Below are 72,089 nucleotides of genomic sequence, written 5' to 3'. Positions count from 1 at the left end.
ACCCTTCTGCAAGGGTCAGTGTCTCACGTCCTGCTGGAGGTGGGTGACAAGCCTACCCCCGAACACATGGCTGAGTTGAGGCGCCTGCACCTTGAGCTCCTCCGTCTCACTCAGGCCCAGGTGGAGATGGTGGGCAGAACCATGGCAAAACTACTGGTCCTTGAGAGGGCCAGGTGGTTGGAGTTGTCCCCTAAGGTGGGACGCACTCCACTTTGACACTCTTCGCGTCCATGCTGGAGGAGATGCGCTCCCGCGACGGACAAACGAAGACTGACACGGAGGTCATCGGCGCTTGTCTCCCGGAGATGGGGGCACGGCCCAAACAGGCTCAGCCCTACAGGCCGACCTACGAGTGCACCAAGGACAGGGACGATCGTTCAAGGTCCAGGAGGAGCACCTTCAAAGTCCCCGACGCCCAGAGGGCTCCGTCAGCGTCTGCCTCATCTTCCCGCCCACCTCGCAACCGCAAGAAGGTCGATAGGCACAGGCGCCGCTCTGCCTCTCCGGCCGGCGGCCCCCGCAATGGGGCTAAGAAAGGAGGGCCACCCGGCGGGAAGGCGAAATAACCAGACACGCCCCACGGGGAGACGTCGGACACAGTCTCCCCCACCCTTCCCCGAGTTTCTTTGAAGCGCAGCATAGTGGCCACGGGCCTCATGCCAGACGCTCTCAGTGTGGACAGAAAGAGGACTTGTTTTTCAGAAATAAATGTTTCTCCAGTATTTTCTGTGCCACCACGGTTTGTAATAAAGCAGTGTTCTCTACTGAAAACCGGTCTCATGAATCGTCATTTGAAACTGAGGGGGATGGGCCCACAGCCCGGGCCTTCAAGGAGGCCCGTGGCAGTCGGCCGAGATGCAAGCGTAGCTGCCATGGACACAGCACCAGGGCCCCAGGTCCATATTGTAGGACAGAGGCCCCAGGCCCAGGTTCTGACCGTAAGGGGCGCCGCTCTGCCACAAAAGGGTTCGGAGCTGGCTTCAACTCCTCTGGCGCTGTGTCTACAGGAATGGAATCGGTGTGGTGTTCATCCTTGGGTGTTGAACACCATCTCGAAGGGGTACAAACTACAGTTTGCCAGAATACCTCCCGCTTGTGGGAACGTTCTGTTTTCGCAAGCGAGTGGTCAGGCAGCCGAGGTTCTCCAGGACGAGATAACGTCTCTGTTGGAGAAGAAGGCTATACGTGTGGTGTCCATGGAGCAGAGCAACACAGGGTTTTACTCCCGCTACTTTCTCGTGAAAAAGAAAGGGGGGGCATGCGGCCCACTATGTGCTCTGAACGGCTATTTGAAAGTGTTTCACTTCAAAATGCTCACGAGCAAGGCTCTACTGCGCATGATGCGCCGAGGGGACAGGTATACAACTCTCGATCTGGGAGACGCGTATTTCCACATTCCCATCTACCCACCACACAGAAAATTCCTGCGGTTCGGCTTCAGGGGACAGATATACGAATATCTGGTCCTTCCGTTCGGGCTGTCACTAAGTCCAAGGACTTTCGTGAAGTGTACACAGGCAGCCGTCGCCCGCTGCGCCAGCGGGGCGTTCGGATAGCAATGTATGTGGATGACTGGCTAATTTATGCGGACGAACACTGCGACTACACACAGGCTTGGTGGTAGATCACTTGACATCTCTGGGTTTCAGCATAAATTACGCCAAGAGCGTGTTGGTGCCGACGCAATCGGCAGAGCCTTTAGTACAGTCAAGGTGTATCTGGCTGCTATCTCAGCCTGCCACATGGGGTTTGAGGACAAGACGGTAGGCCAGCTCCCACTGGTGCGCCAGTTCATGAAGGGGGCTAGCCACCTTCATCCGGTGACCAAGTCTCTGGTCCCCTCGTGGGACCTTGCTTTGGTTTTGGACTCTCTGTCCCAGTTGCCATTTGAGCCCTTGGAGGAGTTGAGTATGAAGCTATTATCGCTGAAGACGTTATTGCTAGCTTTGGTGACCGCTAAAAGGGTCAGTGATATCCATGCTTTGTCGACAAGTGCGGAATGCATGAGATTCAATGGAGATGCAAGGGTGGTCATGAAGACCAATCCAGCATGTAAATGACCCAAGGCACTGTATTTTGTCTTTGTAATTATTTGCATGCAACATGTGTCATACTTTTATTTTGAAGGGGTTTTTTGGTTTTGAGTTCAGTGTGTGGCTGAGAGCCTGGTAATTTTCCACTGGGGGTTTCCTTGATTGGTTATTGCACTCACCTGGCTGCTCAGAATCAGAAGGAAATGTTTGAGGCAAGCAGCAGCAACAGTTTTATCTTAGCACCCAGCTAGAACGGGAACAAGGTAATGTGTTTGTGTTTTATGATTCTGTGCATTTACTTGGATATGTTTATATTAACACAGAGAAGGTCTTGCTTTCATGTAAACATTGTGATTATTCATGATTATGTTTTGTGTGTGTTTTAAAGGCCCATTCTGTATGTTATTGTTTTATGACCTGGTTTGTAATGTTTGTATGTTGTAAGAGCTCTTGTTTATCTGTCCTATAGTTCTTACGGTGTCTGTCCAGAAAAGAGGTGTTTCACACAAAGGAAAGGACTTTATGTTCAAAACAAGGTCTAAGGCTGAGCATAAATAAAACCCTCTGGAAACATCAGTACGCTTCACCATTCTCTGGCTTGGGTTCGCTACAGTAAGAACTTCCCCGCAACGATCTACATGGTTGTTGCCAAAGGACATGCTACGGCAGAAGGTCTTCACGGTGTGCCTGCTGCTGCTTCGACGGAGGGTCTCTACACACGGTGTGATGTGCTTGCTGCAGCTACTGGTACAACATACCCAGGGACTTCATTGAGTGCCTGCTGCTGATCCTGCTACGTCGCTACATGCCAGCTCCATTCATCAAACGCCACATGTTCTCTCATGTTGGAGCCTGACCTGCATCGGCAACTCGGGCAGCGGTCACATGGATTCAGTGCAATGGTCAGGTACATATCCACCAACATTGATGCAAGTCAGTATTATTGTTATACAGTCAACGGTATTGACAAGGTGAGCAACGGATGTAGCCTGAACTGAACTGTGAACAATACTCATCTGCTCACCTACAGAAAATTCAAAAACGAACAAAAAAATACTGCATTTCTAAAAACGAACGCAGATACAGACATACATGGTCTTAAGGATACATTTACATTTTTGGACTTGTGTTTGAAACGTATACAGTACACCACGTGCACAACACGCACACACAGACACAGAAGAATACATTTATTTTTGGATTTACATTTCAAGGACTTTCAGTGTTGGGTTCATTGTTGTATTTACATGGACATTTATGGTTGATCTACATTGGTTGAATGGCCTCCCCCTGTGCTGCTACCTTGCCGTGGTGGGGAGGCTTGCGTACCTCCGTGACTCTGAAGGCTATACCGGAGGGGGCTCATACCCTCAGCAGGTTCAACCATGCCGGGCAGGTTTTAGAGTAGAGGTCGGACAAAAAGCAGCACCCGGTCCTCCAGGTTGGGGGTTGGGCGTGGGGCCAACAACCCCACCCCTTAAAACACTTTCCGTTACAGAAACGACGACAAGGATACAAAAAGAGAATTCGGCACTGGGAGAGAGAAGTTCTTCAGCTCGAGGACGTATGACGTTAGGTGGTGAAAGCCAGGAGCCCCTGGAAGCCGCAGGACCGACCACCCTTCTCTCAACCAGGAAAAGCATCACCATGGGAACATGGAATGTAAGAACAATGTACCAAGCAGGGAAGACCTTTCAGATAGCGCAAGAGATGAAAAACTACAACCTTGCACTACTGGGAATCAGCGAGGCAAGATGGACGCAATCAGGACAGAAAAGATTGATGAGCGGAGAGATGCTACTTTACTCAGGCCATGAGGAGGACGGTGCCCCACACACAGAAGGGGTAGCTTTCATGCTATCAAGACCCGCACAGAGAGCATAAATAGACTGGGAGGCCCATGGACCAAGGATCATCACAGCATCGTTCAGAACAACAAATGATAAGATAAAGATGAATGTCATCCAATGTTATGCACCAACGAACAACAGTGAAGAAGAAGAAAAAGAGGAGTTCTACGATAGACTCCAGAGCATCGTGGACACTTTTTCAGAGAAAGATACCACCATCCTCATGGGAGACTTTAATGCAAAAGTAGGAGAAGTAAACATCGGCTACGAAGAAGTGATGGGGACACATGGACTTGGAGAAATGAGTGAAAATGGAGAGAAGTTCATGGATCTCTGCGCACTGAACAAGCTCGTTATCGGAGGCAGCATCTTCCCCCATAAAAGGATCCACAAAGCAACATGGGTATCACCAGACCACACAACAGAGAACCAAATAGATCACATCTGCATAAGCAAAAAGTTCAGAAGAACTCTACAGGACGTGAGAGTTAATAGGGGAGCGGATGTAGCATCAGACCACCATTTGTTAACTGCTAGACTGAAGCTGAAACTAAAGAAGAACAAGACGGAGACGACAAGCCGACAGAAATTCAACACGAGCCTATTGAGGGACGAAGAAAAACAAGAAGAGTACAGACTGAAACTCTCAAACAAATTTGAAGTTCTCCAGGACATACTCGAAGATGAGATCAGCATTGACAGTCAGTGGCAACATATCAAAGAGACACTAACATCCACATGCCAAGAAGTGGTCGGCTACAGGAAATTCCAACAAAAGGAGTGGTTATCTACAGAAACCCAACACAAGATTCAAACAAGGAAAGAGAAGAAAGCAGCAGTGTCAAAGAGCCGTACAAGAGCATCAAAAGCAAAGGCACAAGCAGAGTATTCCGACGTCAACAAAATGGTAAAGAAGAGCATAAAGGCAGACAAGCGGAAATTCATTGACAACTTAGCCGAAGAGCAGAGGAAGCAGCAAGAAATGGAAACATGAAACAGCTATATGACACCACCAGAAAATTGTCAGGCAAATACAGCAGGCCACAAAGACCGGTTAAGGATAAAGACGGAAACAGCATTAAAACAAAGGACGGCCAACTACAGAGATGGGCAGAACACTTTGAGGAACTGCTAAATAGACCCCCACCAGCAAACCCCCCAGATATCCAACCAGCACAGACCGACCTCCCCATCAGTTGCGACATACCCAGCAGAGAGGAGATCAGGAAAGCTGTACAACATCTTAAGAGTGGAAAGGCAGCAGGGCCAGATAACATCCCGGCAGAAGCCCTAAAGGCGGATGTTGATACCACCGTGAGCCTGCTGCACCCACTCTTCAAAAGAATCTGGGAAGAAGAAAAAATACCATCGGACTGGAAAGAGGGCCTTATTACCAAGCTCCCAAAGAAAGGAGACCTGGGAAACTGCAACAACTATAGAGGGATCACCCTACTTTCTGTGCCAGGGAAAGTGCTATATAGAGTTATCCTGGAGAGAATAAAGGAGGCAGTCGACCAGCAACTAAGAGACCAGCAAGCAGGTTTCAGAAAGAATCGGTCATGTGTCGACCAGATTGCGACTCTTCGCATTATCATAGAGCAGTCATTAGAATGGAACTCCCCACTCTATGTCAACTTTGTCGATTACGAAAAGGCATTTGACAGTGTAGATAGAGAGACCACCTGGAAGTTATTGAGACACCACGGAGTGCCCACTAAGCTAGTGAATATCATTAAAAACAGTTATTCGGGAATGACCTGTAGAGTAATACACGACGGACAGCTCACAAACCAGTTTGAAATCAAGACCGGGGTCAGACAGGGTTGTCTCTTATCCCCATTCCTGTTTTTACTAGTCATTGACTGGATTATGAGAACAACAACAGAAAACAGGAAAAATGGAATCGGGTGGACATTATGGTCACAGCTGGATGACTTAGATTTTGCAGACGACCTGGCACTACTGTCACATACCCACCATCAGATGCAAGAAAAGACCAAAACACTTGCAGAGACTTCCGCACAAGTAGGACTTAACATCCATCAAGGAAAAACCAAAAACATGAGGATAAATACGACCAGTGCAGAACCAATCACACTAGGCGACACCACGATAGGAGAGGTAGAGTCCTTCACCTACCTGGGAAGTATTATCAGCCTCCAGGGTGGTACGGATGCAGATGTACAGGCAAGAATAGGCAAGGCAAGAACAGCGTTTATACTTCTCAAGAACATCTGGCGCTCTAGGGAGATACAGCAAAAAACTAAAATCAAAATATTCAACTCCAATGTTAAATCCGTCCTGCTCTATGGGGCAGAGACATGGAGAATTACAAAGACCACAATAAACAAAGTGCAAACATTCATAAACAGATGTCTGAGGAGAATCCTGAAAATTCACTGGCCGGAAAAGATTAGTAACAACGATCTCTGGATGAAAACGAAACAACTCCCTGCAACAGAGGAAATTGGACAAAGAAGATGGAGATGGATCGGGCACACACTGCGCAAGCCAGTATCAAACACCACCAGACAGGCTCTGACTTGGAACCCTCAGGGAAAGAGAAAAAGAGGCCGGCCCAAAAACAGCTGGCGGCGGGATCTCCAGGCAGACACCAAGAGGCTGGGATGCACCTGGTCGCAGATAGAAAAGAATGCCAGTGACCGAGAACTCTGGAGGACCCTTGTCGACGGCCTATACCCCAGTAGGGGTGTCAGGCGTAAGTAAGTAAGTAAGTACATTGGTTGAATTGTCTTTATAATAACTACTGAGGTTCTGATATTTCATGTTTATTTTTCATTGCAAAGGGTCAATTATAACTGCCAATATATTTGATCATAACTGCCAAGAGGTTCTCTCATAACTTAAAGGTTGAAATTCATATTTCTGTTGACAATGTCTAAGTCAGATAAAAGTAAGGAGCTCAGGGAACAGAAAAGTGAGGTCACAGAGGAACCTCGCCGCTCTGAGCGTGTACGAATTCCAACAGAAAAAATGCATGCTTACCAACAAGAGGAGATGAGTAAGAAAGAAAAGGGACTAATTACCCTGTATGAACAGTGGAAGATTTTGGCCCGTAAGACGAGACAAGATCTCAAAACTAACATAACAGAAAGCCACCTGACATCACTCGTAGACACTCTTGAAAAGGCACAACATGTAGTCACAAGGACCTACATGGAAATAAGAGATCAGATCCCACCATCAACTGAACTAAGATGTAAAATTGATGCGTGTGAAGCCGTGACTAAGGATATCACCAAAATTATATATGATAGGATTACTGAGGTTGATGGAGATTATGATGCAGAGTTTGCAAAGGGCCGGCTTCGTGAGCTACTAGAGTATGATTATGCCCGCTCTATTTATGGTTCTACTGCATCTCAAGTACAAGGCCATCACTCTGTGGTGTCTTCACATAGAAGTGAACATTCTGTGGCACCTTCAAATAAAAGTGAACATTCTGTGGCACCTTCAAATTTGGTGTCACCTTCAAATGAAAGCCAACACTCTGCACCACCGTCAAATAATAGCCATCACTCTCCTGCACCTTCCAGTGCCTCTGTGGCACAATTGGCAATTGTTAAATCACCCTCAGCAGCACAACAAAGTGTTAAGCATGCCTCTGCACCATCTTCTATTGTTAGTCAACACTCTGCGTCCGTGTGTATGGCAAACAAACGTGCAGATGCAGCCGCTGAGCTAGCAACAAGGGAAGCTGAATACAGAGCACTAGTGGACGAAAGAAAACAAAAGGAAAGGATAAGGAATTTAAAGGAGCAATTACAGGTTCAGGAGTCTGAATTGGAAAAAATACAGAAAGAAAGGGACATTGAGGCAGCACGAGCCAGGTTGGAGGTCTATAACAGAGAGGTACAAAGGGAAACGGACAACCAATCTATAAAACATGACCCCGAGAGCCAGCACCCCATATTCTCTACTTCTGTACAGCCCCACATACAGTCTGTTAAGGGTGCCCCTGATAACCAGCGCTCCGTCATTCCTTCCTCTATGCAGCCCCAAGTCCAATCTATTAAACGCGACCCTGATACTCAGCGTTCCACACCAGCTATTGCCATGCAGTTCCCCAGCAATGAGGCCACAACACCTCCTCCCACTGATGTGTCAATTCTGGCACAAGCTGTACAGGACAGCATAGCAATTAATCGACTTCCTATGCCTGAGCCCACAGTCTTCAATGGTGAACCCATTCGATTCATTGATTGGAAGGCTTCCTTTATGTCACTTATAGACAGAAAGAGCATTTCGTCTGCCGACAAACTGTACTACCTTAAGAAGTATGTTAGTGGCCCAGCTCATAAATGTCTTGAAGGCACATTCTACCGAAGCGATGAAGAGGCTTATCAAGATGCTTGGACCAAACTTAACCAGCGATACGGCCAGGCCTTTGTCATCCAAAAGGCATTTAGGGAGAAGCTGACAAATTGGCCAAAAATACATGCTAAGGATGCAGAAGGTTTAAGGAACTTTTCAGATTTTCTGAATGCTTGCCTACAGGCTATGCCATACGTTAAGGGTTTGGATATACTGAGTGACTCTGAAGAGAACCAAAAATTAGCACAGAAGTTGCCAGATTGGTTAGCGTCACAATGGAATCGGCAAGTTACTAAGGCCCTCATTGAAAGTAACGAATTTCCCAGATTTCATGCCTTTGCTGCATTCATGTCAGTCGAAGCAGAGATTGCATGTAACCCAGTTACCTCTATCCACGCTCTTCGCTCATCTGACTCATTCAAGGATAAAGGAGATCCAAAGGATATTAAAAGGAACAAGGTGAATGTTTACAGTACCCAGGCAACTGTAGACAGTGACGAAGAAATGCCAACAAAAAGTGCCCCATGCATGTGGTGCAAGGGCACTAAGCATCAGCTCTATAAGTGCCCTGACTTCATGAAAAACTCCCTTGAGGACCGAAGAACATATATTAAGGACAATAGACTATGTTACGGATGCACAAAAGCGGGACACGGCGCGAAAGAATGTCGCCGCCGTCACAGTTGTGACACATGCAAGGGAAGACATCCCACTTGTCTTCATGACAATTACTATGTACCTGTGCATAAGGAAAAGGTAAAACCTGTGCAGAAGAATAGTGCAACACAGCAGGATGCAGATGACATAGCATCAGCTCTGTCTCACAAGATTACCAGAGAAGGAGAATAGTGCAACACAGCAGGATGCAGATGACATAGCATCAGCTCTGTCTCACAAGATTACCAGAGAAGGACAGTCTACAAGCACTTCAATGATTGTGCCGGTATGGGTGTCATCTGTCAAGAATCCAAACAAGGAAAAACTTGTCTATGCCTTATTAGACACACAAAGTGACACTGCTTTTATTGATCAAGAGGTGAGCAGTGAACTGCAAATGGATCGTTACCCAGTTAAGCTAAAACTAACCACTATGTTGGGAGTAAATACAATCATGAATAGTGAAAGGGTATCAGGTGTCCGTGTGAGGGGCTATAGCTCCTCAGTACACATCGACCTCCCTTCAGCATACACGAAAGACTGCATACCTGTCAACCGGGAGCACATACCAACCTATGAAACAGCCAAACACTGGAGTCATCTTTCTGATATCTCAGATGAAATACCGACACTCCTGAGTTGTGAAGTTGGCCTTCTCATAGGCTACAACTGTTCCAGGGCATTGGCACCTAGAAAGGTGATACTAGGCAAAGAAAACGAGCCCTATGCTGTCAAAACCGACTTAGGGTGGAGTATTGTTGGATGTTCAAGGCCTTGCCTCGATGCATTGAGGTCAACCAGATTTTGTCACCGGGTTGCTGTAAAGGAGTTGCCCCCTATAACATCGATGGATACAATTCGTGCTCTCGAGTATGATTTCAAGGATGTCACTGGACATGACAAAACCGTGTCTCAAGAAGATCTAATGTTCCTAGATAAAATACAGAAAGACATAACACAAAATGACCAAGGACATTATGAAATGCCCTTACCTTTTAAGGACAGACCATACTTACCAGACAGCAAGCCGCTCGCCGAGATCAGACTCAGCCACCTCAAAAGGAAATTCTCCAAGGTTGAGAAGTACAAGGAAGAGTACATTAAGTACATGAATGACATCATTGAAAGGGGTGATGTAGAGGAAGTGCATGGGGATGGAGTTCCTGAAGTGAAAAAGGCCTTGATACTGAAAACGGAGACCACCGAACCAGTGGGTCTCTCAGACCGCGTATCTAAGTTCTCATCATGGTCCAGAGCCACCAAAGCTGTGGCACTCCTTCTACGGCGGACTAAGAAAATCAAGTCAAGCACTCGTACTACAGTAAGTGAATGGGAAGACGCTGAACGTGTCATAATAAAAGATCTGCAAAGCCAAACATATGAAAAGGAAATCAAGCTGTTAAACAAAGGAATGCGGCTACCACGGTGCAACACACTGCACCACCTTGATGTCTTTCTTGACGGAGACGGTATCCTCAAGGTGGGAGGAAGACTCCACTATGCATCCCTCCCTGATTCATTCAAGCACCCAATAGTTATTCCTAAAGATCATCATGTGACAAAACTGATAATTGCTCACTTTCACGAAAAGGTCAAGCACCAAGGAAAAGGCTTCACTATCAATGAGATCCGGTCCAATGGCTATTGGATCCCCGGGATAAACAGAGCAGTTGCATCAGGCATACGCCAGTGTGTGACTTGCCATAGACTCTGGAGACCGCCAGAGGGTCAAAGAATGAGTGACCTACCTGCAGAACGTGTAGAGCCCTCTCCACCAGTCATGTATTGTGGTATGGACTGTTTCGGTCCCTTTGTCACTACAGAAGGAAGAAAACGGCACAAGCGTTACGGCCTACTCTTTAACTGCTTCTGCTCACGGGCTCTCCACATAGAGTCGCTAGAGGAAGGAATATGTCCACAACATTACCTTCAGGCAGTGCTGGCATACCCCTAAAAGGAACCTTCAAGTAGGTGACGTGGTGATGGACAAGGAAGAAATGTTGCCACGGAGTGAGTGGAAGCTAGGACGAGTCTCGGAGACACTTATCGGCTCAGATGGACTGGTCAGAAGAGTCAAAATAACTATAGGAGATCGAAAGCTCAATCAGAAGGGTGAACGTGTTAACAAATTGACTGTGGTAGAACGCCCAGTACAAAAACTGATTCTGTTATTAGAAACTGTTTAGTATATCCTAACAGTACAGGTGAAATGGTCATGTGATGTTTATTTGTTTTTGATATGAGCCATTTCATATGTGAAAATTATTTGTGTTTTTGTGTGCCTTATTTGTAAAACCCTCATAATTATGGTGGGAGTGTAAATGACCCAAGGCACTGTATTTTGTCTTTGTAATTATTTGCATGCAACATGTGTCATACTTTTATTTTGAAGGGGTTTTTTGGTTTTGAGTTCAGTGTGTGGCTGAGAGCCTGGTAATTTTCCACTGGGGGTTTCCTTGATTGGTTATTGCACTCACCTGGCTGCTCAGAATCAGAAGGAAATGTTTGAGGCAAGCAGCAGCAACAGTTTTATCTTAGCACCCAGCTAGAACGGGAACAAGGTAATGTGTTTGTGTGTTATGATTCTGTAGCCTGGTATCCAGCCTGCTTCGCTACGTTCGGCGGATTTTTTTTTCTCTCTTCGCTTATCAGTCTGGAAAGCCTCCTATCTCCAAGGGAGGCGGGACATGCCAAAAGCTTCGAAACCTAACGTGGCTTCTGATTGGTCTGTGGTGCGGGGCGGGACAAAGCACCAGTGAGACGTCATAGCAAAGCGCAGCTACTGCAGTGAAAAGCATGGAGGGTGGCGCTGGCTGATGACGTAGGTTGCCTAACGCTACTCTCATTCGTTGGAACAACATCCAATCAGCAACGACGTTGACTACGTAACATATGTAGTTCTAGTGTAGTTCTGCAAAACCTCCCAATGGGAGGCTTTCCAGACTGATAAGCGAAGAGAGAAAAAAAAATCCGCCGAACGTAGCGAAGCAGGCTGGATACCAGGCTAATGATTCTGTGCATTTACTTGGATATGTTTATATTAACACAGAGAAGGTGTTGCTTTCATGTAAACATTGTGATTATTCATGATTATGTTTTGTGTGTGTTTTAAAGGCCCATTCTGTATGTTATTGTTTTATGACCTGGTTTGTAATGTTTGTATGTTGTAAGAGCTCATTTTATCTTGTTTATCTGTCCTATAGTTCTTACGGTGTCTGTCCAGAAAAGAGGTGTTTCACACAAAGGAAAGGACTTTATGTTCAAAACAAGGTCTAAGGCTGAGCATAAATAAAACCCTCTGGAAACATCAGTACGCTTCACCATTCTCTGGCTTGGGTTCGCTACACAGCATTTCTACCTAAGAACCGCCTAGCTACCCCGATTCCGATGGACTTGGCGGCGTTCTGTCCGCCTCCCTTTGCCTCTGAGGAGGATAGGAAGAGGCAAAACCTCTGTCCGGTGAGGGCATTGAGGTTGTATTTGGACAGGACTAAGGCGACGAGAAAGACTACACAACTGTTTGTCTCCTGGGATCCCAAGACGGTGGGACTGCCTATCTCAAAGATTAGCCTCCATGTAAAGAGGCTTAGTTCCCCATGGGGGACGTTGGTTTTCTCCAGGGCGTTACGACAGTTTGTTCTGTCGGCCCCTCTTAGGCACATTTGGCAGACTTAGGTCTGTCGGCCTTCCCAATAAGGTGCAGTGGTCCTGTTGAGGGACGTGCTGTGGTCCTTTGCTCACAGATGAGGGTACGGGCCCTAGGGGTCCAGACTTCGCGATGACAATAAGGGAGTTAATGAAGTCTCCCATAAGTGAGCAGCCTTGCTAAGCTGATTATTAGAACTGGGGGTTACAAATGTAACCAAAGTTCTATAACAGCGAGCAAGGCTGCTCACTAAGATTCCCTTCTTGTTTGCTTGAGAAGAGAACAATTGTTATCGAATGAAGCCGCAGGGCGTTGACGCACTGTTATACCAGTGCACCGGCGGGCGGGGTCAACGTCATTGCGTCTTAAAGTCCCAGCCATCTATTGTCTGTGAGCTTATAAATAAAAGCTTCTGTGTTCACGCCAGGAGGCGCAAACTCCCATAAGTGAGCAGCCTTGCTCGCTGTTATAGAACTTTGGTTACATTTGTAACCCCCAGTTTTCTCTACAAGAGTTTTAACTTTGACTTCAGTTCCATAAACTGTAGTTGCAAGATTAACTCAATCTAATTAACCAATACATCGTTTTTTGATAATTCTCTGCTTTCATATGACATGAAAAAATTAAAATAAATCCTTCTAGTTCTAATTAAAGTAGTCACATATTTTTGACTATATATATGAAAGGCAACAGACTAGACTAGAGTGACATACATTTCTCACATGGCAGAAGTGTTGTATAAAAATATAAAGATCGGATATGGAAAAATACCCATTCTACATATTACTGGACGGACAGTACCCGAGACCAGCAGTAGGGGGCAGCAATACGCCAACTGGCGTCTAGACACAAACTGGTCAGGAGGCGAACACAGTTACCCACAATGCAGTTGTGAAAACAACATGGCGGTGTGTTGACTGACTGTTGACACTTTAACCAACAAATAAAAGTAAAACGCGTGGTTTCAAAACAGTGTGGTCGTTAAGCAGCAGGAGGACTTTTGTTAGCAGCTCAACCACTGAAACACAGCAGGTAAGATGAACTGATTCACGTTGTGTTTCATCCCTTTTGTCTTTATTGACTCATCTTTAAGATGGAACTATAGCTCCGTTTGGAACCTCTATACTAGCTCTGGTCCATAGCTCTAATGCCTAATGAAGGCATTAGAGCTATGGACCCCTAATGAAGGCATTAGAGCTATGGACCAGAGCTAATATCTACTGCTACGCTTTAGCTCCGATATGATCGAAATGGAGTCTAGCTGGGTCGAGCCCGTCGACAAGTAGTGGATTAAACCCCTTTCACAGTATTTATTTCAAAAAGTAAAGGTATCAGAATCAAAATACAGTTGATAAGTTAACATAGGCACCTAACATTTTACTTGCAAAGCGGTTGTTTCTCAGCCAGTAAGATTTCGTCCCCGGTTTTCCCGATGCAATCTTACGGAAGCGGTACCGCGCATTAAGGCTGTACCCTAGCCCTTTTTTTAGGACTCGAACTTCGGCAGGAATTTTCGAGCGAACATCCGGACCATTTGTTTCTAATTAATTTTAAAAATAACCTTTGAGATATCCGTCTCGATCAGAGCGCAGCGCTTCTCCCGCGCTCTTTATCAATCTCTCTCGTCTTTCCCAACACAAGCCCATTAATTCAGATTTGAGTGCCAACCCTAACGAGCGAACATTCGAACCTTGAATGTTTGGGGACAGCCTTACCGCTGGGGTTGACTGGACAATTGTTTCATTTAAGCCTGATTTTAAGCGGTTATTTGATGCCTATGTTAAAATGTTACGTGCCTATGTTAAGTTTATCTTATCTTGGTTCTGATACCTTACGTTTTGAAATAAATACTGTGAAAGGGGTTTAATCCACTACTTGTCGACGGGCTCGGCCCAGCTAGACTCCATTTCTACCAGTGCAGGGATAGCTTTCCTCTGAACCTCATCTCGGAGCTAAAGCGTAGCAGCGTAGATATAGAGGTTCCAAACGGAGCTGAGATGGAACATGAATCCTATTCCTCTTATATCTGCTGGCTTGTTCTAAATGTGATCATAAACAACCAGTAGTTACCAGCAGCAGCAGCACAGCAACAGCAGCAGCAGCAGTAATAATTGCGACCAAAGGTCGCAGTTAACTAAGTTAACTTTGTCCTCTCACACTCACAATCTCTCGTGACATCACTATGACATCATCAGTGATGATAGTAAAATCCCCATACATGGGGAAAGCCCCCATATATTATGTGCCCAGGTCTCATGACATCACTCCTTCCTCTTCGATGTCTCCCTTTTGACTGATAGCTGTCCATTCAAACTCTAGACGGGCCTGCCCGGAGTTATGTGTGCAGCTGCTCCTGGCAGCCGGCGAAAACTAGAGTACTCAACAGGCCTGAAAATGAAGGCCCGGCCCGGCCCGGCCCGGCCTGGGCCCTCATCAAACCCTGTACATTCAACACACTGCCCCTGCTGCCACCCTTAGATCTCCATATATGTTTTCATGTTTTCTAATATGGCCCCCTTTGAAAAACGTTTGGACACCCCTGCACTAAGACATATATTAGCCAGGCTTAAAGCCCTCATTCCATTCCTTCATTTCAGAGCAGTGTGTGGAGTCCAGACTGCAGGTGAAGATGAACTCTCCAGACTCATAAGAACTACAATACCCATGATGCATCACTCCCAGGTGAAGTTGAACTCTCCAGACTCAGCCAGGGCTGTCTCTATTAAACAGGAACCTGAAGACCAGCCACACCTCGGTACGTTTCATGTGCTCTCCCTTTCTTTATGTTATTCTCTGTTCAGTTGTAGCTGTTACAATAATAACACAGATCTTCTATGGACTTTATTTCATGTTATTCTCTGTTCAGTTGTAGAGCTGTTACAATAATAACACAGATCTTCTATGGACTTTTCCTTCAGGTTTGAGGTTTAACCCTAGCATCCTTATTCTAGATCTCTAGCTGGTAGATATGCTATTTATGGTAAAGAGATTTGACGTAGAGGGGAAAAAGGAGCGGACTAAGTACAGAGCAAGTATAGATGGTCAGTGCACTATACTTAGAGGGTTTTAGTGGTTAAAACATTCCAACAATCATAAAACAAAATACATACATGGATGCACCTGGGACATATCCTCAGTGATGTATCCCAAGGTCATCGGGGTTTCGGGTCTCCCAACATCATACCCCTCACTCAGGTGACCCAGCCGGGGTGATCAAGTCCCGACTTACGTCCCAGTAGCTACCCTCGATCAGTCCCATTAGGGAAAAACCAGGGCCACACAATCCGTTCCTCCTGAACTACTCTGCCGGGACTGGGAGGTACCATTCTGGCGCGTGGAAGGACTAGGCTCTGTGGGTTGAATCCTGTCCGGGCCCCTCCTACGTCTCACCAGGTCCACTCCTGCTCTCACCAGGTCAGGCCCTGTGCGTTGCACCAGACTCCCAGCACCAGGCACTTTATTCAGGAATGGTGGATTCTCAAGCCGCAACGGTTCTGCAGGCTCCACCTTGCCCTTGGTGGTGCCGCAGTCTCCGCTTGAGGCTTGAATGGCCCTCCTAAAGGCCTCACCGTGGGTTTGTTGGGCTTCTTCCTCACGGAAGACAGAGACTGGGGTGCCAACCCATACTGCTCCCGGGTGCCGTCTACTTTCCGGCTGCCACCCGTCTCTCCGGTGGTCACCAGACTATTCCTGGTTGTCACGTAGTCTATTCCTATGAGTCACTATAAATAGAATAACTAAAACAAAATACATACATACATGGATGCACCTGGGACGTATCCTCAGTGATGTATCCCAAGGTCATCGGGGTTTCGGGTCTCCCAACATCATACCCGTCACTCAGGTGACCCAGCCGGGGCGATCAAGTCCCGACTTACGTCCCAGTAGCTACCCTCGATCAGTCCCATTAGGGAAAAACCAGGGCCACACAATCCATTCCTCCTGAACTATTCTGTCCACTCCTGCTCTCACCAGGTCAGGCCCTGTGCGTTGCACCAGACTCCCAAACACCAGGCACTTTATTCAGGAATGTTGGATTCTCAAGCCGCAACGGTTCTGCAGGCTCCACCTTGCCCTTGGTGGTGCCGCAGGCTCCGCTTGAGGCTTGAATGGCCCTCATAACTATTTCAAATTGTAGTGCATGACACAGCATTTGACAGAATACAATCTGCATTTTGATAATCGGGGGGAAAAAACTGCACATTCTATCAGATATGAAACATACTTCCATGGCCTACTGGTAGTACTGGTAATGGTGCTGATCGGTACAGCAAGTTGTGAGGTTAGCCCCGGACACACAGACAGACAGATTCACAGACTTATTTCTAGACAACATTTCATACCTCAATATTTATACAGAATGGGTTCACATTTATTATTTAAGTGTTGCAACAATGAAACCTCAGCATTTTTCCAAAAAACAGCATGTTACAGGTCAACTGTGGCCTTATTTTCAACACAACACTTTCCTATGACTCATCAAATCTCTTATTGTACACTAGGATGCATTAGTTTTGATGAGCTGCAAATTCATCTCACTTAAACACTCTATATTTGATAAAACAGACCTGTAATAATATAAGTGAGTGAGCAGGCAGGCAGTGGTGAAGACGAAAAGGGTTTTTCCTCACAGGGAAAGAAGGCTTAAATGAGCTGCAATTGAAACAACATATTAAGCACTTGGGTCCTGGGCTGGCTCAGCGGTCCAGCGGTCCAGCCTGACAGTGTGTTGCGGGTTGGACGGGAACCAAAAGGGCTTCCCGTCCAAAATGGGTTAAAGTGTATATAGCGCAACCCAAGTGTTACTTTTCCAAAAATGTGCTCTTTTATTAAGTTGATGTTTTGTTTACATTAGGAATCTAGCTAGATTAACTATTATGTAATGTTTCTGCTCCTAGACATCCTGCACATGGTTGTGTGTAAAGAGGAGGATTCTATTAAACAGGAGAGGAGCCCCAGTCTGCTCCAGGAGGAACCAGAGACTCCACACATTAACGAGGAACAGGAGGAGCTTAAAGAGGAACAGGAGGAGCTTAAAGATGAACAGGAGGAGCTTAAAGAAGAACAGGAGGAGCTTAAAGAGGAACATGAGGATCTACTTCAAAGACCAGAGCAGCCTGATGGGTCAATGTTGACAGAAGGAAATGTTGATAAAGAAGAAGACATCTCTTCCCACTGCTCTGAAGTTGAAGTTGAACTTGAATCTGACACTGACGTCACTGAAGACAGTGATGATTGGGAGGAGACCAGGGAGGACGGTGATGACCAACGACATGACAAGAGTTTCAGTGAGTCAGGTCCCTTGAGGACACACCAGCGTATCGACACTAGAGAGAAACCTTTCCACTGTAAACATTGTGACAAGAGTTTTAGTCAGTCATCTTCTCTGAAAATACACCAGCGTGTTCACACTGGAGAAAAACCTTTCCACTGTGAACATTGTGACAAGAGTTACAAGCAGTCAGGTTCCCTGCAGACACACCAGCGTATCCACACTGGGGAAAAACCTTTCCACTGTAAACATTGTGACAAGAGTTTTACACGTTCATTTAGTCTGACAACACACCAGTGTATCCACAATGGGGAAAAACCTTTCCACTGTAAACATTGTGACATGAGTTTTATTACGTCATCTGGCCTGAAAAGACACCAGCGTGTTCACACTGGGGGAAAACCTTTCCACTGTAAACTGTGTAACAAGACTTTTGTGGCGTCAAGTCACCTAACGGAACACCAGCATGCACACACTGGAGAAAAACCTTTCCACTGTACGCATTGTGACAAGAGTTTCACTAGGTCAGGAAACCTGAAGCGACATCAGCTCATCCACACTGGAGAAAAACCTTTCCACTGTAAACATTGTGACAAGAGTTTTGGTGAGTCAGGTAACTTGAAGATGCACCTGCGTATCCACACTGGAGAAAAACCTTTCCACTGTAAGCATTGTGACAAGAGTTTTACACGTTCATCTCATCTGGAAACACACCAGCGTATCCACACTGGAGAAAAACCTTTCCACTGTAAGCACTGTGACAAGAGTTTTAGTGACTCGAGTTCCCTGAAGAGACACCAGCGTAATCTAGGCTGCGTCCAAATTCCTAGGGTTGTTCCCTGCTCCCTACTCCTCATATGGGGATCCAGACTTAGTGGACTATAATTGTGATGATTTCGGACAGTACTACCTATATCGGGGGCACCGAAGTCTGACGTCAATATCGGTAGAGGGCGCTGTAAGTCCACGGGTTCATGTACTTTTTATTTGCATTGTAATTCCCATAGTTGTTTTTTTTAGATCACCTCATATAAGAACTGTTCATCCAGGCTGTTTCACTCATATGGATATGAAGAATCAACTGACAAGAAAACAGTCAAAACGCTAATTTTACTGCTGCTGAATATAGTAAAATGTTCGATAGAAACAGACTGTATGAAATATAGTGACTGGCTGTCGTTAACAATACAGAGCCACCTCGCTGACAATATAGCCAGGACAGTTTGTTTATTTTTAAATGCATGTACGTGTAGGCATTTAGGCCTATGTTAAAATAGGTTATTCTCCTAAAAGAACACATAACGGGCCTAATGATTATCAATAAATGAATAAATATTTTCTTACTGCAATAATGCAACTGATTCCTCTCCCACCGCCATGCATGTGATACAATGAGATATTTTAGTTTAGTTCTATCTCTTTAATGTTTATCCCACGATTTTGCAACCCAGTTTTTCCACCCAGTGCCAATTATCTAATGTAATCCTGGGCGCTACACTTCCTCTGCCAACCTGGGGGGGGCAGCGGACTGACCTCATGCCTCCTTCTATGCATGAGGAGTCCAAGCTGCTTCTTTTCACCTGACAGGGGGGGATTTCCCTGGCCGGACGTAGCGCATGGAAGGAACACCTTATTCCGACCAGTTCCTTTCCCCTCCATCAGGCACCCCGGCTGGCCAGGGGAGGTAGTTTAGAGACCAGGATTATGTTTTTGTGAGGATACCTACCCTAGGGGACACGGGAAGAACATGCAAACTCCACACAGAAAGGCCCTTTCGCCAACCCCACCTCGGGTATGGGCACTTTTAGTTTTCGCAAGACTGGCTGATAGCTGAAACGTGTTGGTCCTCCCTTTTGTGTAATGATCTTTGCAATGTCTTAAAACTTACAATAAAGGCTGTTTCACTTCACTTCAGTGCCTTGGATCCTCATCTTTATTTTCAGATTCGTAATACTATTGCAAATGAATACACTTGTTTTATTATAAATAAAATAAAATAAATAAAACAATTGCAAATAAATGCATAGATCATTTGCCTCGAAGATCTATAGCTTCGTGATCCACCAGGGAAGAAAAGGGAAGCGAAAACAAACGTTTAAAAAGTACATTTGTACGTGTTGATTTATTTCGCTAGTTTAACATCTGCGGCCTGCGGAGAAAAAAAATAACATTTTAGAATGAAAGAAAGACAAGGTCCTTCGTTTTGGCACAGGCGGGTCGTGGAGAGAAGAACAAGATCCTACGTTCTTGGCATACATTCGGTTAACATCAACAAGAGAGCACGTGTTACCAACAAGATCCTGTATGACGGAATGCCCAGGGTGAGCCATGCAGAAAACAGGAGAATGAGACTAGCAGGACACTGCCAAAGACACCAAGAACTGCCACCCGGCAAATTAGTGCTGTGGGAACCAACACGCGGGCACCGGTCACAAAGACGTCCCACTCTAACATACGTGGATGTACTCAAGAACGATGCAGGAGCGCAAAGCACCAACGAGCTGGGCAGATGTATGGAGAACCAGGATGACTGGAAGAACTGGCCAGATGTATGGAGAACCATCTGGGATGACTGGAAGAACTGGCCAGATGTATGGAGAACCATCTGGGATGACTGGAAGAACTGGCCAGATGTATGGAGAACCATCTGGGATGACTGGAAGAACTGGCCAGATGTATGGAGAACCATCTGGGATGACTGGAAGAACTGGTCAGATGTATGGAGAACCATCTGGGATGACTGGAAGAACTGGCCAGATGCATGGAGAACCATCTGGGATGACTAGTAGCGACAATTGAGGACTCGTCTGAGGACCACTCGTCTATTAAAGCTGCTATACGCAATAATATACATTTTAAGGACCTTTTTTTGTCTTTTTTGTATTAAGACAGCCAGCAAAGGGTAAAATGCTCCCCCCCAAAAATAGTCTCTGTGACACATCTAGGGGCCGCAATCTGCATTCAAAGATTTTCCTAGAAGCTTTTTCATTAGTCAATTTGCCTTTCTACTTCCTGATGGATTAGTCATTTCGACCAATGACAAAGCTTCTAGGAACATCTTTGAATGCAGATTGCGGCCCCTAGATGTGTCACAGAGACTACATTTTTTGGCAGTTTTCTACTCATTGCTGGCTGTCTGAATACAACTGGACTTTAATTAACACCAGAGGAACTCCTCCACCTGCTTCAGTATGGCACTCTGTCACCATCATCGGGCCAAAGATTTTTATCTTTTGGGGGCTGGGGGAACAGGGTCAACTACAACACCAGTTGTGTTTGACACAGAAACCAACCTTTGGATGGACACTCCTTCTGCACAGCCTCTTCCAGGAGGACGCTACGGTCATTCAGCCTTTTACTACAATGGAGAGCTGTACATATTTGGTGGCAGGAACTATAACCAGGACTTAAATGATCTGTGGAAATTCAGTCCAGCGACGTTCACCTGGAAGAAGGTTGAGTCCAAAGGGAAGGTTCCATGTTTAAGCACTTATTGCACAACATGGAGTCACATAATAATAATAATAATAATAAAACTTTATTTGTATTATTATTATTATTCTTTATTTGCACCTTGCATGACATGAAATGCAGCTCAAAGTGCTTTACAGAGCAATGGAGAAAACAAAGATAATAAAATAAGATAATACAGTGAGGACATGAATAACAAAAAAAATTAAAAGATCAATTAAAAGCAAGAGTGTAGAAGTGGGTCTTGAGCTGCGCTTTAAAAATGTCTACAGAGGCTGCCTGTCGAAGGTACATTGGGAGTTTGTTCCACGCCGTTGGCCCATAGAAGCAAAACGCTGCTTCCCCATATTTTTTAGTTGCCATTTTTTTAGGCAAAGCGAGCAGGCCAGCAGTGGAATACCTTAGGGGGCGGTTTGGGACATATTTAGGCAGGCAGTCATGTAGGTAGGAAGGTGCGAGACCATTGAGAGCTTTATAAACAAGTAAAATAATTTTAAAATCAATCCTAAAAACAACCGGAAGCCAGTGCAGTGAAGCCAAAACTGGAGTAATATGTTCTCTCATCTTAGTTCTAGTTAAAACTCTGGCTGCTGCATTTTGGACAAGTTGTAATCTGTCAGTTGTTTTCTTAGGCAGTCCAGAAAAAAGTGCATTGCAGTAATCAAGCCGAGAAAAAACAAAGGCGTGGATTAGCGTTTTTGCAGCGTCCAATGACGATTCGTGCAATATTTCTAAGGTGAAAAAAAGCAATCTTGGTAACATGATTAATGTGTGAATTAAAATTCAATTCAGAATCAATTGATTCTTTACTATACTGTTACTTTCTACAGTCAGGTTGCCAAGTCTGCTTATTATTGATTATTTCTGCTCACTAGAACCGATTATGAGAACTTCTGTCTTATCCTCATTTAGCTTGAGAAAGTTCTCACTCATCCAGCATTTGATGCTAGACAGACAGGTCAACAACGGGTCTAAGGCACAGGGATCATCTGGAGCTACAGAAAGATATAGTTGGGTATCATCAGCATAGAAATTAAAATTTACTCCGTGATTGGTAATAAGTTCTCCCAACGGCAGTATGTACAGGGAGAATAACAGAGGACCAATAATCGAGCCCTGAGGAATACCAGAACCGATGTCGTGTTTGTCTGAGTGAAACTCAGCTAGATTGACAAAATAACTTCTGTTTGATAGGTAGGAGGAAAACCAGGACAGGGCCGTACCAGACAAGCCTATCCAGTGCTCCAGACGCTGTATTAAAATTGAATGATCAATCGTGTCGAATGCAGCCGTTAGATCTAGAAGTAAGAGAACGGATACATTTTTCTTGTCAGCAGACACCCTAATATCATTAATTACTTTTACAAGTGCTGTTTCTGTGCTGTGACCTTTCCTAAAGCCAGATTGAAATTTGTTATGCACATTATTGTTCTGTAGAAACACATCCAATTGATGAAAGATGCATTTTTCTAAAACCTTGCCCAGAAAGGGCAGATTAGAAATGGGTCGATAGTTACCCAACACAGAGGGATCAAGATTGTGTTTCTTGAGTAAGGGCCTAACTACAGCCGTCTTCAGTAAGTCTGGAAAGACGCCTGATTGTAGAGAGCTGTTTACAATTTTTAGGATATCTCCAATCACACTGTCTGAGGCGCCGTTCACACCTATCAGACAGCCGTCTTACCAAAGTCTCATCAAAAACGGAGCGGTGAAACAGCTCCAATTCATTTCCAATGGGAGTCACGTGGTTTGATGAGACAAACTTGTTACATGGGGTGTGGGGGGCAAGACACAAGGCATGAAGCGAGCTGTAGGCGAAACAGACAAAAGGGGTTGGGTTTACCCGCCAACCAATAGGAGAGAAGGTCCGTTTGTGACGCTACACTGGGCGGTCTTTTCACACTTGTATTCTTTTTTTGCTGCACAGTCACGGAAGAGGAAAGAGGCACTTTCGGAACGAAACGGATTTTATTGTAAAGTAAAGTAGTTTGGTCTGGTACAGTAAGCAATTCAACAGGAAAATAGAATCCCTGCCCGTCGTGGCCGAACAGAAAATTAAAACAAACATTATAATTCAAGGTGCATGCATTTTGTCATTCACTCCTAACCTAGCTCTGGTCCATAGCCTAATGCTTCTATGATTCTGCCCTGCATTGGCAGAATCATAGAAGCATTTTAGGCTATGGACCAGAGCTACTCCTAACCCAGAAACAGTACAGTAGCATATCAAAAGAGATTGCATGCAAGCCATCAAATACTTCAGGTGTCACGTCGACTCCGTGAAGTTTGGGATCTCTCGTTCCCCCTCGCATTAATTTGTTAATCCACCCGAACCATAATAAATAATCCGCCTGACCACAGACCAAAGATATAAAAGGACATCAGTGCTTTACACAGAGGATGCGAGATTAGGCTATAAATGAAGTAAGCATACTTTAAACCACCCCATATGCTTTGGTAGTTATATAACAAAGTTAATATGAATGCCATGTTCATGGAGATGACTGGAGATTATGATCGTAGCCTAGTAATTTAAATGTAAAGTCGGCTATGCATGACTATTATATTTTCCAAAACCTAGAGCTAATCATTTTGGGCATATAAACAATACGTTGAGGGATAAATGTAGGTCTGTTAATGATGCAATTGTACCATGTTGGCTCTATGCCCAAGTCATGTATAGGCCTACTGTACTACTAGACTTGACTTTTGTATTATTGTTTATTTATTTCCGTGTCCTGCACACAATCTGCCCAACCCTCATGGATTTATAAGACACTTTTTCACAATTGCATTTACAGCATGTTTACATTACATTACAACTCAGATTTATACAGTACTCTTTCCCAAGCTTGACAAATAAAATCTGCCATGTTTCTGCATATGTCACAATATGAAGCAGAGATCAGTTCTCTCAAAATACAAACCCTGTTGGAGTGATTCATTCATTGACGTTTTGATATGTGTACATATAGGCCCATTTGGAACCTATTTGGAACCTCTCACTAATGAAAGCCAGCGGCTATGATTCCAACTGTCAGTGACAGTGGTAATATGCACATTAGCTTAGTGGTTCCCACAGTGGGGTTCGGGGACCCCCAAGGGGCCCTTGAGTGTTCCAGGGTGTCCCCAGCTAAATAATAATTAGGAACCAAATGGATTCAGTGTACAAATGGAACCAAATGGACCCATTTGTACACCGAGTTAAGTTAACTTTGAATTTACAATATACATTGGGGTCCCAGAGATAGAAATGCCATTAAATGGCCGCCCGTAGCCTAATTCAGGTCAAACTTTATGGGGGTCCCTGGCATATAATTTGTAATGGGGGTCCACAGGCTGAGTGTCAAGGTGTACTGCAGGGCTGGACTGGCCACAGGTCATACCGGGCATTTTCCCGGTGGGCCGCGACCATAGGGGGCCGCCAAAAAAAAATCAGGCCGCCAGTTGATATTAACCTGCGGGCCGCATTAGGTGAAGGTGGGGGCCACATGTGGCCCTCAGGCCGCCAGTTGATATTAACCTGCGGGCCACATTAGGTGAAGGTGGGGGCCACATGTGGCCCTCAGGCCGCCAGTTGATATTAACCTGCGGGCCGCATTAGGTGAAGGTGGGGGCCACATGTGGGGGCCCAGTGTGGAGGGATGGTATGACAGACTGACTGGTATAAACAGCGCCCCCAGTGGGGAGGGATGGTATGACAGACTGACTGGTATAAACAGCGCCACCGGCGTAGAGGGATGGTATGACAGACTGGTATAAACATCGCCCCCAGTGGGGAGGGATGGTATGACAGACTGGTATAAACAGTGCCCCGAGTGGGGAGGGATGGTATGACAGACTGACTGGTATAAACAGCGCCCCCAGTGGGGAGGGATGCTATGACAGAGAGACTGGTATAAACAGCATCCCCAGTGGGGAGGGATGGAATAAACAGCACCCCCAGTGTAGAGGGATGGTATAAACAGCGCCCCCAGTGTAGAGGGATGGTATAAACCACATGTGGCCCCCAGGCCGCCAGTTGATATTAACCTGCGGGCTGCATTAAGTGAAGGTGGGGGCCACATGTGGCCCTCAGGCCGCCAGTAGCCCGGTCAATAGAGGTACTTTGAATAGAGCACATATACAGTACATTTTGGAACCTCTCAATAATGACAGCCAGCAGCTATGATTCCAACTGTCAGTCATGTGACAGTGGTAATGCACATTAGCCCAGTGGTTCCCACAGTGGGGTCTGGGGACCCCCAGGGGTCCTTGAGTGTTCCAGGGGGTCCCCAGCTATATAATAATTAGGAACCAAATGGACCTTTTGGGTCTGTAACTCAGTGTACAAATGGAACCAAATGGACCCATTTGTACTGTAAGTTAAGTTAACTTTGAATTTACAATAGGCCTAAACATTGGGGTCCCAGATAGAAATGCCATTCAATGGGCCTAATTGAGGTCAAACCTGGGGTCCTTGAAATGAAAATGGTTGAATCACTGCTATAGAAAAATCTTTTATGGGGGTCCCTTGCATATCATTTCTAATGGGGGTCCACATGCCAATGAGTGTCAATTTGTACTGTAGGTTATTACTTCAGATAATTTTCCATATATATATATAACAGAACATTCAAATTGAGATGCCCATGGCATGCACTCATTAGTGCCCACTCTTCTGGATGGATGTCAATAGAGTAGGTCTACTTTGAATACACTGCTTGGAATCAACACTTGACTTTATCATATCAGAATATGAACCAGGGATGTAGTGATCAGGCAACTCCATGCAATAAAATACAAACCATGTTGTTTGAGTGATTCATTCATTGACGTTTTGATGTGTACATATACAGACAGTAGGCCCATCTGTTAAAAGGACTGTTTAAACCAAACTATTAAAAGCTAACACATGGTACAGAATATTTTGGATTCAGAACCTCTCACTAGATGAAAGCAGCAGCTATTCCAGCCATGACTTCTTATATGTATACATATACAGTATATGTAATATAACTAATATTAGCCTACTACAACACCGAATCAATAATGCAATTCATGTTGAACCTACCTTTTTTTTTTAGTTGTGATTTGGCAGATTTGGCAGAACAGATACTGGACTGAAAGCAGTCCACATTTCTATATGCATGCATCATTACACATTGACAGAAGACAAAAACATGTTTCTTTAAAGTAAATTCCTCATGTCGATCAGATTATACTAAGATCCCCTGACCCTTGATGGGCTAACGTACTCAATCCAATTTTCCAAATATTTGTCACATCGAAAAACAGTTGAGTTTTCAATCTTCTCTAACAGTGGGTCTGGACCCATTAAAGGCTCATTCATAGTCTGGATTTTCGGTGGTGAGGTGACCACCGCTCCGGTGGTGAGGTGACCACCGGAGCTGAAATAACGTTGAACGGTGGTGAGTAAAAACAGAGCAAAGAGCGGTGGCGGTGGTTTGCTCTTCACCGCGGCTCGTGACGTCATGTTGTAGTTCGGTGGTCACCCCACCACCGAAAATCCAGACTATGTATGAGCCTTTAGGGTCTGTTTCCTCCAATATTATCCTATAATAAGATAATACAAATATAAAATACAAATCAATCCAAAAATCTAAAATATAACCTTATTCAGAATAATTGAATTAATAAATACAACATTTTACAAAGGCCATCAATATAAATGTTTTAACGCATTCTGGACGGGAACCCCATTTGGTGTTTTAAGCATTATGTTATACTTTAGCTATTGAAAAATAGCAGATCTACAAGCTTGTAGATCTGCTATTTTTTAAAGATAGTGTCTAAATTTTTTAAATATATAGTCTTTCAGAGCGAACGCTTTTAACTCAAATCTTTGCTTCTGTGGGGTCCCTGGAACATATTTTCAGATGGGGTCGGCTGCCAATTACATATAGTTGTTGGGGACCTTGACATGAAAAACGTTGAGAACCGCTGACATAGAAACATTTCTGAAAACTGTCAGGATTTAGAAAACATTTGTAGAATCGTCCTCAGGTCTAAATGGGTTAATACTGTATGTAATTATAAAGAATAAGGCATTTGGTGCATGGTGTTAGCTGGCTTTCTTCCTGATGCGTAGCCGTCACATGCGATGGCCCCAATTGTCGTCCATCTCCCATCTCTCCTGCATCAGCTCCTGCTGGGAGAGGTTTTTTCATTTAAAATTAAGCATTCAAAAAAGTTACATGAAGTCCCCGCCCTCACATTTATACATCAGTGGTTCCCAGTGTTGATTCCGTCGACTAAAACTAAGACGAACAATGTTCGTCGACTACCTTTTACCACTGACAAACTAAATGGAAATTAAATAAAACCTAAGCTATGATGACTAAAACTAAGACTAAATACACTGACAATTTCATCAACAAATAAAAACTAGACTAAAATGTTAGGAAGGGACTAGTGGACAAGAGATCCAGTATAAGTCATTTTACAATGAGGTGCATGCTGAAAATAGCCGATCTACAAGCCCACAACGCGTCGCTGCGGTGCGTTGTGGGCTTGTAGATCAGCTATTTTCAGCAAGTGTAAAACAGTCATTACGACGGCATCAAGGCCCGCCAAAATACATTTTGTTCGACTAAATCAACTGTAGATGTAGGTGACTAAAATGTGACAAACTAAATGAAAACTATTCAAGAGACTATGACTAAAACTAAAATCTAAATTTCCTTCCTTGAGGGAGTGCCAGGGGGTCCGCCGCTAAATGATAGATTGGAACCAAATGGACCCTTATGGGTCTGTAACTGAGTGTACAAATGGAACTTTGGCCCCTAGCCTCAGTTGGACATATTTGATTTCGATGTGGTGACAAATTTGACAATTAAACATAATGTTGATCTGGCACACTATCAAGAAAATTAAAACATGGCTCTTTAATGTAAAAAAAGGTTGCCGTCGTCAGCCGGATTTGCCTGTCTCCAGCCAGGAGGTCTCTGGTGATCCAAGTCAGTGGTTCTCAAACTGTGGGTCCACACATGTTTGGGAGGGTCCCCACTCCCCAGGTCACGGTAACAGTAAAGTGATGATTTAAGGACTTTTAAGACCTTTGTAATACCTGCAAAAAGAAAAAAAAGAGCATTACTGCATTATGCCCGTAGCCTCGGCGACCTTACAGGCGTATGCAAAGGCTCAACTTATGTAACTTAGATAGCATTTTATGTAGATATAGCACCCTATTGTACACGTTTCATTATATAGATATTCCACTGTTCTTAGCATAGCGTATGTCTGATTCTTGATTACTTTTATCATGCATTTGATATATTACCATGTTTGATTATTGCTTACTGTAAATCGCTCTGGATTAAGAGCATCTGCTAAATGCCTAAATTGTATATTGTAAAAATAATCAACAAGCCTACTATAAAACGAAATTCATAGTAGTTGGGTTTCCTTGACATGAAAAGGTTTGAGAACCGCTGCTTTACAGTATGCATGTGGTACATGCATTACATTTACAGATGTGTGACAATTAAGGAGGAGGCTGCAGCTAGTACCTCTTGACACCCACCCACGGACCCCCATTTGAAAAGATAAGCTAGTAACCCCATGAGTTGTTTTTTTTAACTGATCTAGCAGTGAGTGATTTAACTATTTTCATTTCAAGGACCCGGGTACAGTTTGCCATGCATTATGCTACAATAAATATCATTTCGTTCCATTTATACACTCTCTGAGTAACAGACCAATACGGGTCCATTTGGTTCCTAACTATTACTAATAGCCTATCATTCACCTGGGGACCCCCTTTAGTCCTTTCGGGACCCTAGTTTTCTGTATTTCGGACGTATTTACCGAGGGATCTCCCGCAAGCGTCCCTGGGGTCCACTTAGCCATGATCCAGTGCTTTAGCACGGCCGTGCGAGTGATTATACTTTACAGAAAATAAACAAAACCACGTTGCTACTCACCGAAACCAAGCCTACTAGACCTAGGAAAAAGTATATTCTCCAGGCTGGGAAGCGTCTCAGGTACCCAGTACCCAGTACTCTCTATAAATGCACGTTTATTTCATGACAAAAATAGTGCATTTTAGAGAGAAGATGGGGAACAGAGACGCTTCCCAGTCTGGAGAATAGACTTTCACCAGCACAAAACAGCCTTTGTTTGCGGAGTAGTTTTGTTTATTATCGGCAAAGTTGGACCCCTCGCACAGCAGTGAAAAAAATCCCCTCGCTATAATTACTGGACCAGGGCATAGGCTACACTTTGAGAAGCACTGCTACTGATTAGTATTATTGCGACATTAATTTCGCTAGTATTATTATACAGCGTACAAAATTTAATCAACATGCAGTGCACAGCTTGAGTTAGGAAGTTTGCTAGCAGTAGGCTACTAGGCCTACTAAACTCTAGCAGGATAGAAATGTTACCGTAGCGTAGCTGATGTGTGTTGCTTCCGTCTGAAGTACATTCCTGGGCACTTTTCTGCAAACTGTAAAGTATTCAATCGCCAGTAACAAGGCCAAGTAGCACCAAAGCCCCCTTTTGTGTACTAGGCATCTTTTTGTGTCACAATTCACCGTCGCCGAGCAGAAAAATTTTACTGTAACTTTGTGGGGGAGAGAAGCGTGGGGGGTGTTGTTGTTGTTCCGCAGTCTCACGTGGATCTGTTTCCGCATGTCCTCGCACCGCCCTCGCACCGCCCACACCCGCAAAGCATTGTGGGACATTGATGCGGCAAACGATAAGACAGATGAGACGACAAGACTTTGATAAAGCGGCTGTCTGATAGGTGTGAACGGCGCCTAAAACCTCTTTGAGAAAGGTGGTGGGAATTGTATCCAATGAACAGGAGGATGAAGTCATCTGTGATATGGTTTTGCGGAGTTCGTCTTCATCAATTGCGCAGAATGACAATAGGCTCCCCCTGGAGAGATCTACCCTGGCACCATTAGCTGCTGTTTGAGGGTTTGTGCTAGCAGCAGCACCATTCTTAATATCAGCTCTAATGTTACAAATTTTGTTATCAAAAAAGCATGCAAACTCATTACACTTAGCTTTAGAAGCCGGGAACGACTGGTTGAAGGACTGGGGGAGGTTTAAAAGTCGTTCAATGGTAGAGAATAAGACTCTGGCATTTTTCTTGTTCTCATTAATAATGCCAGAGAAATATGCCTGCCTTGCCAGACGCAAGGCTTTGTTATAGGCGTCTGTTGACTTTTTAAGAATCTCTAGGTGGATGGTGAGTTTGGTTTTTCTCCAAGCTTGCTCAGCTCTACGACATTCTTGCTTCAGTGGACGTGTATGCTCATTTATCCAGGGTGTTACTCTGGTGTTCTGTTTCTTTTTTGTTTTTAAAGGAGCCACTATGTCAAGAGCTGACTCTAGTTTAAGATTACAAATTTGAACCATATCATTCACTGAGGGAGTATCGGACAGGGGGGGCCCCAGATGACGAGAGAACTTGTTGGCTGCAGATGAGCTAAAAAACGCTTTTTTATAGTATATTCAGTGTTGTTTTTCTCTAGATCAGAGACAGTCATATTAAAACACAGCAAATAGTGGTCAGATAGACACTACTAAAAAAATTGAAGTTGTCAATGAAATTGAATGATTCTTCTGTGCATGCATTTGAGAGCCATTTGCTAAGTGCATACAATCTGCTAAAACGCTCACTTCCTCTCATCGGAGGTAATGGCCCGCTGATCCACACGTCTAAATCTAGGGAGCCGAGGGTGTGGAATAGGGCTCTGAAATCCTTTTTCAGGATTTCTGACTCTTGTTTTTCCGTGTCACGTGTACCGATGTGCAGTATCAGTGTTTTCATCATAGGGTTTGCAGCAACAACATCAGAGATTCTGTCATTTAAATCAGAGACTGTGTCTTTGGGAAAGCATAGTACTTTTGCTTTTCTCTTTTTGTTGCTTTTAACATATTTTACAGCCTGATCACCAACAATCAGAAATTAATTAATTTGCTCTCCATTAGCTCGTCTTTCATTTTCTGTGTTGCTCTTGGTTCTTACCCTGCTCGGTGTGGTGTTATCTCTGTCATCTGATGGACATCTAGAGTCCATCTGGAGCAGTGGGCTGAATCTGTTAGCCACCTGCACATTCTCCATTTGGGGAGGTATGATTTTTGATCTGCCTTTCACAGTTTTCCACTTTTGAAGGGGGGTGGAGGAGGCTCTGAGTCGGGTTGGGAGCGTAGGCCAGCTGGTCTTATCGGGGCTCCGAGTTCTTCCAGTTAGTCGTCCTTTCATGTCCTGTACGCCGTTCTCTCTGTTTGTAATCACAGTGGAAATAACGGGGGGGGGGCAAACACCCCCAGTTTTTCGTCCTTTCATGTCCTTTGGCCTTGCGCCGAGAGAACTCCAGACGAATGTCTTATTCTGCGCGTGGTACTCCTGCTTCCCATGTTGTTGTTTTTCTTCCAAATTCACTCTTAGATGGTGTAATTCTGTTTCCAGCACTGCAATCTTTTGAAGCAGTTTTTGATAGTCCTGAAGAAATGGTAGGAGGCATCCCGGTGCTGGCTATTTGCCAAGTATCCAGTGCTAGTTAGCTATAGCTATGTGCCACGTACCCAGTCACTGGAAGTAAAAAAGAGTATTTTCTATAGAAGAAATACAATCCCATCGGTTTACAAGTATCGAGGATCCACTTGTAGTTTCTCAAAGAAAAAGTAAATGTCAGTTATCAGTTGAAGAATGCAAGCATAGGCGAGAGCAGCGGAGCGAAGCGTCCTCACTGTACGAGAGCAAGCAAGCAAGTTTGCAACAACATGGTATGTTGCTGAACTCCCACACAACATCAGGTGGGAACTGGCAGCCATGACAACCAACAGCCAATAGAAAGAAAAATCAGACTTGTGTGAAGTGAGGGGCGCTCTTATCATCATACATCATCATACATCACAATCCGTGCTCAGCCAATCAAATTATTGCTATTGGGTACACACATTGCTCAACCAATCAAATCATCGCTATGTGGTACACACAAACACACAAAGCTGGGCGTAGGAGGGGCTAGCGCCGCTCAGAAATAACAGCCCACAAAAAAAGATAAGGACGGCATCTCCAAATATGGAGTTCCAGGCTGACGTCATCAACATGCCATCAGAGATGAATTCTGATTGTTCTGATCCGACTTCGGCACTCTGTAGCTGATTCATCATAGTGGTGACCTTTGACCCCTAGACTCATTAAAGTGATACATTCTACAGCTGATTCATCATAGGGCCACACCCACCTGACACAGAGGTGACCTTTAACCCCTAAATTGAACTATTGGGCCAAATAAATAGTGCACTGTTTGTTTCCCAAACAGTGGGTCGGGACCAATGTTTATGAGTCTAGAGTAAATTACCCTTTATTTGTTTTTATTTTGCTTCCTACATTTGGAGAAGTACAAGGTTAGGTTTACATCGTTATTGTTTTTTTTTTCTTTTTACGCTTGCGCCCCTCATGAGCAGACCGTCGTCGATCCAGGCGACAACATCTGCGTTAATCGATGCCCGTCTGAAAGGACCTATTTCCCGGTGAGAGGAGTCTTGCTGTATCTCTCTGGCGGGAGGGTTTGACACCCTCTCCAACCCTCGGGAGGGTTTGACACCGACACCCTATCCAACCCTCAGGAGGGTTTGACACCCTCTCCAACCCTCGGGAGGGTTTGACACCGACACCCTCTCCAACCCTCGGGAGGGTTTGACACCCTCTCCAACCCTCGCCAAATGGATGGGATGTCTGCCTGGAGCGGAAGGTCTGCTGTTTGCCTCCTTTCTGCATGACTCTGCCAACCCTGACAGCTTTTTCAGCCTTTGGTCGTGTCGCCATCTGTAGCGGCCTTGTGACTGCGCTGTCCTGCAGCCCGACAGGATGTGCTGGAGGCTCGCGTTGATGGTGTTGCAAACGGGGACAGGTGTCTTCGGCACCGAACCATTGGTGGAGGTTTCGGGGACAAGGCGAGGTGTCATATGTTGCTCCGATCAGGGAAGCTGAGCCTAGCTTGGGGGATCTTCCACAGGTCAGACCATGACATGGACCTGTCTGTGACAAATAACCCAGTTGTTCAAGGTTCCCTGAAGATTTGGTCTCAGTTCAGAACCCACTTCAAACTTAAGAAAGCACTTGTCACCTCCCCCATTCGGGTGAACTGCAATTTTGTTCCATCTCTTACAGACCCTTCATTTCAGCAGTGGCATGGAAAGGGAATTACATGTGTGAAAGATCTATTCAAAGATGGGCACTTCCTTTCTTTTGAGCAAATGAAACAGGTTTTTAATGTTTCACAGTCAAACTTCTTTAGTTATTTACAAGTACGTAACTTTGTTAGAAAATATTTCTCTTTGACAACTCCACCAAGTACTTGGGTAGACGAGTGTTTGAGTTGGGATCCGGTTGACAGGGGCATAATTTCTAGGCTATATGACATTCAGAGGGTGGCTTCCCCATCACTTGAACGTTTTAAAAGGGCATGGGAGGAGGAGTTGGGTATGGACTTACCAGATTTTACCTGGCAGATGGCAGTCTCGCTGGTACACTCATCCTCAATATGAATATGACATTGATCACGATTACAGAGAGTATGCATTATGGAAAGGATTGGACACGGAGAATGATTTGGTATGCCTCACTGCTCCTTTTTATATATATTTTAGGAAACAGGGTCAATTGTAAACAAGAATAGGAATGATATATAATATAATGAAAGATAATAAAACATGTATAAACTTGTATGTTGGAGAAGAAACAAGGGGATACTAATGAAGAAAAAAGAAGGAAACAGTAACAAAGGTACACACACAAAATACGTTATGAAATATATAAAAGTAAAAATAAGTCACCGTGTGTGTGTGTGTGTGTGTGTGTGTGTGTGTGTGTGTGTGTGTGTGTGTGTGTGTGTGTATATATATATATATATCTCGGGAGCTGCAAATAAAGGTGCAAGCGGCATATAAGGCACATCTATGTTAGGGGGAATACTAACAACAACACAGGGGTGGCAAAGCCATCAACACCCTACAAGGTAAATATAATGAAATAAAATAAATCAAATAGGCTGGACAGTCACATTGGCTGGCAATCAAGGCCTCCTGTCGCGGGGTCAAAAGGTCGATCTGGGGAAACCCGGGGAGACTATGCTAAAGATTGACTCTAGGCTTGGAAAGGGCAAGATGAACACTCGTGTGTATGTGTGTTTGTGCGTGCGTTTCGTGGGTGCGTGTGTAAGCGAGGTTCATGTCTCTCGCGTGTGACGGTGGCATTGGGGGGATTTGGTGTTTCTGGGGGGACGCGGCGGTGCATCGACTGCTCTTTTTGTCGGGGCCCCTTTGAACGGGTCGCTCTCCCGTGGCTTCGCAGTCTCGTCACATCTGTGCAGTGACACGACTGGGCCCACTCTGGTGATGCGTAGTGGTTTCGGGGCATGGGGACTCTTCGGGCTGCCTGGTTTTGGCTCCGAGGCAGTGGGTCGGTCTTCCGGCGTCCCACGGTCCATGGTGTGGCCGTCAGCCTAGGCGCCATGGGGGAGAGAGGGAGGGACCTTTTTTATATTTGACCAGAGGGATCGAACCGGCGGTCAGACGCGTGGCACGGGCCACTCAAACATCATGCAATATGGGGGACATTCAGACTGAGGGCCAGTGAGGTGCTGAGGAGCATCGTGTTACAATAAACAACATCACAGAGAGAAAACAAAAATAAATACCTAGCAGGTTACAGTACATGTCAGTCTGAGGCCCTGCTGGTTAAAGTACAGAGTGGAGTGAAGGCAGTTTCCATGGCTGTGTTGGGGTGACATCTATGGGTCAAAGACCGCCGGTGCAGTCACAGGGATAGGCATTTATTCATCAGCAATGTGGAATCAGCACATAGTACTGTCCTGAGTAAGGGCTCTCACCTTATGGAATGACATTATCTTAGATTGGGGAAGGGAAAAATTGTGCACTTAGAGGAGGACCGTATGCATGCACACACATTGACATGCAAGTGCACTTTTTCAATATACAAGCATGCAAAAAGAGCACCGGTACATTGGCGTTTCTATGTCCACGTATATACACACACGCACCTAAGGCACACAGGCTTTACGAGCCGGGGGGAGAGAAGGAAAGACCTGACGGCGGTGCGATTCGCTTTCGACCATGTCAGAGTTAGGCTTGGATTAGGTTGAGGTTTGTTACAATTTAAGGTTTTACATAGACTACATTTATCCCCTGGCAGACTAGCCACATTTCATCCAGACTCAGATCCAGCCTGTGCCAGGTGTGGTCAGGAGTCTGCTATGCTTAGCCACATGTTTTGGTCGTGTCCCAGACTGACTGCATTTTGGACAGAGATATTTAATACCTTCTCGTATATTTGTAACTCAACTATAGATCCCAATCCAATAACGGCGGTGTTTGGTGCCCCTCCAGAGGGAATACAAATACCAACTCATCAGGCTGAAGCTATAGCGTTTTCCTCTTTACTTGCCAGACGCCTGATACTATTTAATTGGAAAAAGGCAGCGCCGCCATCTCACAAACGGTAGTATTTTATACGTAGTCATTGTCCATCTCCCCCCCTTCATTTTTATTTACCTATTTTTTTGTATTTTATTTGGTTTTGTTTTTCAGTTATGGTTGATTTCATTAATATACAATTTGTGGTTTTTACATTGTATTTCAGACTTTTATATTTTATACATGAATGTTGAGTACTGGTGTTGTTGTTTTGTCCTGTATCTGTTCTGTAATTGTTGTCATGTATCTGTTGTCTGTCCTGTCTTATGTGCAAACTTCAATAAAAATACTTGAATAATAATAATGGACCTGTCTGTGGGACCATACCATACATCTGGCCAGTTCTTCCAGTCATCCGGGTTCTCCATACATCTGGCCGGGTGCAGTACTTAGTTTAGACAGTTTAGACAAGTAAGACGCGCGAACGCGGGAAGCGAACGCAGCTCGTAAATTGCAAAAACAACAATTAGAATAAATTACGTAATTTACGGGTTTTTTTAAGTTCTCTTTTTTTTGTTTTTTAAGATTTTTTTTAAGTTACGTTTTTTTTTAAGTTAATTTTTTTTTAAGTTTTTCCTTTTAAAGTTTTTCCTTTTTAAGTTTTTTTTTAAGTTAAGTTTTTTTTTAAGTTAATTTTGTTTTTAAGTTAAGTTTTTTTTAAGTTTTTCCTTTTAAAGTTTTTCCTTTTTAAGTTAAGTTTTTTTTAAGTTAAGTTTTGTGTGTGTGCGCGTGCGTTTTCCTTTTTAAGTTTTTTTTTTAAGTTAAGTTTTTTTTTAAGTTAAGTTTTTTTAAGTTAAGTTTTGTGTGTGTGTGTGTGTGTGTGTGTGTGTGTGTGTGTGTGTGTGTGTGTGTGTGTGTGTGTGTGTGTGTGTGTGTGTGTGCGTGCGTGTGTGCGTGTGTGTGTGTGTGCGTGCATGTGTGTGTGTGTTTTTGTGTGTGATACAGCTGCGCCCTCTGGTGGTGGGCGGGTGGTGTTACAGCGTGACAGACACACACACACACAGACAGACATGATCTGCTGGGTCTCATAGTAAATGCTCACTGCGTTCGCAACTAGTCATTGGTTAGACCAGTCATTGGTCGAACAACTACAATCTATCTCAAACCCTCACCCTAACCCTAACCTCCCACGGGGCAGCACACCTAAACCTAACCTTAACCCATGTCTAACCTACATTTTGTTTTTAATTAATTAATTATAAATCCCCTTTTTCAGAAGTTACAAAAATGTCTAATTCCTTAAAGATGGAGTGCCACAATTTTTCCAGTTTTTCATGTGTCTATGAGGTGACAGTACTTCATTAGACACCCTGGAGTCGTTTTTTATGTGCAATGGGGTATCAACTTTGTATTTAGGGTTTCTTCCTGGAGGCTGAACCCTTGACAGTCAAACGGGCCAATGAAATAAACAGCAATATAGTGACATCACACTATCAGCCCCTCCCCCTTTATCATACAACTACAGCTGTGGGTGCGGCTTCAGTTCAGGTGGATCACCACCCATCACCACCCACCAGGCAAACCAGGCATACTTAATGAACTGGTGGGCGTGTCCACATAAAAGCATGATTTAACAAATACTGTACACTTTTTGGAAAAAAGTTCTTCCTCCTTATATTATAACAATGCCTGGTGATCATGTTTTAGGGTGGAAAGAAATCATGGCACTCCATCTTTAATAACATAAAATAAACATGAATTAGAGGGGGGTGAAAATATCAGATCTACAAGCTCACAGCACGTGTTGTGAGCTTGTAGATGGTCTATTTCCACTAGCTTGGGTCCCGGGGGAGACGTCACATTTCTCTTTAGGGTCTCCAGCTACAACGTTAGACGACCTTGTCTACAAGGCCCCTGATTGGCTGATTGGAAATCTTTTGTATTTCTTTTCTTTTTTTGTATCAGTGAATTATCAGTTTCATGGTTCCCATTAGTCCTGCAATTACTGGAAATGTTTTATAAAAATCACACCTGTGTGAAGTGAGGGGCGCTCTTATCATCGTACATCATCATACATCATCTCATTCATTATCAATGACATTTATTGTTTGTTTTGGGACAATGATTGTGTTTACAAACACCCTCAAAGCTGGACATAGGAGAGGCTAGCGCCCCTCAAAAATAACCACTTGTGGTGGATTAATAATAACTCACATTAAGGAATAATCGAGGTCGAGAGTGGACTGAAACAATGTCACTTTTATTACAAGGAGTGGTCTGTACCAGCCCAGGGAAACTTGCACGGATGCAAGCCTCCAGAGCTGTTCACATGCGTCTCTCTTATACACAATGAAGGAGCACGAATACATTGTAGGTGTGGTCAAGTGGACATGGTCAAACAAGGTCATCTGACAGACGCAAACAGGTGGTCTGTGATGACTCATGTTAATGCAGTTAGACAGTTAGTATTGTCATCTTCAAAATCCCATTACACACTGTAACAGTTGTCAGAGTAGCAGCAGGTCAGTCTATGACGTCAGTCATCTACGACACACCAACTTGGCCTACATGTGACATCATGTCTACGTCACACGTAGGCCCGCTAAGCTATATAAGTGCTGACCCACGCAGTAGGACTGCATTCCTTCAGGTCATTAATTTAAGGAATTCAGGACTGCATTCTTTTATAGGGTGAAACCTATAAACTACTGTGTGAAATGCTTCGTTGGACGGTGCACCTAAAAGGGCTTCCAGAGACACCGTATGATGCTGCTGTAGCAGTGGACCACAAAGTGTACTGCTTTAGAGGAGACTTTATCGAGTCCAAGCGTCGGACTGAAGTGCATGTCTTCAACACAGTGTCTTTATGCTGGACCGAGTTGCCCCAAGAGACACCTAGAAGAGGACAACGCCCCCTTGAGGTTCGCCCCATGTTCACCAGCCGCACAGCTGTGCTGATCGACCATTTCATCTACATCTGGGGGGGAAGGTCTGACATGCGGATCTACATCACGGTGCTTTATGCATTTGATGTCGACGACCACAGAATGCTCACACCCAAGGTTTCTGGGACTGTTCCAGAGGGGAGACAGGACCACTCAGCCTGTGGCTTTGGGAAGGTCATGTTTATCCATGGAGGAATGACTGGGAATAGATTCACTAATGGCATCTACAAGTTGGACACCACCACGATGGACTGGACTTTAATTAATACCAGAGGAACTCCTCCACCTGCTTCAATATGTCACTCTGCCACCATAATTGGGACAAAGATGTTTGTATTTGGGGGCTGGAGGAATCAGAACCACAACACCATCAGAGTGTTTGAGACAGAGACCGACACCTGGCTGGACACACCTTATGCACAGCCTCTTCCAGAAGGACACTACGGTCATTCAGCCTTTACCTACAATGGAGAGCTGTACATATTTGGTGGCAGGAAAAATAACCAGGACTTCAATGATCTGTGGAAATTCAGTCCAGCGACCTTCACCTGGAAGAAGGTTGAGTCCAAAGGGAATGTTCCATGTTTAAGAACTTATTACACACTAGGGGGTCACATGGTATTCTGTTGCATGGTGGGAGATCGTATCCTCCTCTTTGGAGGACCAAGACCATACAACACAGACCTGTATGTCTTAGACTTGAGTCCTAGTCTGAAGACCTTATGCAAGCTGGCAGTTATTCAGTACGGTCTGGATCAGTCTGAACTCCCACACAACATCAGGTGGGAACTGGCAGCCATGACAACCAACAGCCAATAAACAAGAAGATACAAATAAAAGGTTAAAAAAAATAAAATAAAAAGAGGCTACTAAAAAAGGAAAAAAGAGCAGAAACTAGAAAAAGTGACCTTCTGGGCACAGGTCTCCACCAAGAGGATAGGAGTGTGTGTGTGTGATGTTTGGCAAAATGTTTAGGAGCAATACAAACGTGTGTGTGTGTGTGTGTGTGTGTGTGTGTGTGTGTGTGTGTGTGTGTGTGTGTGTGTGTGTGTGTGTGTGTGTGAGACGCGGCTTGGCCTGTTGTAGCGCCACCATGAGGCTGATTTGAAAACTGTCAAGTGGCATTTCTTCCAAATCCTAGTGGGAATATGCATGCACAGTTTCACCACAATCGGACGCTGCGTTGAGTAATTGTGGCGATTTGTACAAAACGGGTACAAAGCGGGCTACTCCTGAAAAGTTTAGAAGCCAATTGTAGCCAATGATGATGTGGATTATGAGAAATCAAACAAACCCGTCTTGATCACATGACGTTGCTGCTGCATTGTCTGAAGGAAGCCAAACAAAAATAAGTTTTACTCTTATGTACCTGTACACAAGATGTAACAATAAAGCACAACCTTGAACCTTGAACCTTGAGCATGTGTACCGATTTGCGTGAAATTTGGATACAATCTGAAGGAGTAATATTAGAAAATGTGTTTTACATATGTCGGCCTCCTGGTGGCGCTATAAAGAGCAGATGTGAAAAATTCCAGGCAAAGGTTTTTCCTTGGCCTCTAGGGAGTTAGCATACAAAGTTATCCACAGATCCATGCAGTTAGAGGTAAAAACACTTTTTGGCCAGTTATAGCGCCACCATGAGGCTGAGTTGAAAATGTTCATGTGGCATTTCTTCCTCGGCCTAGTGGGAATGTGCGTGCAGAATTTCACGGAAATAACACGATGTGTTCATGATTTGCAGCATTTTGTTTGAAACTGAGCACTCCTGCGAACTTTGGAAGCCAATCTTAGCCAATCAGGATGGAGTCTGAGAAATCTGAAAGACCCGTTTCGTTGAATGGCTCTACAGAGACTGTGTACCAATTTCCGTGATGTTTGGACAAAATCTGTAGGTGTACTGTCCAAAAACTTGTTTTGCACAAAGCGGCCTCCTGGTGGCGCTATAACAGGCCGTTCTGGAAATTTCCTGGGCAAAGGTTCATCATTGGCATCCAGGGAGTGTGTGTGCAAAATTTGGCATCGGCTGGATTAACGGTGCCGGAGATTAGCTGTTCACAGACGGAAGGACGGCCGGAAGGACGGCCGGACGGACGGACGGACGGACGGACGGACGGACGCATCTCTCCCCATGCCTTCGGCCTGGTGGAGACAACCAACAAGTTGTGTCCACAGATTGTGAGACACATGGACGAAGAGAGCCCTGTGGTTTCTACAGACAATTTTTTTTTGGGCAAATTCAAATTCCTCTTTGAGGGGCCGCCCTAGTGTAGCGGTTAGAGCATACGCCTTTCATGCGGAAGGTTGTGGGTTCGAACCCCGCCTGGGGTCGACGTCAGCAAGGGCATGCGGTCGCAACGGGTTCCGAGGCACCCGTTACAGTTCATAGCGACAATTCACTTCCTGACTCTCGGTTTCCGACTGAAGCAGCTTTCAAACTAAAGGCCTATTCATAGTCTGGATTTTCGGTGATGAGGTGACCACCGCTCCGGTGGTGAGTTGACCACCGGAGCTGAAATAACATTGAGCGGTGGTGAGTAAAAACAGAGAGAAGGGCTGGAGCGGTGGCGGTGGTTTTCTCTTCACCGCGGCTCGTGACGTCATGTTGTAGTTTGGTGGTCACCTAACCACTGTAAATCCAGACTATGTATGAGCCTTAAGAGTCTGGCCGTATTAAAAGACTGGGCGGCGGTCCTGGAGGACACTCTTTCCGACACCAGATGGGGGTGTCGGCGGTCAATGAGTTAACACGAGCCCTCCACAACCTGGATGGATCCTTGACTGCAGTGTTGATTTCCTCGACTAAAACTGAGATGAAAAATGTCCGTCGACTAACCTTTTTTACTGACGGAAACTGAATAAAAACTAAACAAAAACTAGGCCATGATGACTAAAACTCTGACTAAATACAATGACAATGTTGGCAACAAATAAAAACTAGACTAAAATGTAAGTGATGGACAAGAGATCATTTTATGCTTGGTTGCGCTCGGGTGTTGCACTCTGAAAATAGCCGATCTACAAACAAACAACGTGTCACAGCATGACACGTTGTGTGTTTGTAGATCGGCTATTTTCAGCATGCAACCAAGTGTAAAATACTCGTATGACTTACTTACACACACACACACACACACACACAATTCTAGTCTAGGGGTTCCCAACCTTTTCAGGTCGCGACCCCCCAAAATAGTCATATTTTGAACTGGGAAAAACATTTATTTGACTCGAGCCCCCTATCGGACATGGTCTTGACTTGGACTGGCTTAAGGTGGACTCGACTACAACACTAATAGGATAGCTGTAGCAGTTGTCAGAGTAGTAGCAGGTCAGTCTATGACGTCAGTCATCTACGACACACCAACATGGCCTACATGTGACATGTCTATGTCACACGTAGGCCCGCTAACCTATATAAGTGCTGACCCACACAGTAGGACTGCATTCCTTCAAGTCGTTCATTGAAGGTTTACAGGACTGCATTATTTTACAGTAGCTGGGTCTGAATTCGTTAAAATCGTGCACTTGGTGACAAGTTTTTGATTTTTGGTATGGTGGTAGGTATGGTTATAAGGTTTTCAAAAACCATCGCAAACGAGTTGGGAGCGCCCCCTAGTGGTCCATTTGCAATGAATCTAATATTAAATGGGTCAGTATATGGTTATAAATCAAAATAATTGATAAAAGAGATTTTCCAATGGATTATATTAGTATTGGGTGTGCTAAATAACATACTAAAAAATTAGGAAAAAATAACTTCTGGAAAGGCATCATTTTCAAGATGGCGTCCACGATGGCTGCCGGGAGCTTAAAATGCCTATAAACTGGGATTTAATACATAAAAAATCACAACAATTATGCACTTGGTAAAAAGTTCTTGATTTTTGGTATGGTGTTTGGGATGGGATAAGGTTTTCAAAAACCATCGCAAACGAGTTGGGCTCGCCCCCTAGTGGTCCGTTTGCAATTAATCTAATATTAAATGGGCCAGTATATGGTTAAAAACCATAATAATGGATAAAATAAAAAATTCTATGGATTCTATTAGTATTGGGTGTGCTTAATAACATACTAAAAATGTAGGAAAAAATTACTTCTGGAAAGGCATCATTTTCAAGATTGCGTCCACAATAGCTGCAAAATGCCTATAAAGCTTGGATTTAATATGTAAAAAATAATAATAATAATTGATAAAATAGATTTTCCAATGGATTCTATTAGTATTGGGTATGCTAAATAACATATAAACATTTTGGGTGAAAATAACTTCTGGAAAGGCATCATTTTCAAGATGGCGTCCACGATGGCTGCCGGGAGCTTAAAATGCCTATAAACTGGGATTTAATACATAAAAAATCACAACAATTATGCACTTGGTAAAAAGTTCTTGATTTTTGGTATGGTGTTTGGGATGGGATAAGGTTTTCAAAAACCATCGCAAACGAGTTGGGCTCGCCCCCTAGTGGTCCGTTTGCAATTAATCTAATATTAAATGGGCCAGTATATGGTTAAAAACCATAATAATGGATAAAAGAAAAAATTCAATGGATTCTATTAGTATTGGGTGTGCTTAATAACATACTAAAAATGTAGGAAAAAATAACTTCTGGAAAGGCATCATTTTCAAGATTGCGTCCACAATAGCTGCAAAATGCCTATAAAGCTTGGATTTAATATGTAAAAAATAATAATAATAATTGATAAAATAGATTTTCCAATGGATTCTATTAGTATTGGGTATGCTAAATAACATATACACATTTTGGGTGAAAATAACTTCTGGAAAGGCATCATTTTCAAGATGGCGTCCACGGTGGCTGCCGGGAGCTTAAAATGCCTATAAACTGGGATTTAATACATAAAAGATCATCATCATGCACTTGGTGACAAGTTTTAGATTTTTGGCATGATGTTAGGTATGGGCATAATGTTTTCAAAAACCATCGCAAAAAAACCCAGCGAAGTTGGGCTCGCCCCCTAGTGGTCTGTTTGCAATGAATCCAATGCTGGCCTATTTAACATTGGATTCATTGCAAACAGACCACTAGGGGGCAAGCCCAACTCGTTTGCGATGGTTTTTGAAAACATTATGCCCATACCTAACATCATGCCAAATATCTAAAACTTGTCACCAAGTGCATAATTGTTATGATTTTTTATGTATTAAATCCCAGTTTATAGGCATTTTAAGCTTACTGAGGCCACCGTGGACGCCATCTTGAAAATGATGCCTTTCCAGAAGTTATTTTCACCCAAAATTGTAATATGTTATTTAGCATACCCAATAGTAATAGAATCCATTGGAAAATATATTTTATCAATTATTTTGGGTTTTTTTTACATATTAAATCCCAGCTTTATAGGCATTTTGCAGCTATTGTGGACGCAATCTTGAAAATGATGCCTTTCCAGACGTTATTTTTTCCTAATTCTTTAGTATGTTATTTAGCACACCCAATACTAATAGAATCCATTGAAAAATCTATTTTATCAATTATTATGGTTTTTAACCATATACTGGCCCATTTGATATTAGATTCATTGCAAACAGACCACTAGGGGGTGGCCCCGACTTGTTTGCGATGGTTTTTGAAAACTTTTTAACCATACCTACCATCATACCAAAAATCAAAAACTTGTCACCAAGTGCACGATCTTGTTGATTTTGGACGAATTCAGACCCAGCTACAGGGAGAAACCTATAAACTACTGTGTGAAATGCTAAGCTGGACGGTGCACCTAAAAGGGCTTCTAGAGACACCGTATGATGCTGCTGTAGCAGTGGACCACAAAGTGTACTGCTTTAGAGGAGACTTTATCGAGTCCGAACGCCGGACTGAAGTGCATGTCTTCAACACATTGTCTTTATGTTGGATCAAGTTGCCCCCAGAGACGCCTGGAAGAGGACAACGCCCCCTTGAGGTTCGCCCCATGCGCTCCAGCCGCACAGCTGTGCTGATCACCCTTTCATCTACATCTGGGGGGGAGTTACTGACACATGGAAATACAGCAAGGTGCTTTATGCATTTGATGTCGACTACCACAGAATGCTCACACCCAAGGCTTCTGGGACTGTTCCAGAGGGGAGGTGTGGCCACTCAGCCTGTGTTTCTGAGAAGGTCATGTTTATCCATGGAGGATGGACCCAGACTGGACGCATTAATGACATCTAAAGATGGACACCACCACAATGGTCTGGTCTTTAATTAACACCAGAGGAACTCCTCCACCTGCTTCAGCATGTCACTCTGCCACCATCATCAGGTCAAAGATGTTTGTATTTGGGGGCTATTGGTCTGGGACCTACCACAACACCATCAGAGTGTTTGACACAGAGACCAACAATTGGCTGGACACTCCTTCTGCACAGCCTCTTCCAGAAGGACGCTACGGTCATTCAGCCTTTTCCTACAATGGAGATTTGTACATATTTGGTGGCAGGAACTATAACCAGGACTTAAATGATCTGTGGAAATTCAGTCCAGCGACATTCACCTGGAAGAAGATTGAGTCCAAAGGGAATGTTCCATGTTTAAGAACTTATTACACAACATGGGGTCACATGGCATGCTGTTGCACGGTGGGAGATCGTATCATCCCCTTTGGAGGACATCAATCATCATACAGTTCGTCAGTTAATGATGACCTGTATGTCTTAGACTTGAGTCCTAGTCTGAAGACCTTATGCAAGCTGGTAGTTATTCAGTACGGTCTGGATCAGTCTGAACTCCCACACAACATCAGGTGGGAACTGGCAACCATGACAACCAACAGCCAATAGGAAGAAAAAAAAACAGCCCCCCAAAAAAGAGAAGGGCAGAATCTCCAAATATGGAGTTCCAGGCTGATGTCATCAACATGCCATCAGAGATGAATTAAACAGTCAGATTGTTCTTATCCGCACCAGTTCTATGTCAGCTGCTGGGAGTGTGGCCAGCCGAGGACAACCTCCTAAACAGTCACGCTGGGGGGCTGTAGCAACGGGGGCTACTACAACACCATCAGAGTGTTTTCAACAGAGACCAACCAATTGATGAACACTCCTTCTACACAGCCTCTTCCAGAAGGACGCTACGTTCATTCAGCCTTTTCCTACAATGGAGAGCTGTACATATTTGGTGGCAGGAAAAATAACCAGGACTTAAATGATCTGTGGAATTTCCTTCCAGCGACCTTCACCTGGAAGAAGGTTGAGTCCAAAGGGAATGTTCCATGTTTAAGAACTCCTAACACATTATGGGGTCACATGGTATGCTGTTGCATGGTGGGAGAACGTATCATCCTCTTTGGAGGACATGGATCATACTACACAGTCGATGATGACCTGTATGTCTTAGACGTGAGTCCTAGTCTGAAGACCTTATACAAGCTGTCAGTTATTCAGTACGGTCTGGATCAGTCTGAACTCCCACACAACATCAGGTGGGAACTGGCAGCCATGACAACCAACAGACAATAGAAAGAAAATGCAGACTTGTGTGAAGTGAGGGGCGCTCTTATCATCATACATCACAATCCGTGATCAGCCAATCAAATCATCGCTATGAGGTACACACATTGCTCAACCAATCAAATCATCACTATGTGGTACACACAAACACACAAAGCTGGGCGTAGGAGGGGCTAGCGCCGCTCAGAAATAACAGCCCGCAAAAAAAAGAGAAGGACGGCATCTCCAAATATGGAGTTCCAGGCTGACGTCATCAACATGCCATCAGAGATGAATGAAACAGTCAGATTGTTCTGATCCGACTTTGGCGCTCTGTAGCTGATTCATCATAGAGGTGACCTTTGACCCCTAGACTCATTCAAGTGATATATTCTACAGCTGATTCATCATAGGGCCAAACCCACCTGACACAGAGGTGACCTTTAACCCCTAAATGGAACTATTGTTTGTTTCCCAACAGTGGGTCGGGACCCCCATGAGGGTGACCAATGTTTATGAGTCTAGAGTAAATTACCCTTTATTTGTTTTTATTTTGCTTCCTACATTTTGTTTTTAATTAATTCATTATAAAGTAAAACGATTAAAAAAAAAAATCTCTTGGTTTCCAGAAATTACAAAAAAATTCTAATTCCTTAATAACATAAAATAAACATGAATTAGAGGGGGGTGAGAATATCAGATCTACAAGATCACAGCACGTGTTGTGAGCTTGTAGATGGTCTATTTTCACTAGCTTGGGTCCCGGGGGAGACGTCACATTTCTCTTTAGGGTCTCCAACGTTTGATGACCTTGTCTACAAGCAGTGGCGTAACTACGCAGCACCAGGCCCTGACGCAGGATGGTTTAGAGCAGGGGTTCTCAACCCGTGGGTCGCAACCCCTCGGGGGGTCGCCAAATTATTTTAGGGGGTCCCCAAATTATTTTCAAAAAAAAAAAAAAAAAAAAACATTTTTTATTTTTTATTTTATTTTCACGATTTTTCAAAAATAGCAGACCTACAAGCTCGTAGCGCGCCACTCGGTGGCGCGCTATGAGCTTGTAGATCTGCTTTTTTTGAATAGCTAAATTATAACTTATATAGCTTAAAACACCAAAAGGGGTTCCCGCCCCAAAATGGTTTAAGGTTATTGTAGCAGTCAATTTATATTGGGGGTCGGGAGGGGGCGGGGCGGGGGTCCCGAGACATTGCCAAAGCATTTCCGGGGGTCCCCGGCCAAAAACGTTGAGAACCCCTGGTTTAGAGTGCCCCCCCCCCACCCCCACCAAGCCGCTATAGAAACAAATTAACTATGTTTAAAACAACGGTTTTGTATCAGACCAAACACTACTCTAAAATGAATCAGATTCAAGCTGTGGCAAGTGGCATTATATATCAAATTTGGTCTCTTTTCTGTTTAGCCAATTATGAAAAGAAACTAAGAAAACAGCCAAAACAATTAAATGGGCTATCAATCTATAAGGCCATGTGTTGCGCACGGAAAACTAAAAAGCGGCAAGCTAGAAATGCTTAATAAAGTAAAAATAATCAAGTACTGTAAAACACTGGCAAGTATTAATTTGCCTCCTCATAGCAAACGATAATAAACACTGTGCTTCTCAAAGCTGTTTTGACCACAAGAAATGGGCTGATGGGCAGAATGGCCAGTTCAGTTGCGCAGCAGCAAAACATACTCTCTCCCCATGCCTTCGGCCTGGTGGAGACAAAAAAGAGAGGTGAAGTTGGGCTAAAAATCTGGTGACGGCGCACCACGAAAATTAGACAGCAATTATGTAATTAAATAAAGAGGCTTTGCCTCTGCGCTCTGCTTACCTTATAGGTGAACCTTCTGGGATTTTCTCTCTGCAAAATCATCTATCAGGTCCTTCACATCCAGCTGGCGTGCACAGGTATTCTCGATGGACAGAGTGGCAAGTCCACTGAGCCGACCCTGTCCCATTGTACTCCTCAGATAACTTTTGATCAGCTTTAATTTCGAGAATGAACGTTCGGCTGATGCCACTGTGACTGGAATGGTTAGGAAAAGCAGCAAACGAAAGCTCATCGAAGTGTTTCTTCACCTTCCTCTGCCTAACGTTTTCAAAGGTTTTGCTGGCACCCCATTTTTCAGCAAGCCTCTCAGCTGTCAGCTTGGCATCATCAAAACTCGCTCGAAATGCGGTCAAATCTTTGATGTTGCTGTCTAGCAGCTTAACTGCTGTGGCCAGGTCTGCGTCTTGGGATTGTAGAAGTTTTGAGACAACATTTGTTCGCTCCAAAATCTTGCTTTGGAGAACAGTAGTGCAGATGAAGTTGAATTTCTCAATTAAACCTTTCAGTGAACTAGCCTCGTCTCGCTCATCTCTCGTTTTGCTTGTCAGTGACAGTTTAGTCAAAGCTTTGATAATATCACTGTAGCGATATCTCAGCGAGGTCACTGCATCATGACGTGATGACCATCTAGTGCAGGGGTTCTCAACGTTTTTGGCCGGGGACCCCCGGAAATGCTTTGGCAATGTCTCGGGACCCCCGCCCCGCCCCCTCCCGACCCCCAATATAAATTGACTGCTACAATAACCTTAAACCATTTTGGGCGGGAACCCCTTTGTGTTTTAAGCATTGTTACAATTTAGCTATTGAAAAATAGCAGATCTACAAGCTCATAGGTTGTAGGTCTGCTATTTTTGAAAAATCGTGAAAAAAACCCCCAAAAAAAATCTTTTTTTCTTTTTTTTTTTAAAATAATTTGGGGACCCCCTAAAATAATTTGGCGACCCCCCAAGGGGTCGCGACCCACGGGTTGAGAACCCCTGATCTAGTGGGGCATATTCTTTTCAGTGTGATGGTATTGTTAAGATCATTATCCGTTTGTGTTGTATTTGAGAGCATTGCCCATCTCTTTATACTGTGCCCAAAGAACACATACACACGCTCAACAATGTCATAAAACTTTGATATCTCTTGAATCTTAACTGAATCATTAAGGGCCAGATTTAAGTTGTGAGAAGCACAGTGTACATACACGGCTGTTGGCTCCTTTGCAGCTATCCTTGCTTGGACCCCAGAGTAGATGCCGCTCATGTTAGCCGCACCGTCGTACCCCTGTCCTCTGCACTTTGACAGCTGTAATCCGTTGCTTTCAATAGACGCGGTGATGTCATTGGCTAGCTGTTGCTAAAGAAAGTGTCACGTTCAACACACGGTCCAGTACCTGTCTCCAAAAGTTGGTCTCCATTCTTATTTCTCTCTCCATGTCCTCGTCGATCGTTCCATTCAAACGCCACCGGTCATAAATCATGCAAGCAGCGGTATGCATATTAGTTGATTCATGTAGCTGAATGTTAGATTCTGCCAATTATTTGTTCGCCATGTCTTCTTCCCAGTTAGTAATTCTTCACAGTAGGCTACATCTAGCTTGGGTGAGTAACTCCAAACCAGACTTTGTTTTGCGGGTGTAATATTTTGTTGAAAAACACCTATGCTTGGGATCCCGTGGGAAGGGGCCAGTAGGCTTACATTGCCCCGAGGACACGATATAACGTTTGACATTTGAGCCAACATTATCAGGAAAATATCCGAAGTCAGTGGGGTATTTATTTGTAACTCGTTCCGGCGGCATGTCCTTGTCCAAGTTGCCCTGCCCCTCCTCATCTCCAGCAGCATGCTCTTTCTCTTTCTCCATCGCAGCTTGTTCCTCCTCCATCCCCTCCGCCGGCTCAGTCTCCATGACCATGTCCATGATGATGTTCTCATTAAGAACTCCAAGTTCTCTACCTCCTGTCTCCGCGTTCGGCTCTCCTGCCTCCCCAGCTTCTACCAACTGCACCTGGCCTGAGCTTCAAGCCCCAACCGGTGGTGGGGGTGCCTCTTCTTCTTTTCCCCCCGCGGCCGCATCAACCTTATTATCGTCTTTCTTTTGAAAGAAACCAATTATTTTTGGAAGTTGCGCTATTTTTTTGTCTTTCTCTTTTTTTAGATTTCGCTTCTCACTACCGCATTTCTGTTTCTTTATCTTTTTGTCTTTCTCTTCTTTTAGTTTTCACTTCTCAATATCGCTTTTCTGTTTCTTGCTCTCCATTGTTTGTTTGTGTCTGTCGCCATTTACACCTATAACCTGTGACCTGTCTCTTCCGTCTTCTGGACCGGTACCAGGCGGGGCCTCTTTTTATTTTTTTAATATATTGTTAAGGGGCCCGGCCGCATCTTTTTTTTTGCCGCCTCTTTTTCTTTTTTTCTCCCGACCTGGGTGTGCCCTCAGGCGTCATGGGCCCCCACGAAATCGCGTTGTCTGCGTCACGGTAGTGACGCCCCTGTCTACAAAGCCCCTGATTGGCTGATTAGAAATATTTTTTGTATCAGTTTCATGGTGCGCATATAGTCCTTCCATTACTGGAAATGTTAAAAAATTAAAAAATTAAAAATCACACCTGTGTGAAGTGAGGGGCGCTCTTATCATCTTACAACATCAATTACAACATAATGTTTGTTTAAGCAACGGGTGCTAATGTGTGTTTTAGTCTCAAAACTTTATCGTCTATGAGGCGTTTTCTTAAACACGCGTCATTGAAAGACAAACATTAAAGCTGTATATAGGAGGGGCTGGCAGCCCTCAAAAATCACACCCGTGTGAAGTGAATCATCGTATATCATCACATCATCTCATTCTGGCCAATCACAATTTGCGCCCTCAACTTTGTCTTCAATGTTTGTGTTTACACAAACCCTCGAAGCTGGGAATAGGAGGGGCTAGCGCCCCTCAAAAATAACCACTGTAGCAGTTTTTTTTTACAGTGTGGTGAATTATTGGACTACCTGGCACCGTGGTGAAGGTCAGAGGCTGCATCGCTGACCACCGTGGTGGAGGTCAGAGGCTGCATCGCTGACCACCGTGGTGGAGGTCAGAGGCTGCATGGCTGACCACCGTGGTGGAGGTCACCGTGGTGGCGCTCAGCCCAACTGAACCAAATCCTTACATTCAGAGTTACATGTATAGTTACATGATGCACTCTTTTCCTGTTATCTCTATGATATGCTTTGGGTGTGACTCAGGAAAGAGCTCAGGACAAAAAGGCAGTATAAAACAAAAGGCATTGTATTTCTACCTGCTCACCCCGGGTGGGACTTGAATACAGTAAAAGTGAAGAACAGGCCTTGGGAACAACTGTGCTTGTTCCCAAGAGGAGAGTGCTTCCGGGAATCTGTCCGTCGCGGCAGTCAGCCGCGGGGGTGGAGCTTCTTTTCCATCCACCAGCTGTCTAAAAACTCGGAAATGACGTAAAACACAGCTTCTTCTGTCCGCGGCTGTCGGCTCAAGTGTGCCCATGCCCTCTGTGAGTGACACACAAGAGGACTCCAGCAAGGACAGAGGAGAGGACCTGGGTTTGAGAAGGAACCAAATGGACCCCCACTGGAAAGGGAAGTAAATGCACAAACCACTTCAATCTGCGCTCAGATTTGAATCATTGGAAAGTGTGGCCTTTAATGATTCTGCATTCTGCATAGACCAATTATTTGTTTACAAACATTGGGACTGGGCGCACGGGTGACTGTTTCATGTAATCAAATCCCAACAGATCTCCAAACCTGTTGTTTTGGGGAGCGCTGGTTTCAGTCCATTCAACCTCGTCTTGTGTGTTGGCTAGTGAGATGCACCCTAGGAGACATTTATGCTTCAAAGCCCAACAGTGTTGCGCACAGAGAACAGCTGATATACAAGCTCACATCGCATCGCGGATGCGACTACTGTGAGCGTAGAGGTCTGCGTGCGCGACACTATCGCAGGACGAAGCGGGACGTTCTTATGACAGCGACTGGAGGTGTGGTTTTGAGGACAACTGTTTTGAATTGCTATTATTGTTCAAACACAACAGAAACCAATGGGTTAAATATATTTAAAGAGTGAGAGAATACAATAAAAATCCTAATCATTCTTGCTCCACACTGGGAGAAAAACAGCATCTAAAAGTTTGATGGTGCATTTTCTACACGTGAGTGCAGTTAGAACTTTTCCATTGCATCTTATGAGAGGCAGGGTTCTTCTGCTGCCGGTATGCGCGCGTATGCTGTTTCTTATCAGTGTGAGGTCGTCTGTTAAGGCGTCAATACAGTGTTTTAAACCTGGACCTCTACATTCTGCATCCTATGCAGTGCTTTAAACCTGGACCTCTACATTCTGCATCCTATGCAGTGTTTTAAACCTGGACCTCTACATTCTGCATCCTATGCAGTGTTTTAAACCTGGACCTCTACATTCTGCATCCTATGCAGTGTTTTAAACCTGGACCTCTACATTCTGCATCCTATGCAGTGCTTTAAACCTAAACCTCTACATTCTGCATCATATGCAGTGCTTTAAACCTGGACCTCTACATTCTGCATCCTATGCAGTGTTTTAAACCTGGACCTCTACATTCTGCATCCTATGCAGTGCTTTAAACCTGGACCTCTACATTCTGCATCCTATGCAGTGTTTTACACCTGGACCTCTACATTCTGCATCCTATGCAGTGTTTTAAACCTGGACCTCTACATTCTGCATCCTATGCAGTGCTTTAAACCTGGACCTCTACATTCTGCATCCTATGCAGTGTTTTAAACCTGGACCTCTACATTCTGCATCCTATGCAGTGCTTTAAACCTGGACCTCTACATTCTGCATCCTATGCAGTGTTTTAAACCTGGACCTCTACATTCTGCATCCTATGCAGTGTTTTAAACCTGGACCTCTACATTCTGCATCCTATGCAGTGTTTTAAACCTGGACCGCTACGAACGTAACCCGTTGGTTTTATTGCACATTGAACTGATGCATTACTGCTCTGAAAGACCCCCCCTCCCCCCCATTGAACATTGAACTGAATTGCATATTGCAGGGTGGTGGAAAGTAACTAAGTACTTTTACTTAAGTACTGTACTTAAGTACAATTTTGAGGTATTTGTACTTTACTTGAGTATTTCCAATTTCCAGTGCTTTTACTTCTACTCCACTACATCTCAGAGCCAAAATTTGTACTTTTACTCCACTACAATTATTTGAAAACTTGAAAACTAGTTACTTTGGAGATTTTAACAGTTTATCAGTCAATGATGACCTGTATGTCTTAGACTTGAGTCCTAGTCTGAAGACCGTATGCAAGCTGGCAGTTATTCAGTACGGACTGGATCAGTCTGAACTCCCACACAACATCAGGTGGGAACTGGCAGCCATGCGTCCCATTTGACGTGGCGTGAGTTTGTAGATTGGCTGTTAAAATCGGCTGTTATAATCTCTATTCAGCCTAGTAGAGCCTACGATGACGTATGTAGAGATCTAAGGGGTTAAAAGGGGGACTCATGCCCCCCCCTCCCTCAACTCTTATGCTTCCTCCTTAGCCACAGCCAGAAGCTGCCTTTCTCCACCTCCTCAGCCAGCTCTTTCACGGCTATCTGATGCCCCGCTCCTGTGCATCCCATGTCGCGGAGTAGACGAGCAGCTGGGGAACCTACGAAGCCCCTATACGCCCCACTTCCACAGGGCAGGTAACAGCTTGAAGCCCCTACGCCCACTTCCACAGGGCAGGTAACAGCTTGAAGCCCCTACGCCCCACTCCCACGGGGAAGGTAACAGCTTGAAGCCCCCACACCCCACTTTCATGGGGCAGGTAACAGCTTGAAGCCCCTACGCCCCACAGCCACAGGGAAGGTAACAGCTTGAAGCCCCTACACCCCACTTCCACAGGGCAGGTAACAGCTTGAAGCCCCTATGCCCCACTTCCATAGGGCAGGTAACAGCTTGAAGCCCCTACGCCCCACTTCCATGGGGCAGATAACAGCTTGAAGCCCCTACATGGCTACATACTTGGCTCGCTTGCGCTCATTAGCAGCGTCCAAACCTCCCTCCCATGGCACGGTGAGTTCCACCAGAAGGACTGTCTTCAAGCCTCTGACCACATGACTAGGTCTGGCCGGAGCGATGTTTCCACAATCTCCCTGTGGAACTGGACCCTCATGGTCCAGTCATTAGGTCCTTACAAACGGGCAGCGATTTAACGCGCCTATAGTTCATTTTCAATGAGACCTGCATTTTTTTTTTCTGTACGAGAACTCAAGGGGCGACAACGCAAGCGTGTTTACGCATACGTGGACCTGTGAAATTGTCGTGTCGTGCTCGTTTCATGCACTCGCCCGCGACTGAACAGACCTGGATTCTATTTAGCTTTTCTTTTTTACGCTTGCGTTGTGGCGCCCCTCATGAGCAGACCTGTCGTCGATCCACTGAAAGGACCTATTTCCCGGTGAGAGGAGTCTTGCTGTATCTCTCTGGCGGGAGGGTTTGACACCCTCTACAGCCCTCGGGAGGGTTTGACACCCTCTACAACCCTCGGGAGGGTTTGACACCCTCTCCAACCCTCGGGAGAGGGTTTGTCTTCAACACATTGTCTTTATGCTGGACCAAGTTGCCCCCAGAGACACCCGGGAGAGGACAACGCCCCCTTGAGGTTCACCCCATGCGCTCCAGCTGCACAGCTGTGCTGATCGACCCTTTCATCTACATCTGGGGGGGAGTTACTGACACACGGAACTACAGCAAGGTGCTTTATGCATTTGATGTCGACGACCACAGAATGCTCACACCCAAGATTTCTGGGACTGTTCCAGAGGGGAGACGCGGCCACTCAGCCTGTGTCGTTGAGAAGGTCATGTTTATCTATGGAGGATGGACTGGGTATAGATTCTCTAATGACATCTACAAGTTGGACACCACCACAATGGTCTGGACTTTAATTAACACCAGAGGAACTCCTCCACCCGTTTCAACATGTCACTCTGCCACCATCATCGGGACAAAGATGTTTGTATTTGGGGGTTATGGGGGCCAGGATGTCTATGGTAACACCATCAGAGTGTTTGACACAGAGACCAACCATTGGCTGGACACTCCTTCTGCACAGCCTCTTCCAGAAGGACGCTACGGTCATCAGGGCCGGATTTAGCCAGCCCCACTCAGGTGGGCAGACAGAATTGTAAGGGGGGGCGACTCCGCCTTTTCCTAAAATGGAGAGCTGTACATATTTGGTGGCAGGAACATTAACCAGGACTTAAATGATCTGTGGAAATTCAGTCCAGCGACCTTCACCTGGAAGAAGGTTGAGTCCAAAGGGAATGCTCCGTGTTTAGGAACTTATTACACACCATGGTATCATATGGTATGCTGTTGCATGGTGGGAGATCGTATCATCCTCTTTGGAGGACATAGATCATGCCACACAGTCAATGATGACCTGTATGTCTTAGACTTGAGTCCTAGTCTGAAGACCTTATGCAAGCTGGCAGTTATTCAGTATGGTCTGGATCAGTCTGAACTCCCACACAACATCAGGTGGGAACTGGCTGCCATCAAACCAACAGCGAATAGAAACCAAATCAGACTTGTGTGAAGTGATGGGCGCTCTTATCATCATACATCACAATCCGTGGTCAGCCAATCAAATCATTGCTATGGGGTACACACATTTCTCAACCAATCAATTCATCGCTGTGTGGTACACACAAACACACAAAGATGGGCGTAGGAGGGGCTAGCACCGCTCAAAAAAAACAGACCGCAAAAAAAAGAGAAGGACGGCATCTCCAAATATGGAGTTCCAGGCTGACGTCATCAACATGCCATCAGAGATGAATGAAACAGTCAGATTGTTCTGATCCGACTTCGGCGCTCTGTAGCTGATTCATCATAGAGGTGACCTTTGACCCCTAGACTCATTCAAGTGATATATTCTACAGCTGATTCATCATAGGGCCACACCCACCTGACACAAAGGTGACCTTTAACCCCTAAATGGAACTATTGGGCCAAATAACAATAATAATAATAATAATAATAAGTTTGTTTCCCAAACAGTGGGTCGGGACCCCCATGAGGGTCGCAGACCAATGTTTATGAGTCTAGAGTAAATTACCCTTTATTTGTTTTTATTTTGCTTCCTACATTTTGTTTTTAATTAATTAATTATAAAGTAAAACGATTATAAAAAAATCCCCTTTTTTAATCATGATCTATCATCCTCTTTGGAGGCCATAGATCATACAACACAGTCAATGATGACCTGTATGTCTTAGACTTGAGTCCTAGTCTGAAGACCTTATGCAAGCTGGCAGTTATTCAGTACGGACTGGATCAGTCTGAACTCCCACACAACATCAGGTGGGAACTGGTAGCCATGACAACCAACAGTCAATAGGAAAAAAATAAACAGCCCCCCCAAAAAGAGAAGGGCAGAATCTACAAATATGGAGTTCCAGGCTGACGTCCTCAACATGCCATCAGAGATGAATTAAAGAGTCGGATTGTTCTGTTCCACACCAGTTCTAAGTCAGCTGCTGGGGGTGTGGCCAGCCGAGGACAACCTCCTAAACAGCCACGCCCCCAGACCGAACCCAGCATCGCCATGTGACGTGTTGTGAGTTTGTAGATCAGCTGTTATAATCTCTATTCAGCATACAAAGACATATGTAGAGATCTAAGCGGTTTTAAAAACGTTGCTGCCACCGTGTGGCCACGAGTGGTGCTGCGTGACCGCCACTTCTTCCACACTCTTGGGTCTTCTTTGGAAGCCTTTGACCAGAACAAGGGAGTATCACCCCTCCCAAGGCCTGCTCCACACTCCTGGACTCTGCCACCTGCACCTCGTGTTGCTTCAGCCTGCCCATTGCCATGTCCACCTCTTCTTGGGCTTTCCACTGTCTTCCCCTTCCTATCTGGATGCCCGCTGCTCTCACCAGCTGGTAAGTGGATCCACTCAGCTCCAGAACTGTTGTTTGTTTCCCAAACAGTGGGTCGGGACCCACATGTGGGTCGCAGACCAATGTTTATGGGTCTCAAGTAAATGACCCTTTATATTTGTTTCATTTGCTTTCTACAGTTTGTTTTTAATTATGTCAAAAGTAAAAAAAAGTCCTTAATAACATAAAATAAACATGAATTAGAGGGGGGTGAAAATATCAGATCTACAAGCTCACACCACGTGTTGTGAGCTTGTAGATGGTCTATTTCAACTAGCTTGGGTCCCGGGGGAGACGTCACATTTCTCTTTAGGGTCTCCAGCTACAACGTTTGACAACCTTGTCTACAAGGCCCCTGATTGGCTGATTAGATTATTTTTGTTTGTTTTTGTATCAGTGAATTATTCAATTATTCATGGTTCCCATTAGTCCTGCAATTACTGGAAATGTTTTATAAAAATCACACCCGTGTGAAGTGAGGGGCGCTCTTATCATCGTATGTCATCATCATCATCATACATCATCTCATTCTGGCCGTCTTCGTCATCAATGTTTGTGTTTACACTCAAAATTGTCCATTCATTGTCAATGGCATTTAATGTTTGTGTTTACAAACACCCTCAAAGCTGGACATAGGAGTAGCTAGTGCGCCTCAAAAATAACTACTGTAGCAGTTGTCAGAGTACTAGCAGGTCAGTCTATGACGTCAGTCATCTACGACACGCCAACTTAACCTACATGTGACATCATGTCTACGTCACACGTAGGCCCGCTAACCTATATAAGTGCTGACCCACACAGTAGGACTGCATTCCTTCAAGTCATTAATTCAAGGAATTCAGGACTGCATTAGTTTACAGGGAGAAACCTATAAACTACTGTGTGAAATGCTTCATTGGACGGTGCACCTAAAAGGGCTTCCAGAGACACCGTATGATGCTGCTGTAGCAGTGGACCACAAAGTGTACTGCTTTAGAGGAGACTTTATCGAGTCTAAGCGTCGGACTGAAGTGCATGTCTTCAACACAGAGTCTTTATGCTGGATCAAGTTGCCCCCAGAGACACACGGAAGAGGACAACGCTCCCTTGAGGTTCACCCCATGAACACCAGCCGCACAGCTGTGCTGATCGACCCTTTCATCTACATCTGGGGGGGAGTTACTGACACACGGAACTACAGCAAGGTGCTTTATGCATTTGATGTCGACGACCACAGAATGCTCCACCCAAGGTTTCTCGGACTGTTCCAGAGGGGAAGCATGGTCACTCAGCCTGTGTTTTTGGGAAGGTCATGTTTATCCATGGAGGATGGACTGCGAATAGAGACACTAATGACATCTACAAGTTGGACACCACCACGATCGTCTGGACTTTAATTAACACCAGAGGAACTCCTCCACCCGTGTCATACTGATGTTTGTATTTGGGGGCTTTGGGTTTGTCCACTACAACACCATCAGAGTATTTGACACAGAGACCATCCAATTGATGAACACTCCTTCTACACAGCCTCTTCCAGGAGGACGCTACGGTCATTCAGCCTTTTCCTACAATGGAGAGCTGTACATATTTGGTGGCAGGAACTATAACCAGGACTTAAATGATCTGTGGAAATTCAGTCCAGCGACCTTTACCTGGAAGAAGGTTGAGTCCAAAGGGAATGTTCCATGTTTAAGAACTCGTTACACAACATGGGGTCACATGGTATGCTGTTTCATGGTGGGAGATCGTATCATCCTCTTTGGAGTTCATCAGTCAATGATGACCTGTATGTCTTAGACTTGAGTCCTAGTCTGAAGACCTTATGCAAGCTGGCAGTTATTCAGTACGGTCTAGATCAGTCTGAACTCCCACACAACATCAGGTGGGAACTGGCAGCCATGACAACCAACAGCCAATAGAAAGAAAAATCAGACTTGTGTGAAGTGAGGGGCGCTCTTATCATACATCACAATCCGTGGTCAGCCAATCAAATCATCACTATGTGGTGATATATAGTGATATATGTGGTACGTGTACACAAACACACAATGGTGGGCGTAGGAGGGGCTAGCGCCGCTCAAAAATAACAGCCCGCAAAAAAAAGAGAAGGACGGCATCTCCAAATATGGAGTTCCAGGCTGACGTCATCAACATGCCATCAGAGATGAATGAAACAGTCAGATTGTTCTGATCCGACTTCGGCGCTCTGTAGCTGATTCATCATAGAGGTGACCTTTGACCCCTAGACTCATTAAAGTGATATATTCTACAGCTGATTTATCATAGGGCCAAACCCACCTGACACAGAGGTGACCTTTAACCCCTAAATGGAACTATTGGGCCAAATAACTAGTGCAATGTTTGTTTCCCAAACAGTGGGTCGGGACCCCCATGAGGGTCGCGGACCAATTTTTACGAGTCTAGAGTAAATTACCCTTTATTTGTTTTTATTTTGCTCCTACATTTTGTTTTTCATTAATTATAAAGTAAAACGATTTAGAAAAAATAAATCCCCTTTTTTCCAGAAGTTACACAAAAATTCCAATTCCTTAAAGGACCACTTCACCACTTTTCAACCTATCTTCATGAAGATAGGTTGAAAAGTGGTGAAGTGGTCCTTTAATAACATAAAATAAATATCAAATATCAAAATAAAATATCAGATCTACAAGCTCACAGCACGTGTTGTGAGCTTGTAGATGGTCTATTTTCACTAGCTTGGGTCCCGGGGGAGACGTCACATTTCTCTTTAGGGTCAATTACTGGAAATGTTAAATAAAAATAAAAATCACACCTGTGTGAAGTGAGGGGCGCTCTTATCATCTTACAACATCAATTACAACATAATGTTTTTTTAAGCAACGGGTGCTAATATTTGTTATAGTCTCAAAACAAACATTACATTTATCTTTATTGTCAATGAGGCATTTTCTTAAACAAGCATCGTTGAAAGACAAACATTAAAGCTGTATATAGGAGGGGCTAGCGCCCCTCAACAATCACACCTGTGTGAAGTGAGGGGCGCTCTTATCATCGTACATAATCACATCTCATTCTGGCCAATCACAATTTGCGCCATCACTTTTGTCTTCAATGTTTGTGTTTACACAAACCCTCAAAGCTGTAGCAGTTGTCAGAGTAGTAGCAGGTCAGTCTATGACGTCAGTCATCTACGACACACCAACTTGGCCTACATGTGACATCATGTCTATGTCACACGTAGGCCCGCTAACCTATATAAGTGCTGACCCACACAGTAGGACTGCATTCCTTAATTCAGGACTGCATTAGTTTACAGGGAGAAACCTATAAACTACTGTGTGAAATGCTTCGTTGGACGGTGCACCTAAAAGGGCTTCCAGAGACACCGTATGATGCTGCTGTAGCAGTGGACCACAAAGTGTACTGCTTTAGAGGAGACTTTATCAAGTCTGAGCGTCGGACAGAAGTACATGTCTTCAACACAGTGTCTTTATGCTGGACCGAGTTGCCCCCAGAGACACCTAGAAGAGGACAACGCCTCCTTGAGGTTCACCCCATGAAAACCAGCCGCACAGCTGTGCTGATCGACCCTTTCATCTACATCTGGGGGGGAGCTACTGACACAGGGGACTACAGGAAGGTGCTTTATGCATTTGATGTCGACGACCACAGAATGCTCACACCCAAGGTTTCTGGGACTGTTCCAGAGTGGAGACGCGGCCACTCAGCCTGTGTCGTTGAGAAGGTCATGTTTATCCATGGAGGATACATCGAGAATACTGGAGACACTAATGACATCTACAAGTTGGACACCACCACAATGGTCTGGACTTTAATGAACACCAGAGGAACTCCTCCACCTGTTTCAATATGTCACTCTGCCACCATCATCGGGACAAAGATGTTTGTATTTGGGGGCTATGGGTTTGTCCACCACAACACCATCAGAGTGTTTGACACAGAGACCAACCAATGGATGAACACTCCTTTTGCACAGCCTCTTCCAGAAGGACGCTACGGTCATTCAGCCTTTTCCTACAATGGAGAGCTGTACATATTTGGTGGCAGGAAAAATAACCAGGACTTCAATGATCTGTGGAAATTCAGTCCAGCGACGTTCACCTGGAAGAAGGTTGAGTCCAAAGGGAATGTTCCATGTTTAAGAACTCCTAAGACAATATGGGGTCACATGGTATGCTGTTGCATGGTGGGAGATCGTATCATCCTCTTTGGAGGACATAGATCATACAACACAGTCAATGATGACCTGTATGTCTTAGACTTGAGTCCTAGTCTGAAGACCTTATGCAAGCTGGCAGTTATTCAGTACGGTCTGGATCAGTCTGAACTCCCACACAACATCAGGTGGGAACTGGCAGCCATGACAACCATCAGCCAATAGGAAAAAAAAAACAGACCCCCAAAAAAGAGAAGGGCAGAATCTCCAAATATGGAGTTCCAGGCTGACGTCATCAACATGCCATCAGAGATGAATTAAACAGTCAGATTGTTACCAGTTCTAAGTCAACTGCTGGGGGTGTGGCCAGCCGAGGACAACCTCCTAAACAGTCACGCCCCCCAGACCGAACCCAGCGTCGCCATGTGACGTGTTGTGAGTTTGTAGATCGGCTGTTATAATCTCTATTCAGCGTACAAAGACTTATGTAGAGATCTAAGGGGTTTTAAAAACGTTGCTGCCACCGTGTGGCCATGAGTGGTACTGTGTGACCGCCAGGCGGACAGGAAGCTTTGTTCTGAAGAGCTTCCCTTTTTTTCCCTCACCCAACTAAGGGGGATGTCATAAACATGGCATGGCACACTATGAAATACTAAAATATCTAAAAAACACATATTACCCACATAAAAACCCCAGGAAAGTATTTCTTGTCTCCCAAACATCATTAAAATAAGATCTGGTTCCAAAAGGGGTGAAGTTGCCCTTGAAGGCGTTCCTGCTCAGTTCTCGCCACTTCTTCCACACTCTTGGGTCTTCTTTTGGAAGCCTTTGACAAGAACAAGGGAGTATCGCCCCTCCCAAGGCCTGCTCCACCCTCCTGGACTCTGCCACTAGGGGTGGGACGATATGGGTTCCTCACGATACGATATATATCGCGATATTAGGCCCTCGATAACGATAATATCACGATATTCAATATATTGCGATATTTGCGATATTTGCGATATATCGATATATTGTATGAAATTTCATCAACGATATATCACGATATCTGCAACTACAAAATACTTGGAACTGAAAAAATGCAGCATTTTGTATTCCCACAAAGCTGTTTGGAGACTTTGGACAAATCACCATCCAGTAATTCAGTGCTTCTGGTTGCTGTGGAATCTGAGTGGGATTTGCTTTATTTTAGCTGTCATTTCCTCCTTTTTCCGATATCGATATTTTAATAATCAATATCGATTATTTATCGCGGGAGGACGTATCGATATATATCGCCATATCGATATTTCAGCACCCCCCTATCTGCCACCTGCACCTCGTGGTGCTTCAGCCTGCCCATTGCCATATCACACCCGTGTGAAGTGAGGGGCGCTCTTATCATCGTATGTCATCATCATCATCATACATCATCTCATTCTGGCCGTCTTCGTCATCAATGTTTGTGTTTACACTCAAAATTGTCCATTCATTGTCAATGGCATTTAATGTTTGTGTTTACAAACACCCTCAAAGCTGGACATAGGAGGGGCTAGTGCGCCTCAAAAATAACTACTGTAGCAGTTGTCAGAGTACTAGCAGGTCAGTCTATGACGTCAGTCATCTACGACACGCCAACTTGACCTACATGTGACATCATGTCTACGTCACACGTAGGCCCGCTAACCTATATAAGTGCTGACCCACACAGTAGGACTGCATTCCTTCAAGTCATTAATTCAAGGAATTCAGGACTGCATTAGTTTACAGGGAGAAACCTATAAACTACTGTGTGAAATGCTTCGTTTGACGGTGCACCTAAATGGGCTTCCAGAGACACCGTATGATGCTGCTGTAGCAGTGGACCACAAAGTGTACTGCTTTAGAGGAGACTTTATTGAGTCTAAGCGTCGGACTGAAGTGCATGTCTTCAACACAGAGTCTTTATGCTGGATCAAGTTGCCCCCAGAGACACACGGAAGAGGACAACGCTCCCTTGAGGTTCACCCCATGAACACCAGCCGAACAGCTGTGCTGATCGACCCTTTCATCTACATCTGGGGGGGAGTTACTGACACACGGAACTACAGCAAGGTGCTTTATGCATTTGATGTCGACGACCACAGAATGCTCACACCCAAGATTTCTGGGACTGTTCCAGAGTGGAGACGCGGCCACTCAGCCTGTGTCGTTGAGAAGGTCATGTTTATCCATGGAGGATACATCGAGAATACTGGAGACACTAATGACATCTACAAGTTGGACATCACCACAATGGTCTGGACTTTAATGAACACCAGAGGAACTCCTCCACCTGTTTCAATATGTCACTCTGCCACCATCATCGGGACAAAGATGTTTGTATTTGGGGGCTATGGGTCTTCCGACAACAACACCATCAGAGTGTTTGACACAGAGACCAACCAATGGATGAACACTCCTTTTGCACAGCCTCTTCCAGAAGGACTCTACGGTCATTCAGCCTTTTCCTACAATGGAGAGCTGTACATATTTGGTGGTAGGAAAAATAACCAGGACTTCAATGATCTGTGGAAATTCAGTCCAGCGACGTTCACCTGGAAGAAGGTTGAGTCCAAAGGGAATGTTCCATGTTTAAGAACTCCTAAGACAATATGGGGTCACATGGTATGCTGTTGCATGGTGGGAGATCGTATCATCCTCTTTGGAGGACATAGATCATACTACACAGTCAATGATGACCTGTATGTCTTAGACTTGAGTCCTAGTCTGAAGACCTTATGCAAGCTGGCAGTTATTCAGTACGGCCTGGATCAGTCTGAACTCCCACACAACATCAGGTGGGAACTGGCAGCCATGACAACCAACAGCCAATAGGAAAAATAAATCTGTGCTCAGCCAATCAAATCATTGCTATGGGGTACATACATTACTCAAACAATCAAATCATCGCTATGTGGTACACACAAACACACAAAGCTGGGCGTAGGAGGGGCTAGCGCCGCTCACAAATGAGCCATGACAACCAACAGCCAATAGGAAAAAAAATAAACAGCCCACCAAAAAGAGAAGGACCACATCTCCAAATATGGAGTTCCAGGCTGACGTAATTTACATGCCATCTTGCCACTTTTGTTTTTCTCATCCATCCATCCATCCATCCATCCATCCATCCATCCATTTTCAACCGATTATCCGTAATCGGGTCGCGGGGGCAACAGCTCCACCAGCGACCTCCAGTTCTTCCAGTGGGAGACGCCCGAGAGGCATCCTAACCAGATGCATCGAGGACCTCCCTAGGGAGACGCCCGAGAGGCATCCTAACCAGATGCATCGAGGACCTCCCTAGGGAGACCTCCGAGAGGCATCCTAACCAGATGCATCGAGGACCTCCCTAGGGAGACGCCCGAGAGGCATCCTAACCAGATGCCTGAACCACCTAAGCTTTGGCTCCTTTCCAAGTGAAGAAGCAACGACTCGACTCCGAGTCTTATGTCAAAAGATTATTTTTTAATATTTTTTCTTTCAGAAGTTAAAACAAAAAATCGAATTCCTTAAAAACATAAAATAAACATGTGTTGTGAGCTTGTACATGTACATCTGCTATTTTTCACTAGCTAGGTCTTTTTTTCATTTTTACTTTTTTTCTTATTTAATCAGTGAATTATCAGTTTCATTGTTCCCATATAGTCATGCAATGACTGGAAATGGAAATGTAAAAACAGGCATTTTTCCAATTCTAGGTTCCCAATTAAACAAACAAACAAATAAATACATAAATACACAACGTAGTATAATGTGGAATACAGGCAATTAATAAATAAATCAGTACTTTTCTACACCACTGCCTTTTTTGCCGTCATGGAAACACCCTCAAGTTGTTTACGCTCCATCGGCTGTGACGGACAAACAAAATGAAAACAAAAAGTACCTTAAACTCCGCCACGTTTACTTGAGTAGATGTACTTGCGGTTACTTTCCACACCGCCCCACTCTGAACAAACACTTACCCAAATGAGTAGATGTACTCAGTTACTTTCCACACCACGCCACTCTGAACAAACACTTACCCAAATGTCACAAATCGCTGTCAGCAACACTCCAGACACACAGAATGTTATTTAACCAGTAAAAACAGAGTGTATTTTCCAAGAGGGAACTGCAGGCCAAGAGGCAGAAATAAAGCTACTTCAAAGCTACTGTACATCGTACATGGCATTTACAGAACAGCCCATAATACATCCACAATACCTCATAAATATAATACAAAACATCTCCAAAGTGATACTCTTTAATTAAGTCAGAGAGAAAATACAACAAGTACAACATTAACAGCAATACATTGTTTTATACCCCTCTCGGATTTGAATGCTGGTACTAGTGTAGCCCAGTGGCAAATATTCCTGCAGTTCTATGTAAATCCACCAGGTGGCACTGTTACTTTAAGAGTGCCATGTTCTGGGGGTCAAAAAGCAACCTGTGTTTGTGGGGATTCTTTGAGAAGATCTTGATGGTAAAGATGCTATACTTTCATTGTATATTGTCAGATACACATGTAAACACAGTCTTTCATGGGTGCATTTCCAGATGATTAAGAATACATGTTGTTGATGGTTGCAGATTGTAAACAAGAGGTGGAAGCTGAACTAGTAGTTATATCAACTTGGTTGAGTTTCTGTGTCTTTGTACTGCTTCTTTGTGTTTCTATTTCTACATTGTATAAGTAAAATTGCCAGTTTGTTCTCAGGTTTTGCTGGTAATTTGACTGTAATATGTTTCTCAGTGGAAAGGGGTGAAGCTTAGGAGACCAGTGTTTGCTCAGTGTGTGAGTTACCATTCCTCATGCACTGTTTGTGGTGAGTTTTACTTTTAACTCACAATTAATGTGATTTTATTTTTGTTTCATTGAAATGGAATATCTCATTGCATTGTGGTATGATCTTTATTCTTTCCTCTTTGTTTGTTTTATCTAAATAGAGCCACTACCGTATTGTGTTTAGATTGATGTTATGTTACAGGCTTGCATGCCATTTGCGTGGCTTGCATATAAGTGGCTTGCATGCCACTTTGTAATGCTACTGATACAATACTTGAAAACAAAGTATTGCATTGTGGTTTTGAGCAGAGGCCCTTTTTTATGTCAATGACAATGAATCAAGTCACCTTAATTCAAGTGGCAGATCTGCCTTTATTATTTATTATTTATTTGCCATTTAAATACTATATTTTAGGGTCATGTCATGTGCTCTACCTGCACAGCTTTTGTGATCTACAGGTAGATCTCCATCTACCTTCTGGGCAGCACTGATCTAGTCCTATGAGCTCATCCAGAACACTGGGTCGGGAACCACATGGGGGGCGGATGTGGGTCCCGACCCCCATGTGGGTCGGGGGTCGGGACCCACATGGGGGTCGGGACCCACATGGGGGTCGGGGGGTCAGGACCCACATGGGGGTCGGGGGGTCGGGACCCACATGGGGGTCGGGACCCACATGGGGGTCGGGGGGTCGGGACCCACATGGGGGTCGGGACCCACATGGGGGTTGGAACCCACATGGGGGTCGGGACCAAGGGGGCAGGCAGGCTTTCCAACGTTGAAGCTCTCCTCCCTAGTGGTAGGAGGAGGGACTACAGGCGGACCCGTGGATTCATGACCGGGAAACCCCGTGCAGCTGGGCTTTAACATTGAGCGCTCGGTTGCACTTCCGCATTTGACCACCAAAATTTGGTGGTCAAATGCCCCACATGGGGGTCGGGACCCACATGGGGGTCGGGGGGTCGGGACCCACATGGGGGTCGGGGGGTCGGGACCCACATGGGGGTCGGGGTCGGGACCCACATGGGGGTCGGGACCCGCATGTCCCGACCCACTGTCGGGACACTGTCACCATCATCGAGACAAAGATCTTTGCATTTGGGGGCTGGAGGTATCAGTACTACAACACCATCAGAGTGTTTGACACAGAGACCAACCACTGGGTGGACACTCCTTCTGCACAGCCTTTTCCAGAAGGATGCTACGGTCATTCAGCCTTTTCCTACAATGGAGAGCTGTACATATTTGGTGGCAGGAAAAATAACCAGGACTTAAATGATATGTGGAAATTCAGTCCAGCGACCTTCACCTGGAAGAAGGTTGAGTCCAAAGGGAATGTTCCATGTTTAAAAACTCCTACCACAATATGGGGTCACATGGTATGCTGTTGCATGGTGGGAGATCGTATCATCCTCTTTGGAGGACGTAGAGCATACACCACAGTCAATGATGACCTGTATGTCTTACACTTGAGTCCTAGTCTGAAGACCTTACGCAAGCTGGCAGTTATTCAGTACGGTCTGGATCAGTCTGAACTCCCACACAACATCAGGTGGGAACTGGTAGCCATGCGTCCCATGTGACGTGGCGTGAGTTTGTAGATCGGCTAATCTCTATTCAGCCTAGTAGAGCCTACGATGACGTATGTAGAGATCTAAGGGGTTAAAAGGGGGACTCATGCCCCCCCCCCCCCCCTGCCACCCCCTGCTGATGCCCTATATGTGATGTTAGTTCCCTCAACTCTTATGCTTCCTCCTTAGCCACAGCCAGAAGCTGCCTTTCTCCACCTCCTCAGCCAGCTCTTTCACGGCTATCTGATGCCCCGCTCCTGTACATCCCATGTCGCGGAGTAGACGAGCAGCTGGGGAACCTATGAAGCCCCTACGCCCCACTTCCACAGGGCAGGTAACAGCTTGAAGCCCCTACGCCCCATGTAGGAGCCTTAAACTACTTGACTCTTGAAGTGGGCGGTCGCTGAAGATGCAAGTAGGCCGGGCGCAGCGCACGCTAGCGACCAGCAGCAATACGTTTGGTTTGATTGATGTATGTATGTGTTTCAAGCCTTATGAACTGCTGTAAAACCTTTTGCCCTTCGGGGACACTAATAAAAATATCCTTGAACCTTGAAAACGTACTGTTAGCCTGTATGATGCACTTGGTTGGTGATGGGTGTGGGCACCGCATTGGCGCTTCACTATTGGTGGGAGCGTCTCTGTGGGTGGCCACCAGATAGGTGACAAATACAGGTATCTACCAGCTCACTCTAAGGACACTTGGAGGCAGGGTGAGCTGGGAGCGATACATTTTGTTGACCGCATTCGCACTTTATTTGATATTTTGGTTCATACACGTTTTGTTTGCTCACTGTTTAAATTTGTATTCTTTGCACATATTTATTGCATACGTATTTATTATTGGAAATTGTATTGTAATATTTGGTGCACTGAACTATATAAACATTTTAAACTTATGAGCTCTTGTACATGAATCATTTTATCATTGTTTGTGGCGCGTCATTACAGTTTGTTTTTAGCTCCCAGGCTTAGCCTGCCGGCATGAGTAATTCATTGGGAATTATTATCAGCCACAACACCCCACTTCAACAGGGCAGGTACCAGCTTGAAGCCCCTATGCCCCACTTCCACAAGGCAGGTACCAGCTTGAAGCCCCTACGCCCCACTTCCACAAGGCAGGTAACGGCTTGAAGCCCCTACGCTTCAATGAGACCTGCATTTTTTTTTCTGTACGAGAACTCGAGGGGCGACAACGCAAGCGTGTTCATGCATACGCTGACCTTTGAAATTGTCGTGCGCATGCTCGTTTCGTGCACACGCCCGCGACTGAACAGACCTGGATTCTGTTTAGCTTTTTTTTTACGCTTGCGTTGTGGCGCCCCTCATGAGCAGACCCATCGTTGATCCAGGCGACAACATGGAGCAGCCCGACAGGATGTGCTGGAGGCTCCGAACCATTGGTGGAGGTTTCGGGGACAAGGCGAGGTGTCATATGTTGCTCCGATAAGGAAAGCTGAGCCTAGCTTGGGGGATCTTAAACAGGTCAGAATTTTCCAGTGCTTTTTCTAATTTAAACCAAGTAAACACAGACAGACAGACAGACAGACAGACAGACAGACAGACAGACAGACGTGTAGATACGTACATACACACACCTGGATTCATAGTGAAAATCACACCTGTGTGAAGTGAGGTGCGCTCTTATCATCGTACATCATCATACATCATCTCATTCTGGCCAATCACAATTTGCGTCCTCACTTTTGTCTTCAATGTTTGCCTTAAACAGGTCGGAATTTTCCAGGGCTTTTTCCAATTTAAAGGGCCACGTCACCACTTTTCAACCTATCTTCATATAATAGGTCCTCACTAATAATCTTGAAAAAATGGCGCAATTTTTTTCTACTCTGTCTGTGTCTCATAGGAGGGCTGTGGGCAGTTCAGAAACTGTCTTCCAGTGACATCATCGATGGGGAATACAAGCTAATAATAACTGCAGCCTTTCTAGTCCTGAAAAGTTGCAATGCGAAAATGGAAGCCATCGTTCTCACGATAATGAAAATCTAAACATTTTTGTAAAAAAATCTTGTTTAAAAAATAATCTGCCTAATGATGTCACTGGAAGACGTGCCATTTTATTTTTTATTAGTGAGGACCTGAAAAGTGGTGAAGTGGTCCTTTAAACCAAGTAAACACAGACAGACAGACAGACAAACAGACAGACAGACAGACAGACAGACAGACAGACAGACAGACGTGCAGATACGTACACACACACACACCTGGATTTCATAGTAAAAATCACAACTGTGTGAAGTGAGGGGTGCTCTTATCATCGTACATCATCATACATCATCTCATTCTGGCCAATCCCAATTTGCGCCATCACTTTTGCCTTCAATGTTTGTGTATACAGAAACCCTCAAAGCTGGGAATAGGAGGAGCTAGCGCCCCTCAAAAATAACCACTGTAGCAGTTATCAGAGTAGTAGCAGTCATCTACGACACACCAACTTGGCCTACATGTGACATCATGTCTATGTCACACGTAGGCCCGCTAACCTATATAAGTTCTGACCCACACAGTAGGACTGCATCCCTTCAAGACATTCAATCAAGGAATTCAGGACTGCATTATTTTACGGGGAGAAACCTATAAACTACTGTGTGAAATGCTTCGTTGGACGGTCCACCTAAAAGGGCTTCCAGAGACACCGTATGATGCTGCTGTAGCAGTGGACCACAAAGTGTACTGCTTTAGAGGAGACTTTATCGAGTCCAAGCGTCGGACTGAAGTGCATGTCTTCAACACAGTGTCTTTATGTTGGATAAAGTTGCCCCCAGAGACGCCTGGAAGAGGACAACGCCCCCCTGAGGTTCACCCCATGAAATCCAGCCGCACAGCTGTGCTGATCGACCCTTTCATCTACATCTGGGGGGGAAGGACTGACACAGGGAACCACAGCAAGGTGCTTCATGCATTTGATGTCGACGACCACAGAATGCTCACACCCAAGATTTCTGGGACTGTTCCAGAGGGGAGATACGGCCACTCAGCCTGTGGCTTTGGGAAGGTCATGTTTATCCATGGAGGATGGAACAACAATCTGACTGGACTGACTAATGACATCTACAAGTTGGACACCACTACAATGGTCTGGACTTCATTTAACACTAGCGGAACTTCTCCACCCGTTTCAACATGCCACTCTTCCACCATCATCGGGACAAAGATGTTTGTATTTGGGGGCTGGGGGGATCAGTACTACAACACCATCAGAGTGTTTGACACAGAGACCAACCAATGGATGAAGACTCCTTCTGCACAGCCTCTTCCAGAAGAAGGCTACGGTCATTCATGCTTTTCCTACAATGGAGAGCTGTACATATTTGGTGGCAGGAACTATAACCAGGACTTAAATAATCTGTGGAAATTCAGTCCAGCGACGTTCACCTGGAAGAAGGTTGAGTCCAAAGGGAATGTTCCATGTTTAATAACTCCTAACACATTATGGGGTCACATGGTATGCTGTTGCATGGTGGGAGATCGTATCATCCTCTTTGGAGGACATCAATCATCATACAGTTCATTTGTCAATGATGATCTGTATGTCTTAGACTTGAGTCCTAGTCTGAAGACCTTATGCAAGATGGCAGTTATTCAGAACGGCCTGGATCAGTCTGAACTCCCACACAACATCAGGTGGGAACTGGCAGCCATGACAACCAACAGCAAATAGGAAAAAAAAGTCTGTGCTCAGCCAATCAAATCATCGCTATGTGGTACACACAAACACACAAAGATGGGCGTAGGAGGGGCTAGCGCCGCTCAAAAAAAGACAGCCCGCAAAAAAAAGAGAAGGACGGCATCTCCAAATATGGAGTTCCAGGCTGACGTCATCAACATGCCATCAGAGATGAATGAAACAGTCAGATTGTTCTGATCCGACTTCGGCGCTCTGTAGCTGATTCATCATAGAGGTGACCTTTGACCCCTAGACTCATTAAAGTTATATATTCTACAGCTGATTCATCATAGGGCCAAACCCACCTGACACTTTAACCCCTAAATGGAACTATTGGGCCAAATAACTAGTGCACTGTTTGTTTCCCAAACAGTGGGTCGGGACCCCCATGAGGGTCGCAGACCAATGTTTGAGTCTAGAGTAAATGACCCTTTTTGTTTGTATTTTGCTTCCTACATTTTGTTTTGAATTCATTATTATAAAGTAAAATTATAGAAGTTACAACAATGTCCAATTCCTTAATAACATAAAATAAACATGAATTAGAGGGGGGTGAAAATGTCAGATCTACAAGCTCACAGCATGTGTTTTGAGCTTGTAGATGGTCTATTTTCACTAGCTTGGGTCCCGGGGGAGACGTCACATTTCTCTTTAGGGTCTCCAGCTACAACGTTTGATGACCTTGTCTACAAGGCCCCTGATTGGCTGATTAGAAATCTTTTTTTTTTCAATATAAAAAACAAAACATTATCAATTAATTATCAGTTTCATGGTTCCCATATAGTCATGAAAGTACTGGAAATGTTAAAATCACACCTGTGTGACGTGAGCGGTGCAACTATACATGTATTGTTATAGTTACACTACTGTGCTCTGTACTGCACTTTGATAATTTTTGGAAAAAGTCTTTGAGGAAATGACAAGAGTTACCGTGTGGGGGTCCCCAGGAGGTCCCTGAAACAGGAGGTCCCCCAGGAACACGCCCAGGGGGCCGGCCCTGTTCCAGCGAGCCTTCCCGCGTCCGAAACGGTGGAGAAATTACAGAGTTACTGAAGAATTCTCTCTAGCTAGTATAAGAGGAGGTTGCTGGCTATGTACCTGTGCACCTCTACA

General features: G+C 44.7%; 2 protein-coding genes across 2 annotated transcripts; both read left to right on the top strand.

The window, feature by feature from the left end:
• Positions 1–13,497: 13,497 nt before the first annotated feature.
• On the top strand, positions 13,498–56,805 carry LOC306930084 (uncharacterized protein; the record flags this gene model as incomplete). The annotated part of the gene is made up of 9 exons (XM_079510826.1): positions 13,498–13,553; positions 15,124–15,144; positions 15,204–15,276; positions 17,420–18,595; positions 49,725–49,892; positions 50,296–50,335; positions 50,867–50,934; positions 53,409–53,555; positions 56,642–56,805. The coding sequence occupies exons 4-9, from the start codon at positions 17,431–17,433 to the stop codon at positions 56,803–56,805; spliced, it is 1,752 nt and encodes a 583-aa protein (XP_079366952.1). The 5' UTR covers positions 13,498–13,553; positions 15,124–15,144; positions 15,204–15,276; positions 17,420–17,430.
• Positions 56,806–60,318: 3,513 nt separating this feature from the next.
• Positions 60,319–61,164, top strand: LOC306930083 (kelch domain-containing protein 3-like; the record flags this gene model as incomplete). The annotated part of the gene is made up of 1 exon (XM_079510825.1): positions 60,319–61,164. The coding sequence occupies one exon, from the start codon at positions 60,319–60,321 to the stop codon at positions 61,162–61,164; it is 846 nt and encodes a 281-aa protein (XP_079366951.1).
• Between the last annotated feature and the right edge of the window lie 10,925 nt (positions 61,165–72,089).

The sequence above is a fragment of the Electrona antarctica genome, assembly GCF_951216825.1.
Source record: "Electrona antarctica genome assembly, chromosome: 9".
Taxonomy (NCBI): domain Eukaryota; kingdom Metazoa; phylum Chordata; class Actinopteri; order Myctophiformes; family Myctophidae; genus Electrona; species Electrona antarctica.
Note: the sequence above shows the minus strand (reverse complement) of the source record. Positions and strands in the feature narration are given on the sequence as shown.